Source organism: Battus philenor, unplaced genomic scaffold, assembly GCF_028537555.1.
Source record: "Battus philenor isolate CCGP_79_NKW_IND1 unplaced genomic scaffold, ilBatPhil1.0.hap1 SCAF_21, whole genome shotgun sequence".
NCBI lineage: Eukaryota > Metazoa > Arthropoda > Insecta > Lepidoptera > Papilionidae > Battus > Battus philenor.
Window position 1 is genome coordinate 590,880 of NW_027181684.1, and position 63,197 is coordinate 654,076.

At 34.6% G+C, this 63,197-nt stretch overlaps 1 protein-coding gene across 1 annotated transcript; it reads left to right on the forward strand.

The window, feature by feature from the left end:
• The first annotated feature begins 33,995 nt into the window (after positions 1 to 33,995).
• On the forward strand, positions 33,996 to 58,768 carry LOC137923369 (cytochrome P450 6k1-like). Its single transcript, XM_068766596.1, has 10 exons — positions 33,996 to 34,029; positions 39,756 to 39,914; positions 46,542 to 46,742; positions 47,602 to 47,754; positions 50,244 to 50,428; positions 52,412 to 52,569; positions 54,303 to 54,421; positions 55,969 to 56,074; positions 57,132 to 57,374; positions 58,398 to 58,768. Exons 2-10 carry the CDS (start codon positions 39,756 to 39,758, stop codon positions 58,568 to 58,570), a joined length of 1,497 nt encoding a protein of 498 aa, XP_068622697.1. The 5' UTR covers positions 33,996 to 34,029; the 3' UTR covers positions 58,571 to 58,768.
• The last annotated feature ends 4,429 nt before the right edge of the window (positions 58,769 to 63,197 follow it).

Here is a 63,197-nt window from a genome sequence, read left to right on the forward strand (position 1 = left end):
AAAAGAAATGTACCTAGCCACCTAAGAGTAATAAGATGATGGAAGGAAGGCGATGAAAGCAAGAAGGAGTGAAAGAACAGAATGAAAGATATTGTGATGGAAATAAGGTAAGAATAAAAGATATTGAAAAGTATAACAGTGAGTGAAAAAATAAGATGAAAAATCTGAAAAACTTACTTGTAAACAAAGACCCTGCTCCTAACTAATTAGGGGTACGAGGGACCTCCAATAGCGGGGGCCATAAATAAATTAACAAAATCCTTTACTTCTACGACTAGTAGTTCGTTGAAGTTTTGTATTTGTCTTGGTATTCCAGTAAAAACTCATTTGTTATGGGCGTTATAAGTTTAGGGTGCATTAGTTTTGAACCTGAGAAATCAGGAATACAACATACGCGTGGACGCGCTTCCCGGGTCTTTACTTTCTTTTACAGAAGGCAGACTGGTGGGAGAGATCGCTGTCTGGTCGTTTTAGCAAATTCTTCGAGTCGCAGGGCGTGGAAATGCAGCTTCGCATATACCCGCTCTGCGTAATACTAGCCATCTGTAACAGCCTTTACACAGGATGATTAGTTTCTTACTTTTTTTTCAATTAATGTATAGTACATCTTTACAGAATACGATGGTTTGATATTTAATAAATGATAAAAAAAGTATTTTCAAAAATCAGAATACTACATATTTTTTTATTAATTCTAATTTTTATCGCTAGTGTTTTTTTTACAATATTTATTTTTCGATTTAACTAAACGCAGACAGTTGGGAGATGGGTTGCCGCTATTTGATACGGATCTTTCTTCTCCCAGCTGCGAGGCACGATAGCGTTTTATAATCTTTTACAATTTTACTTACACAATTTTCTCTTACAGGTAAATACAGCTAAAATTTATATTATTATATATTAGTTGCTACATTATTTTATTTCAAGAATACTACATATTAAAATTATTTGTTGTTTACTATATGGTCATGCAGATTGAAAAAAATTATTATCTTGTCGCATTAGAATAGAGAAAAATAAAATAATCTAAGAAGAGAGAGTTTTCGAAAACACACCTTCTTCCTCCCCCCACCTGGAGAACCGATGACATAGTTGAGGCCGCGAAAAGTCACTAGATGCGGGCAGCACAGGAACGGTCATCGTGGCCATCTTTGGTGAAAGCCTATGTCTAGCAATAGGCTCCCATCAGGGTGATTGGAAATCAGTGTAAAAAATTTAAACATTATACTCCTATAACTAATCATCCTGTAGCTTATGACCAGTTCGTTATACAAATTATATCAAGAAACGTATCGCTTCTCGAAACTTCTACAGTTACATGACTCGAACAATCGCGGTAATATAGCAACACATCGTGGCATTAACGAGCCGAATTGTGGAAAGTTTTCAAGTTAAGTTCATTAATAAGGCCCAGTGTCCCCGCTGGAGCACCGCCAAGCCCGTTTCCGGACGTTACACTGATATACTGCGACCGTTTTATGCTACCTTCCAAATTACTGCCCCCCCATTCACAATATACATTGTATCAGCTATTGTTTAATGATATTAAAGGAACAAAGTATAGAAAGGAGTAGAAGATAATGAGAAGGGCGACAGAGGAATGAATAAAATATCTTAAGAAGAGTTTTTTGGTAAATAATATCCCTGCTAACATGCCAGAGGAGTACAAGAGGTCCTCAAAACGAGGAAGAAGATGAAAGCTCGATGTGCGATGTGTATCCTAGCATCGAGAAGTCGAAGGGAATTTATTTAAATTCCGCTTCAAGAGCGACAGGAACGGCGAATGTTCAGGAACTGCTCCGGTGGGCCGGAGGCTTTGCAGAGCTTAGCAGCTACAACAAAGACCTCATCAAAGGCTGGCTAGCATGGCTTAAAGTTCCTCAGTTCCTTCGTCAGGAGAAGAAGCCCTAGTATGAGGCTTCGAAGATTCGGCAGCTCAGAGTGCGCTGCAACGAAAATGAGACGCAATTTATTGCCCTCGTACCGAGTTCACAAGCCCCTAATAAAACGCAATCTTGATACGATACGATTATTAAATGGTCTAAAATCTTCTAGCCAGTGATGACCCACCTACTGAAGGCTTCACAGTGCATTCTATAGAGTCAGGAGTCACTGTATTAAGTAGATATCGATAGAGAAACCTTAACAAGTTTGGCATTGACTTCGTTGTGCATGAGGCAGACAACGGTCAAAGCTCATGTTGATCATAAAGACGGAACACAGGCTTCTGGAGTAAAAAACACAGTTTATTTCATCGATAAACTAAAAAAATATATGTAGAGTCTAAGACTAGTTTTTCAAACACATACATGAGCAATTTCCAATCTAGTAATATTGCGTATTTTACATTACAACCTTTGGGGAGTACCAACTGGATTTATTTAAAATCTACAAGGCAGTCAAGTTTGTCCAGCGCTGGGCATCTTGTGGCTTAAATAATGAATTATATATGAACAAACTTGGCAGGGAATCTGCCCCTCGTCCAAATGATAGCCGTTGTGTCCGAAAGGTTTTCAATTGGCGACCACAAGAGGTAGACGCGGCGTGGGTAGACCCCTCCTAGGTAGACCGATAATATTGGTCGCGGTAAATCGCTGGATGCGAGTAGCGCAGGATCGGTTATCCTTTAGAGATGTCCTAAAATTATCTTTTCAAAAGAAAACTCCCTCAACAGTATAAAAGCATCGACTTAAGTTACGCTACAAAATTGTATATAAAATAAAATAAACTCATACGTTGAAACATTTCTCAGCAAGCAGTAATGCGGACTGTACCATATGAGGAGAACATTTCCTTTGATGTGCTCATTGCTTCAAAAATATTTATGAAATTCAGGTTCCCGAGCTTTTTAAGCAATTTTTCTCTGCAGTTCTAAATTCAAGACTTGCACATATAGCGTATTATATATATGTTTTGTACAGGTTGATTGGGAAATAGATAATAAAAGCTTTAATATAAATTAGTCTTATCTGCTCCTCATTCATTATCACGTCCATAAACGAAGCTCTAAAACAAAAATATTTTTTTTTATTTCATATATAGCATAAATACTCTGAAATATCATAATAAAATTAAGGTAAAACTACAAACTACGTAAAATTTCTTTACAAAAAATATGCAAACTATAAAATAAATCTACGACAATCATGAAAAATAAAAAATATTACTCTCCAAAAATAATCAACACGTGTACCCGCGCCGGTCTCTGGCATCCGAATGAAGCTCAGTTCACCCAAATGTGGCCCCCACTTAAGGTCACACGTCGCGTCAATTTCAAGGTCGTATCAAATTAGACAAGTACTAGAAAGTTCATTAAACTAGCATTATTCGTTCTTTATTTAAAATCGAAATCATTCTGTCGGTCTCTCAGACGAGCGCGCGGGTATAGGAAGGTTAAAGATGTTAATGTATAGTTTATTTGCTTATAATATGCCATAAAATCTCTCATTAAAAATTTTGGGGTTTTTATTGCACCTCCCGACGTATTCCATATAGGCTTTCACTTTAATATTTAACGGACTATAGCGTGACTCGTGTAGTTAGCTCTTAAAAGAAACTTGCAGGACGATGCAGCAAAGAGACTCCTTTATTAACACTTTCCGATTCGATCTCCCAGCAAAAATCCGACCATAAACTCCGTTACTCTCTGGGTGACCTTGAGCCTTTTTATAAGGTATATCCTAAGCGACAACTTCTCAGATCCGTGTATCATCATTAGCGATATACATTGGTTAAAGACCTTCAACTTTAGGCATTCTAGTATTTTGGACAAGTAGATATTTTTTGCACTGGGCATTTTCGGTTAATATTACTAAATGAATTACAAGATAAAGTGAATGATATGTTTCATGTGGTACTTATATATATAAAGAGAAGAACGATGTAAAAATAAATATAGATTGAGATAAATACTCGCTGAGAAGGAATTGGATTTGACTAGAATAGACTAAGGTGATAATGTAAATGAATTAGAGAAGAACCAAGAAGCTGTTAGATTATAAAAAGTTAACAAAAATCAAACTAAAAAATCAGTAACCGTATTTTATAAAAAGTCTTTATCGAGTTAACAGTAGAGGTGAGAAGGCGTTACAATAAAAATCATCCTGTAGTAAAATGATACGCAAAATACTTAGGTTACAATTGTTTAACTTAAACTTTAACATTAGGATAAATTAGTAAAGTAGACAATTATTTATATCAAAGAAATTTTTAATATAGAACCTATTTGAGCGAAGCGTCGAATCATTGGACTTTCCGCACTTGAATGGTTCTTTTTTTTCCATTCAAATCCAACGAAGCGACACTAATGGAAATTTAATTTGCAACCAAATGCTCCGACCACCTTAATTGGAATTCCCAACGGGACACGATTGCTTTGCGAACAATTTGTTTTGAGGTGACACTAACACCTTTCGATACTTTTGTGGAGGTACTCGAATGAGCTTTATCATTTGTAGTATTATTGTATTGTACTTTATATTTGTATGAATGGATTTTCGAGTGGCGACCACGAGCCCGTAGATGCGGGATGGATACGCCCCCCACTAGAATGATCGACAACTTCGACAAATCTGCGCCTCCCACTAGGTTGATCGGTACGCCCCCCACCAGGTTGATCGGTACGCCCCCCACTTGGTTGATCGACGATTTCGACAAGTCTGCGCCCCCCACATGGTTGATCGATGACTTCGACAAGTCTGCGCCCCCACTAGGTTGATCGGTAAGCCCCCTACTAGGTTGATCGACGACTTCGACAAGTCTGCGGCCCCCCACTAGGTTGATCGGTATGCCCCCCACTAGGTTGATTGATGACTTCGACAAGTCTGCGCCCCCCACTAGGTTGATCGGTAAGCCCCCTACTAGGTTGATCGACGACTTCAACAAGTCTGGGGCCCCCACTAGGTTGATCGGTACGCCCCACACTAGGTTCATCGGTACGCCCCCTACTAGGTTGATCGACGACTTCGACAAGTCTGAGCCCCCCACTAGGTTGATCGGTACGCCCCCCACTAGGTTGATCGACGACTTCGACAAGTCTGCGGTAAATTTCTAGATGCAAGGAACGCAAGATCGATCATCATTGTGGTTTTTGTTGTAGGCTTACCATTAGATGGATTGAGGACATAGTTGTAGTCGCGGGAAGTTGGATGCGGGTAGCGGTACACTGGTCATAGTTGTGATTTTTGAAAGATCTAAGATAACAGGTTCTTAATAACACTAAGTCATTAATGGAATCAGGCGTTATCTTGCGGAAGTCCATCCTAGGTAAGAAAAGGACCAATATTTTGCCACTTCCGCACATGCAGTGGTAGTCGGGCAACAAAATGCACCGCCCGCCAGCCCACTGGTTAATGCGTATGCGGCAAACAATGCGAATTACACAACTGCCACCGTTAAACCACTCAACACGTGTTTCACCCCTCCACGGGGCATCTTCAGGAGTTTTGTTACACTGATTGGTGCCAAACACAGTTTCACTAGTGGGCTGGCGGGTGATGCACTTTGGTTACACGACTACCGCTGCATGTGCGGAAGTAGCCAAATATTGGTCCTTTTCTTACTAAACACTAAGTTACTTAATGAAATTATAGTCTTTGGATATAATTAAGCAGTGATTTATTATTTAATATTTATTTACCATGGAACAGTACGTTTTATTAAAATTAAACTTTACAATTCTGATTTAAAAAACATCATCGTCTTAATGCTGTTAAGACGATTTCACTTTTATACTTCTCGCTCAAAGTCACCCAGATAGCAATGGAGGGCTATGCTAGTAGTTTCGCTGCGAGATTGATTCAAAAATGACAAGATGCGCAGAAGGACCAAGATCACCGATATAGCTCGAAGAATTGCTCATCTAAAATGGCAGTGGGCGTGGCAAATCGCTCGTGCAATGACCGTTGGGGCCGAAAGGTTTTCGAGTGACGACCATGGTCCGTTAGACGCCTGGGTAAACCCCCACCAGGTACCAAAGACAGAGTCAATCTTTCAGGGTGGCCTACGCCTTACAGTGAGTGTTTATTGGCTGAAAAGAAAATATCTGGAACAATCTGCCGTATTTCTTCCCGAGAAATATATCCCAGATCTTTTCAGAGTCAGAGTGAGTATGTACCTATTAAGTCTGCGTGTTTCATCACATCGTTGCTTTTCATCAGACCAGTTGGTGATCAAACGCGGACAAGTGAGGCTTAAAAATGTATATGAATGTAAAAGTTTTTTTTTGTATTATCAATTACTCTCAATTTTTTTCATATTAATGTCAGTTTTATACAATGAAGTTCATCGAAACAGATTGTAAATTATTTCACCGTATTATTTACAATCACACCGAACGTGAAAATCCGTTCTGAAAGTTTCACATTGAAATATGAAATTGGATTATAAATTTCGTATTAAAATTTACGGTTCCAAAAACACATTGTTCGTTTACGAATTGTTTATAATGTACATTTGAAATATCGGAAGCGAATATTTTTAATAGGCGAGCATTGGAAAATTGTTACAAATCGACAGTCAGATTTCTTTGCTTGAGTTTTCGTGAAGCTGAGATATCTTCGTGGGACGATGTCACTGTCATGTGTTAAGTTTTATACCTCAGCGCTATAATAATAACATTAAAGTTTATGTGTTCTCCTATAAGGTTTTTATAAACCAGCTTGTAATTGACCCTGTGATTAAAAAGGTCACATCGGACTCATGACACCGTTGCGCACAAGCAAGCTAGGGTCAGAGTCGACCCGCGTCGCTTCCGACCGCCGAGTAGTCCTCGCTTTGCAAACCTACACTATACTACAGTTACAACACTATATACCTGTGGCGTTCATTAGAACGCACCCAAATTTATTATCTATGAACGCATCTATTTTTGCATGCCCCTTCTTACTCGGTACAACTCGCTCTCTCTAACGTGCCGCGCTACCGAGCGGACGTGTCGCCTCAACCGCTGTTCAACAAAGGAAATACTTGTAACTCAGATTGAGATTTCTTGTTCTGTGATATTATATAAGTTTAACCATACGGCAAGTGTTTTTCTTTACATCGAATTATCTATTACGGAACCACCCCGGATGTAGTCCCTCTTCGTACAAACTACGTACTAAACTACGTTGTGGTTGGATTACAACCTGTCATAGTAAAGTTTTTAGCTCTGTTTCCGTGAGCTCAATTTCGATGAAGCTGCACAAAGACTAAGCCATATTACGTCCATCACATCGAATGAAAATGAAAATATTTAAAAGGCTGAATGTATATTTTATTTGATATCAATCAATTTGTGAAAAGTTGTGGTAGTTCAGCGGTAGAGGAGTGAGCCTAACAATCGCATGTCGCGGGTTCGATACCCGGGATATAGTCTTAGGTCTTATATAACTTACACTTTGTGTATTAATTACATATCACTGCCACCGTTCCGCAGTTCCCCGCAGTAGCATCCTCTGCGTACCAAAATACCATACTGTGATCGGCATATATTTTAGAAATAATAAATATCGTAATAATAACATGGTAAAAAAAAAAACATTTTCATAATTCAATTTACTACATAAAATAATTAAATATTCCTATTGCATGTGGTGCAAAAGTAATGTCACAATTTGAAATGGAAGCCATTTTATTACAAATTAAAAAAAGTAAATAATTGGTAACGAAAATTTTTAAATAAAAGCTTAAAATAGATGATCATTAGAAGAAAAAGCGATATCGCTCAAGTGCCCACCTTCAGACTTGATGTATAATTGCTCCGGTTTCACGGCATTTTGAATTGTTGCTCGCGTGACATCTGGCCCCAAATTGGAGATACTTTCTTTAATGTTAGCTTTCAAAGCTTGTGAATAGCGTGATTTCTTGTCGTAGGCACGACATTTTAAAAATCCATAAAGAAATAAATTTGGTGCTGTGAGATCTTGCGATCTATAAGGCCAGTTCAAATCTCGTAAACGGTCTTTCTTTTACTAACTAATAATATTTCTACATTTTCGAAGTGCATATTGCTTTATCGCTTATTGACAACTAATTCTTTACATATTTATATCATAAATGTCAAAGCACAGTGACATTAGATGCAATTAAAAAAAAAATATGGTACGTTGACATTATGACATTACTTTTGCGCCACCTGTTACAAATTCTGTTCTCCAGACCTAAAAAAAATTAATGTAACATATGTAAGAGCAGAGTTCCCCAAACTTTTTTGTGTCGTAGACCTCTTGCCATGTTTTTCTGTGTTAGATAGACCCCCTACTTACCTGATTTGATGATTCATGGGTACTTTTTTAAATAATGTATATGTTTTGATATTATAATGTAGTATGACGTAAGTAAATAGGTACTATCAGTGTATGTGTTGAGATCCACTATCGTGGACACCTATTTTCATTTCATGGACCCCCAAATTTTTTTTCGCTGACGTTGACCCCTTGCAGTTTGTCATAGACCCCTAGGGGTCGATATAAACCACTTTGGGAATCACTGTATAGAAGGTGTTAGAAAATTAGTGATAAACCATTAAAGCTTTTATTTGAGAAATTAAGTATACATTCACCTCCTTAATGACTACTAATCAGCCAGTACAACTATGTATTCCTTTTGGTTTTTTACGAAAAAATATAATCAGAGAATATACCAAGAATTTAAATAGAAAAATAAACACATTGAAACAGTAACAACTAATATAATTATGGAATATTACTAATCCTTTTTAGTCGATCATGTCGCAGCCTCAACGAATATTGAAGCTAAGGATTTTAATATCGCAGGGGCATCGTAAACCCAATGAAACTGCGCCCATCTGTTCCGGTGCTTACAAGCAGTTTACCCCGGACGAGACGATGTCGACACGGCTTCGGGGACTTCTCAATTGCCATGATAAACATAATACACGATCCTAGCATCCCGGGGTAGCAAAGCAAATATATTTATTTTGAATGACAGAGATAAACAACTATACATGGAAGAAATATGGATAAAGATAAGAAATACGCTTATTCAACACTACAACTTTTACAGTTTTGATCGTCAACTTATTTTTTTTATCTATTTTGTTTTTGACTCTACTGTGCTTCGTAAAATGTTATAGTTATATAGAAGAAGCAGAAAGAAACTCCACAACAACACATCTTTAAATAAAATTTAACACAGATTTATACGTATACACTTTACCAGATATAGCCTAATTGAAAACTAAATTAATTACTAAATCAAGCGACATCATTGTCAAGGATTCTTGTCAATTAAATATTCGTTCATTGAATAATAATTATGTAAATGTTAGTCCATCGATGTTTAGCGGAATTATTTTAAAAATCCGATTACATTGAATTAGACTTATTGCACAAATGAATTAGACTTTTTGCAGTCGAAACTTTGGTACAGCCAGTTTATTACGGTACCTTTTTTATGGTGGTTTCTCTCGTACCCCTATCTAGTTTGGGACAGGGACTTTATTTACAAATTATTTTTTCAGGGTTTTATCTTAATTCTACACTCACTTTCATTCTTCTCAATTTCTTTTATTCTTTCCTTTTATCCTTCACAATCTCTTGCAATTTTTTTGTTCTTTCATTCCTTCTTGCTTTCATCGCCTTCCTTTCTTCATCTTTTTTACTCTTAGGTATTTTATTTCTAATCTATATTTTATCTTTTAATATCACAGGTTTGTTTAGAATAGACTTTTTAATACATTAGAGTCTTGTCTTACATTCTGTTATTATTTAATAAGTTCTTCACGGTACCTTGTAAATACACGGACGTTCCCAAAACTTTACGCAACCCATGGACATCTTACGCATCAATAAGCCCATCCTCGATAGGTAAGGGTTAAGATCACGCTCTCCATAATATGCTACCAAGGAGTCCTAAGTTATTTTGGTTACACTACTCGCAGACAACCAGGTAACTTCACACACAACTGGTTCTATGGTAAGTTGGAGCCGATTCCATCGCATTATAGAAGGACTTAGTTAAAGAGATCTCCTTGCTTTTCATCAGTTTTAACTTTTGCCGACTAAACCTTTCTGGCTCTCCAAATTTAAAATATCTTAGCGGCATTGCTTAAGAAAGACGTTCCAAAATTAAGATTATGTTCGCTCACATATCTAAATCCTTCAGCAGATTATAGATAGACTTCGGTGTTAAATTTTGCGCTCCTACTTCGACATTCATTTAAATTAAATGTAACAAATCCAATTCCAAATCTCTTGGCTATGTCAGTAATTATCTTTCGTCTAAAAATTTCCTCATTCCTAATTGGATCTTATAGATATATCCTGAACATAGTTTACAGCTGGATGAGCGACCTTTTACTTGCTAATGTAGCCAAGAGTGAGAGACCACGTTTCAGCGGCATAAATTATTATTGATAACAAATAATAGTAGAAGACTTTCGTTTTAAGGCACGGAGACATCCTCACCTGAACACTGACCGGTCTAGTTGGATTCGAGGACTCAAGCTGAAGCCAAGTCTTGATTTTGGTACGTTTTGTAAGAGGCTTTGTCTGCAGCACCGCAAAGACGATGTGGGTCAATTTCTTATTGATTTAACTTTTAGATGTCAGAAAGAGGGAAAAAAATGAAAAACAAAAATTTTTGTTTGGTAAGTTGTTGCCAACTTCGAGAAAGAAATCACTCGCCGAATCCAACTCGTATGGGCAGCGTCAAAAAGCTCGGAAACCTCTTCTTGTCTAAAATACCAGAAAATTTAAAGAATTTACAGTTTGAAGTATTCTTCAAAGTTTTTGACAAAAGTGTGTTGCGGGTGTTGATGTATTTCATTAGAAGGCTCTAGGTCTCGGAGATTCGCTGCGATATTGATACAGAAACAGTGAGATTCGCAGAAAATCTACATCCCCTACGTAATTCGAAGAATTGCTCTTCTGAAGTGCCAGAGGAATGAACATCGCTCACACAATCGATTGCCGTTGGAACTAAAGACTCTTAAGTGCCGACCACTAGCCAATAGACGCGGCGTGGGAAAGCCCTCCATTAGGTGGACTTATGACTTATGTAAAATTGTTAGAAGTAGCTGGAGCAGCATGAAACCGATCATCGCAGTGATCTTTGAGGAAGGATGCCTCACAGTGTATGTCCTTCGGCTGAAGAAAGAAGAAAATGATAATATCTTGGGTTCAACCGACTTGGTATACTGGTGGAGTATTATAATATTCGAAACTTAACGTGGCATTAAAGATGAGTTTACACGTTAAAAAAAATCACGGATCATTTCTTCATAATATTTATAACATTCGTATAAATAAGTTTCAATAAAATTCTTAAAAAGCAATGCCAATACATTTCCTATTCTCTTATACGAATCTGAAACAAGAACGATACGTCAAATATATCGTAAAAAGATTCTATAATTTGAAAGGAGGTTCTAACGGTATTGCCTGAAAATAGGACTCACGTAGACCTAACTTTTCGATTACATAAGAGCTTCGTACGGAACAAAAGGCTTTTGTGGAAATCCTTGAAATGATTGAAACATTTTATATATCATAAGTCAATTGAAAAATTGTAAGTATTGAAGTCACAAAAGGAGGGTCAACTGGCTAATAATAAAAAAATATTACTTCTTTTTTTAGGTTTTATCATATAGACCAGTGCCTGGAACCTTTTTAAGCATATGGGTGTATTAAGAGGCTTGACTCTTATTTATTTATACTATGGTCTTTAAGAAATTTCCTCGTGTGATAAGACCGCCCATTGTACACTGTTGTACATTATTTCTTTACCATTATGCAACTATGTATATATATATATATATATATATATAAACACCAATACCTCACTTTGCGTCGTGGTTACGTTCCAAAAAAACACGACGCAAATTGAAACGCCGCAAAGTGAATTAAGATTTTCTATAACAAACCATGTAAAGATCGAAGATAGGTTCCAGGGTCACGAAAATACAAGTTTTTAAAAATAAAATTGAACAATGTAAACATTAAAAAAAAACAAAAATAATATAACTCTGCCAATAAATAAACTGTAATAATATTTACCCTTTTTGGTGATCAGAAACAACACGTAAAAATTTATACACATTTATTATTCTCTTTTTAAAAGCACAACACGTTACATTACAACACACTATGTAAGTGAAACTGAACTCTTAAATAAAATTAGCAAAACAAACTGAAAATAAAACTGTATACAAATTATTTTGATTTTTATTTAGAAAGGGAATCCCCGTGTTTTGATGGCATGACGCAATTAGAAACAAAAGTGTTGCCATCTTTAAGAAAAAAGAAGAAAATTTCAAAAATAAATTAAAGACTCGAACCCAAAACAACACAACCTCGAAAATCTAACAACGCACAGTGAAAAATAGTACTAATTAAGCAGCGACGCAACTTCGAAAAAAACGCAAAGCGAGGTATTGGTATATATATTGTTTTACATGTACAATAAAGAATATTAACAAAGCATAAGTTTAAATAAGTTATATTGCATAATCTTATGCTATTATAACGATATATATCAGATGCTATCTAATATATAAAATTCTCGTGTCACGGTGTTCGAACTTGAACTTCTCCGAAACGGCTTGACCGATTTTTACCAAATTTTACATGCGTATTCAGTATGTCTGAGAATCGGCTACTATCTATTTTCCATACCCCTAAATGATAAGGGTGGTCCACCCCTAAATTTTATTTTTAATTTTTTAAACAATTTTTTGGGTTTTTATTTTATTATGATACAGCATACAAAAATACATACAAACCTAAATTTTCACCACTCTACGATCAACCCTTATCTTACATTTGTTAATTAAAAACTTTAATTTTTTTTTGCAAAACAACGTTTGCGGGATCAGCTAGTATGTTATTTAATTATTTAAAATCGATTCGTCTGTTGAAACCTTCTAAAAAAACGTATAACAATGGATTGTAATTTGATATATCTCATAGTACAGTCATGGTCTCGGGTCGCATCCATTCGTTCCGTGGAGAGCAATGAAAACAAACTGACGGATATGAGACGCAGATGTAAACAATTTATTGCCACAGCGCCGGCTTTACGAGCTACGAATAAAACGTAATCCCGACAGATTGCAAACCCGATTCGATGCGATTATTAAAATGTCTAAACCCCAGTTTATTACATCGATAAACCAACAAAAAAATATTTGATGGACCTCAGAAATGCTTTTATTTAACTCTTACAAAATTATCAATTCGAAATTCATCATCCCACCACCTTATAAGTCTCATTAACACCTTGTGGAAACCATACTAGCACATTTTTGTTAAGCGACTTAAAGAAGTCTGTAATAAACAACATCTCCTTCCGGACGAACAGTTCGTATTCCGTAACCACCACTCGTTCGTCTACCAAGCATATAGATTCACTGAATCTACCCTCACCAGCTTGGCACCGCCCAGGACAACTGGCACCATCTTCAAGCAACCTCCCCCTCAGGCACAAGGTGCACTTGTACAAGGCTTGGCTTACCAGTCTTCTCTTACGTGAGCGTTGTATTCATGCATGCCACTCCAACCGCTTTCAACTCTCTACAAACGCTCCAAAAGCTCGTCACCCGGATAGCCACCGGGGCGGAGTGGTTTCAGCGCAATGTAGATCTCCCAGCGACCTCAAAATCCCGTTGGTTCAGGAATTTATCGTTAAATTACTATATTTATCATGTGAAATTATATATATATACAAATATATAAGTGTGTGTGTGTGTGTGAAAAAATTTGTGAAGTATTCTTCACATTTTATTAGATACGAATGAATAATTGACATTGAACAGAGAAGAAAAAAGTTAAACAGTTGAATTTATGTAGTACCTTTCCCGTGTAAATATGTATATATATTATCCCGCAAACGTTGTTTTGCAAAAAAAAATTTAAGTTTTTAATTAACAAATAAAAAATAAGGTTTGATCATAGAGGGGTGAAAATTTAGGGTTGTCTGTATTTTTGTATGCTGTATCATAAAAAAATATAAACAAAAAATTTTGTCTAAAAACTAAGAAAGAATAGGGGTGGACCACCCTTAACATTTAGGGGGATGAAAAATAGATGTTATCCGATTCTCCACCCTGGCCGATATGCGCGCTAAGATTCAAGAAAATCGGTCGAGCCGTTTCGGAGGTGTTCAATCACGCACACCGTAACACGTGAATTTTATATATTAGATATACATATTATAATTCCCTGTGTATACAAAAGGCCCCGGAAAACGGGTAATATGTAAAAAAAAAAAACAAGTGTCATGCTGCATTCCACTACATATTAAAGTGAAAGCGCCTCTGTGGAATACAGCCGGAGGCGCATTGATAACAATCGATGTTACCACGAAAGCTTACAATTACACCACTACTACTACTACTCCGCTAGCTCAGTGACCCAAAGTGGGTCTTGGCCTCCGAAGCGAGAGACTTCCACTTTCCTCTATCTTGCGCCATCGTCTGCCATTGGCTGACATTCAATTCGCGCAAGTCTGCCTCAACGCGATCGATCCAGCGATACCTGGATCTACCCACTGGTATTCGACCCCTCGGTTTTTCCAGGTACGCTACCTTCACGCTCCGATCCGATCCCATTCGCTCCAAGTGACAATTACACCATACATACGTATTAATTTACAATACATGAAAAGTTTATTACAAACACTAAAGAAATGAACAATAAATGACCAAGCAATGTATTATGAAGTGTTTAATATAAACGAATCACCATCGGCACGGTGACCGCGGAAATTGTTTAAAAATATTTCTCGAACACAGGCGCTCCATTTGCATTTTTATGACGAGCGTTATGAATATTCTGAATAAATTACGATTTAAGCGACGTCCCCCCCCCCTGGGCTCCCCCCTCCAACTCACGCGAATGCGGGCAATCGATGGAAATCGCTCAGCCTCCTGTAACAACCCTAAACAGCGAATAGCGATACACACATATATCAGTCTGGCCATAAATACTGCCATAATATAAAAAAAATAACATTACTTTTGAATTTGGAATCTGTTATTTTTTTATACGACTGTTCATTGTTTTACTTATTTTCTCGCCAATATATTTCAAAACTATTTTGTGCTAATAAAAGGGAGAGGGGTGATAAAGGTGGACGTCCACCGGCTGAAAAAGAAGAAGAAAATAATAAAAGAACATTGATAGATGACATCAAAGTATTTTCATACAAATTATGAACCACCGTTTGCTTCTTACGTCGACATTTTTAGCTCGCAGACCTGTTTTCGTGCCTTCAATTTTGACAAAGCTGCACAAAGCAAAAATAACTAGCGGCGTAAATACATATCACATACTCTTATAAAAAATCTTAATTAAATTGAACTAGTGTCAGGAGCACAAGTAAATAAATTTGCACATATGAACACCCCACATGTATGACGTGTTAAAAAAAATTATTGTTTACTATCTAGTTATAAAATCAGCAGACGGCTTATTACATAATAATGCGCAAAGTAAGTAAGAAATTATATCTATTTCCTAGACTTCTCTTTGCTTAATTAGCTGTCTGCAAAACTATGTAAACATTCGACGTTCCTTCCACGAAACTCAACTAAAGTACGTGAAGGACATCGAATGGTTATTGCGTCAGGTCTGGGTAAGGCTCCGGAGGAATCGCTGCTCACCAGAGCACTAGCCAGCTTATTCTCACAGAGTCCCCAAATCGACCATATAATTGATGTAGTACCTTTCCCAAGTAAATATATATATATATATATATATATATATATATATATATATATATATATATATATATATATATATATATATGTGTGTGTGTGTGTGTATGTGTGTGTGTGTATGTATGTAGGTACACCCTAAACTGCTCTTTCCTTCATGTCTCTTATGTCCATCCAAAGGATGTCTGGTAGAGATTGCCACGAGCGATAAGACCGCCTCTTGTATCATATGAATTGATTCTTTTTCTTCTCTATTTATTGTCTATGGTGTAATAAAGAAATAAATAAAGGTTCTTGAATAACTTTTTCTAAAAGAACTCTCAGATTTATAAAACTTGACTACTACTGCCAGAAGTTTCTGGCCTGTGGGATTAGGAAAAATAGCTAATGTAAGTTATTTACTGACATATAAGTTATATTCCCTTTAATGCTTCTACACCCATAACCAATAATATAAATAAAACGCAGAGGCGGCAAAAAATCGTTATATAAAAAACGCGCCGTGTGACAGCGGCCTTAATAACTAGCTGTTTAGTGTTTGTTTTCAATTACGCACTGAGAACGTCATCGGACGGGTGGCCTGAGTTAACAGCGGCGCCATCTTGTAGCTCCGTATGCAAACAGCCTAATGAATGTTTGTACGTTGGGATGCAATTTGAAGGTGCGGCGGAGTGGAAGTTCAGAGTTCAATGATTAGACGGGAAACGAGAGTTTAAACTGTAATTAATTACATCGATCGTTTTATATAGATACAGGTAAATCGAGTCGCACTTAAAACAGCAATGAAATATTCATATGTTAATTCTTTCATACGCCTTATTAAGCATCTTCGTAGCTTTAAGAACTGCTCGTATGAAGTTGCATTGGACGGCCGTAGAGATCGTAAGGTTCTCGAGCAGCCACGAGCAGGTAGAAGCGGATCCCAGACTACCCACGTTAGATGAACCAATGATATAATTAAAGTCGCGTGAAGGGTTGCGGTCAACGTCTGATCAGTCATCGTGACAATCTTTGGAGACCATGTCCTGTAGTGAGTTTCCGTTGGCTAAAAAGAAGATAAAGAAGAAGTTCTTAAAATAAAGGCTTATTTGATTATACTCATTTCTTATTAAAAATATGTTATATAGAACTAGTCTCCTATTCCTATGTCTTCAAATTTTAAATGATCCTACTAATTCGGAGAGCAGTGGTATGATGGTGGTCCAGAGGTTGATTACTGATGCTTGCGATCTTAGGTCTCGGATTCGATTCTCGGAATACAACCTTATATAATTCACACATGCATTAATGATGTAGGATTTTGACTCATAACACACAACCAAAAAAATCGCTGTACCTCACCTTAGGTAAGCGCGGGGCGAGACGGAGGGGAGTCACAACACTATACACCTACACAGATATAGTCCCTCTTCGTACGAACGTCTTCATTTTACCTGAGATATAATCTGCCGGAGTAAATTTTTCAGTATTTAATAGAAGCAGGCGTTACCTTGCAAAAGTCCATCCTAAGTAAGAAAAGGACCAATATTTAGCCACTTCCGCACATGCAGTGGTAGTCATGCAACTAGGAGCACCGCCCGCCAGCCCGCTGATAAATGCGTATGCGGAAAACAATGCGAATTACACAACTGCCACCGTCAAATCACTCAACACGTGTTTCACCCCTCCACAAGGCATCTTCAGGAGTTATGTTACACCGCTTAGTGACTCTGTGTTTGACACTTTATTGCACGACTACCACTGCATGTGCGGAAGTGGCTAAATATTGGTCCTTTTCTGCCTTAAATTTTTCAGATCACGGACCTCCTGTTGACCGCGACCTCAATATTGATGAAGCTGCACAAAGCCTTAGCCAGCTAGCAACATACCGTCCAACATACCATTCCTAAGACGGAATAGCGATATCGGTAGCACTGTAGTACAAGGGTCTCCTAACAATGAGATAATCTAACTCAAAAGAAACTGCAGCCCGCTGAAAGAATTTGTGATAATGAAAGACAATGTTGAGTCATTAGAATAATTGGTCGTTATACTGAAAGAAAGATATTCTAGAAAGTTCTCCAAAGTTCTTTGACGTCAAAGACTTGGATATAATTATGGAAGATACAAACAATTGTAGCGATGAATGTATTTATACCAGGGGTGGTCAACACGCGGCCCGTTAAACATTTCTAAAATTGAATTTATTTTGTCGACTTTCTCTCATCAATATATTGTTATAAAATTAATTTTAATTAAATAGTGGTACATGCTAAACCAAAACAATAATTAATATTAACCGCCGATCAAAACTCAGTGATTAGAAAGCTGATATATTATACGTACGCTTGTGTCAAAAAGCGTTGCCAAAATTCTCATCAAAATTTTAAAATATATTCGTTTTTCCGTTATTATCTTGTTTATTTTAATTTTGAAATAAAATATATATTTTCTTATTCCAATATTTATTAAAAATAAAGTTTGGTGAATTATTAATAAGTGTTAAAGTATGTGCTCCAAAATAATGTAAAACTTAAATTATCTCGTCGATTAAAAAGATTGCTCACCCCTAATTTATACTAAGAAAGTATATAAACATGTGTATATTATAACTGCTATCATTTTTTTTTTTATTTTTTTTTTGTAGTATTGAAATACATTTTGAGGCTTTTTAGTCCTAATAATTAAATTTAAAAAAAAACTCATATGCTATACATATATATATATATATATATATATATATATATATATATACTTTTATACATATTCACTTTTGTATATGTGTGCGTAAGTGGGTTTGTATTATATATATGTGTTTAATAGAGACGTATATATGTTTTATTATAAGAGTGTTTCAAGCTCTTTTTATCTAGAGAACACCGATGAATATATAAAAGAATGGATCCACAAAGTGTCCGGTGGTAGAATTTGTATTTAAAATTTAAATTACACAAAAATTACTTAACATTAGTATAAATAAAAATAATATTTGAAAAGGAAATCTACGCGGAATTTATTATTTAATAATAGTTTATCTAAATATTAAATATCACGTCGAACACATACACAATCCTTTCAACCCCTGGTCGTCCACAGCTGGATGATATGATATATATGGTATATATGAAAACCGCCTATATATTACCTTTTTAACAATATGAAACTAACAATTGCTATTCTCTATAATAAGTTAAACATATGACGTTTAGTTTACTTTATCAAATAAATCCTTATTTTAAGGTAAATTGTACAATGTTCAAAACACTACGGAAATAGGAAACTATGTTATATCATTACTATCATTTCAGCAATGGGACGTCCACTGTTGAACATAAGCTCTTTCCATATATTTACAATAGGCAGAACGACCTTAATTAAGTCGTCTTCCGCCATGTAGACAGATCTACGCTAAGTTATATAAGACCTGAAAAAAACTTGGAACAGGAAATAAAAATCCGAAGCCAAGAAAGCCTCACAGCAAGATGTAAGTCCTCCGACTCAACCGCATGCGAGTTTTACAATTAAACTTCGTGCAACTTTGTAAAGTTTAAAATTGTTTCACTAGTATATGCTGCATCTGACAACACCTGTGCCCTGGTAAACTGTGTAACACATTTGAAACAAAATAATTGGATTGTTACGTTCATTACTATTGTATTTTCTAGACTATGAAATGCAGAATAATAAAATATCTAGTCTAGTAAACAGTCAAAATGGCTCGCAAGATAAATGAACCCTTTAGTTTCTGGAATTCAAACCATGATCTGACAATCGCCACGTAACAGAAGAAATGTAAATAAATAAGATACAAATAAAGAGTCTGTGATAACTAATGTGAAAAACAGTGATCTAGTAATGTAGACGAAGGAAGGAGATACATGAAAGAAGATCTGCAAGCTAAGAATGACAGGTCATGTGAAGCATGATAGAACAAAAGAGAATGTAGAATAAAAATTATCAGCCAGCAAAGCAGGAGGAACAGGAGGCCCAGAAAAACGAGTGTCATTAAACGAAAAAAATCGCTGACGTCCACCAAAATGGTTAATTAAAGATTTGTTAATGTCTTTGAAAGACGATCGAAGTTCACCTCCATCCAGTCTTATTGAAAACTTAAGTGGGAATTCTTCAGGTAAGATGCTCCGGGCTATTGAGCCGAGTACCAAGCATAAAGCCTATGTCTGTTAGTTCACTAACTAATAAGTTCAGTAGTTGGATCAGAAAGAAAAGTGAATAAAGTTCACTATTAAACAGTTTGATTTGGTAGTTAGCACAGTATAGATAAGGAGATAAAAACTAATTTTAGCCATAGATAAAGACATTAAATATTAGAAATACGCAAGAGTTATTATGTGCCAAGATGAGTTGGCAAAAATCGCGGTAACAAGAAGCGTGATTCTAGCATCCTAGGATAGCCGAAGTTGACCGACGCGCCAACGCAGGAAATAAATGATCGTGTGATATAGGTGCGATCTTTGCATTACTAAAGGTACGACCATTTGGTGTGCATCCTTTTAGATCGCTACAGCCTTCTTCCAACGGTTTCTCCTTCACCAACTTAACATATCTCCTAACCTTACCAAATTTTTCATCCATTTAATGCTGCTTTTGAAGTCTGTTCCAGAATCGAGTGCATGCTCTACATTCACTCATGTCACTCGATAGAAATCCTCAAGGCATAGGTCTGCCCCAAAATTCGCCACAATGACTGGTTTTACGCGGCCCAAGTGTGACTTCCAGCGAACTTGATCATGACTTCCAAACACCTGGTGGGAACCTGGAGCCTGCGCCACATCAACTGGCTCGTGATCGCCTATCAAGTACTACTTTTATGAATGCCTCTCTTTTGAGTGCCTTTCGTTCACCTACCTTAAATCAGGGACTTTTTGAATTTGAAATTATCAATATTTTTTGTAGCGTTCTCTTCTGTCGTCCTGCTCAAGTTCTTTTACTATATCTTCTTTCATTATTTATATATTCTTGTACACTTATTTCTTTTATTCACAATCCTTACACACGTCGTCTCTTTTCCTTTTAATTTAGTTCGAATATTTAATAGAAAGATAAACTTGATCTGTATACCAGTGTATTCAAAATAATTTTACAAGGAACATTAAAGAATACAGAATGATAATAACACATCGTAGTAGTTCATCATTATATCAGCCGAAAGCCTGCAAGGGATTGGCCTCCCCCAAATATAGCCTTGTCGAATGATCAAAGCCTGTCCTCATCCAACAACTTCTTGCAACCTTAATTATGTTGTTGGTCCACCCACTGGAGGACTTACCCACGTCACAGCTCGTGGTTTTTAGGTGAAAAAATTGAAGTAAAATCTGTGATAAATTATAAGTAAGTACACCTAACTGATGAACAGAAAAGAATAGAAGAGAAAAATATGAAAAAATTGTAGAGTGAAAGAATAGAATGACAGATAATGTGATGTACGAAAGAAGAGAATGAAAATAAAAACAGGAAAGTGAAAAACTAAATAAAGAAAAATAAAATCACTATCCAGATAAATAGATGTGGAACGAGAGGTCCGCAATAGCAGGGGTCACTATAAAAAAACAGCTCGTGGTTGACTTTGGAGAATCTTTCTAGAACACCCTCATCTTACTTAAAGATATTGTGAAGTAAGGAAGAAAAGAGAAAGCGAGTGCAGGATGAAAGAAGATAAATGAAGAACACAAACACTTATAAAAAATGTTTCACAAGCTAAATCCCTGTCATAGATTAAAATCGGGAAACGATAGGCCACCAATAAAACAACAGCGCCGTGTAAACAAAAAAAAAAACAAAACGGCAGTAACCACATGACACACTGACGGTTTCCAAATTCAAATCGGCGTTCGAATTTGTACATTCAAGAATGTTTTTAAATAAAAAAATTTAGACGCGGTGGCCATACATACACATATATAAATCTGTCTTCAAAAATTAGCAATTAGTCACATATACATATTAACCAATATTTAATACGAAGGTGCATCTCATTGTGACCATATGTTACTTTAATAGTGAGAAGTTCACAGGATAAAAGTTTAGTAGACGTTTGAAAACTACCACCCGTGCACGTATTAGCTCTTCAAAATTAGGCTATAATAGACGGTGTCTAAATTCAAATCCTCGTTCGAATTTCAATTCTAACGTAAGAACTATTTTAAACAAAATATTGTGGTTGTAGTGGCCAGTTATATGAAGCATTCTTAGGTTCCTACACTAGACCGATGCCCTAAAAGGGAAAAAAATATGTCAAGACTCCCTTTGTTTGTTGTAATATAGGAAATAAACTAATTCATTTACCAATTTCTTTAATCTATAGACAGACACAAATTCAGTTTTATGTATATATAGATAAGGCAGTAGGTTTTATTTAGGTAAGTAGTGATTTAATAAAAATTGTTAATGTTAAGATTTTACTTTTAAAACAAGAAATAGTTTTTTTTTCGACTATCCAAGCTGCGAAGGAAATTGCAAAAATAAAATTTTTTAAGGTTCATTACCTCCATATATTTTTGTATATATATTTATACATATGTGTAAAAAATATATGTATATGTATACATAGGTGTATAATTATATAGTTTTAACAGCAACATTAAAAAAAGTAATGACGTGTAAGTTTTTATTAAATTTTGTACAAAGTGTACACCTTACTGAACACTTGAATAAAAGTGTTACTTTCTCAATAGATTATTAAAATGAAAGATTCTCCAGCAACCATTACACATTTCTTTTGTAAGTCATTTATATCCTGAATGTCTGCTAAAAATACTATATATGTAAATACGTATATACATACATAAATATCAAAGATCTTATAATTAAAAATTACTTTTTTAATTGCAACACTAGGCATCCAGGAGAAACCTAGAAATAAAATAAGTCCCACAATTGTACCAAGTTCCAATATAAGTGCAATATTAAATATTTCAATTGAAACCTAAACATTACATAGCATGCAATAGTGCAGCGGTGCATTGGGGCAGTGATAGCGTTGAGATAGGAACTGGGACGACTCTGGGACGGCTTCGGCGACTCTGAGGCGGACGATGGTTCGACGTGGTCTCGAACCATCGTGATAGCACCACGAGGGTTTCGGGGGTAGCGTATCCACGCATACCCCGGGACGGACTATCGAAAAATAGCACGGCGCGAGGGAAGACCGCGTGGCGATCCCTGACCGGGAGATACCGCAGTCCCCCGTTTAGCGCAGAAGGCGACCACCGGGGGGGGGGGGTTAGTGGGTAGGAATCCCACATACCCCTGTTCTCCCCCCAGAGGCAGGGCATCTTGAATACCGGAGTTTTTCCCCAGCGAAAAAAAAAAAGGACTGGGACTGGCTATCGCAGGTCGATTCTCGGGACATATTTTATATAAAACATACTATGTTCATTACTTATGTAGAATTGTCACTCACCAACATGTTTCCAGAGGATGAACAGCGTCCTCTGTGCTAGACAATCTATATCTTTCGCGGCTCCTATTCAGTCTTTAGAAACCATTTTAATAATTCCCTATATCCATAACAGATTTTTAATATTTATTGCGTATTTTAAAGCACGCAGCTTTGTAGAAGATTATTTTAAAAACTGTACATTGTTAGGCCGACGTGAAAAATAAACAAGGCACCAATGATTTAAGAATTCAAGATTTAATTGTGTAATAAATATCTTTATAAAACTTAACCCAGCCAATTTGACGAGTCAAATCATATGTCGTGTACATATATTATATGTAATTATTACCATTAATATCGTCTAAAGCAAGAAAATAAATAGAATTAAAAACGAACTTCAATTTAGTCTTAAATTATTTATGACTTAAGTTGAGAAATAGTTTAAAAGACTTAGTAAACACTGACATGAAAGCAACATAAAAAAACAAAAACATAGACGGTAATGTCTGTGAAATAAAAAATAATAACAATAGAGTCCCAGAACAATTAACTTTTAAAACACGTGTCTTACTAGACTAGTTTTGTATTTTCAGGAGGTGCTACCTAAAAAGAATCCGATGCTCATTTGTGGGCTATACCAATCACGTTATAAACCTGTGATATACTGAATATAATCAGGCTGTTACTCAGAAATGACGTGGCAAGTGTCCTAAACGAGCGACGCAAGTTTCAACGTGTAGCAACAGGCAGGCAATCTAAGTTAGTAAAGTTACCATAGCACTTGGAACTAAATTTCGAAAATAACTTTTATTGCCTTCGAAATTTGTTAAGAATTTAGTTTATAAGTTTTGCCAGCTTTAGATGGTTGCGGCTCGGTGTACAGATAGAAATTTCATAATAGCTAAAACGTTAAAAAAGTCTATTTAAATTGTGAATTATTTTGAAAGACTTATCTGTCTAGATCAGTGATTCCCAAAGTGGTCTATATCGACCCCTAGGGGTCTATGACAACCCGCAGGGGGTCTACGTCAGCGAAATAAAATTTGGGGGTCCATGAAATGAAAATGGGGGTCCACGATAATGGATCTCAACACATACACTGATAGTACCTATTTACTTACATCATACTATCTTATAATATCAAAACATTTACGTTATTTATAAAAGTACCTATGAAGTAATATTTTGAGTAGTTTTAATTTAAATTCAATTAATAAATGTATAAATTAGCATGTCTTTTTATTTTAAGTTTTTTACACTAAACTTCACTACAGTTAGAAATTTACAGGAAATCAATATCAGGTAAGTAAGGGGTCTACCTAACACGGAAAAACATGGCAAGGGGTCTACGACACAAAAAAGTTTGGGGAACTCTGGTCTAGACGTTATATGTATCTTATTTCTGTATTATAGGTAAAACATTTGACCTATGTCTCGCCTGATGTTAAACCATGACGAGGTCTACGATGTCACATACTTCCCTAAAGGAAACCAATTCACTCTTGTCTTGAAAACTCCCAAGTTATATCTACACACACACTTGAAACAACAACGCTGGTAGGTTGTTGCATTCTTTAGCTTTTCACAATATCAAAGTTGCAGCAAAACGTTTATATGACCTCCTTTTTTTGAGAACCTTTCATTCCTTCCTACCATGTGTGGGGCAAAGGCGTTACAAATTGAGTAAAAATAAGAAAAGGACCAATATTTAGCCACTTCCGCACATGCAGTGGTAGTCGTGCAACTAAGTGCACCGCCCGCCAGCCCGCTGATAAATGCGCATGCGGCAAACAATGCGAATTACACAACTGCCACCGTTAAATAATTCAACACGTGTTTCAACCCTCCACGGGGCATCTTCAGGAGTTATGTTACACCGATTAGTGCCAAACCCAGAGTCAACGACACTAATCGCTAAATATTGGTCCTTTTCTTACTTAGGATGGACTTCCGCAAAATAACGCCTGATTCCGTTAAATATTGAGTAAAGCTCTTATTGGTTTTATTCTTATGTGTCACATTTAAATCGTCTCTCTTACATCAACTTCCTTCTCTCATCTTCGTTCCTAGACCACAATTTGTTACATCATCATAGTTTTGACATAATTTTTAGGTTCTATTCGCATTTTACTGTTATGGATATTTTATATATCCTTTCGTATTCCCTACACCTATATTGCTTTATTCGTGACTAGCATGGGATCTTACTCAACCCTTATTGAGTTAGTTCTGAGTCTTATTATTTTCTATTGTATATTGTATTACTTTTTGGAGAATTATAGGTATATAGGGCGATATTTTTCATCACCCATCAGGGAGGTGATGCTGCCTTCTTCAATCCTATTCCTCGTCTCGACCTTAAAGTCGGAGACTCTTAACAAAAATCACATATGGATATCTTTAATTCGTGCGTTTTAAGGTCCGATAGAAGAAAGGAGATAGGAGAACTAACTCATGTATCTCCGTCACTGTCCAAAATTTAAATTCAAATTTATTTTTAAAAACCAAAGGAATGACCAGAATTACCCAGTCCTCTTACAAGTATCTGCATGTATTGCGATCTCTATTTTTGTTTTACAAATAACTATATCTAATTGTATAAGTTGTACTGCAGTAATTAGTCGATTTAGGGTTACCATTGTTTGTTTGCATTGCTTCGAATTCGCAAGGAATACGTTCCCGGCAGTCACGTTATTCTTGACATCGCTGATAGGTTTCAAGATAGCAGACTACGGTGGTTTAGACACGTGAAGAGAAAATTCCCAGAGTATGTATGCAACGTTGCATCCAATCTCAACATACATGGTTCCAGATCCAGAGGGCGACCGAAAACTAGCTGGATGTGTCAAAAAAGACATGCGGTTAAAGAGTTAGTGGCTTATTTAAAGATGTTTGTAACACTTTATCAATTTATTTAACACACGAACAAATTTTTATTAGCGCTTAAGTGCGAGCAAAAAGGACGTGCATTCGTCGTGGGGCTCTGAGGCGCACTGTGCTCTGCGACCGAGTGAAAGCGGGCAATAGAACAAAGGCGCAAAAGAAATAAAAGAAACAAAAATAACAAAAGGTCTGCGCCCGCGTCACCGGTGCGTGCATGTGCCCGCTGCACTAATTCGGCACACTAAGTTCGCCCGTCGGCTACGCTCGCCCACAAAATCTTCAACCTATTATTCATTCAGACATCACATCAGTGTATATACGACTCCCACACGGTTCTGCAATGATTCCGAAAATGAAATGCGAAGTGGAAGCGAAAAACGAAGAAGGCAGACCCCACCATCAGATGGAAATAATGAATATTTAATGGAATCAGGCGTTACCTCGCGGAACTCTGTGTTTGGCACTAATCGGTGTAACGTAACTCCTGAAGATGCCCCGTGGAGGGGTGGAACACGTGTTGAGTGATTTGGCGGTGGCGGTTGTGTGATTCGCATTGTTTGCCGCATACGCATTTATCAGCGGGCTGGCGGGCGGTGCATTTTATTGCACGACAACCACAGCATGTGCGGAAGTGGCTAAATATTGGTCCTTTTCTTACTTAGGAAATAATGAATGTTAAGGAGAGAAAGAGTAACCACTGTTTGTGCCGTTTATAATATATTGCCTGAATTAATTATAAAACAAAAATGGAAACATTTTTTGTCTGTTTAGTCTTTTGAGGCCGAAATCGGTTAACAATTTCATGGTCACCCTAGCTCGTCACCTATCCTAACCTAGGGCTAAAAGCAATTTCCCGGCAAAGCACGACACCTCTTCGCGGGTAGTTAAAATTAGACGGCAGTAACCCGTGCGCGTGTTAATTGAATCAATTTCCCTTTACCGTGTACATTTGCCATGTTTTTGATCGATTATGGACATTCATTTTTTTTATTAAAATATAATTCAAATTCAAAATATCGAATTCCTGTATGCCTTTTCACAAATTTGAATCGATATTTGCTCATGGTAAAAACCGGACAGAAACTTAATAGTTGCTCTTTTTTTATACATTATAATATCAATCATATAAACGTGTCAATAAACCAAGTACAATACATTTCGATTAAGTAGAAACTCTTTTATGCCATGATAAGATTAATTTAATATTTTATTTTTATTAAATGGTTTTATTTAGTTCGACCCGTACGGAATTTGTTTATTTGGGAAGTAAAGTAGAAATTGAAATTTAAGCACCTTCCCGTTGTCAGATTGATCTGAAATTTGGTACACACATTTAATTTAGATGACAATACAATATAATAAAATCAATAACATTATAAATCTAAGATGGCCGCCGATACAAAATGGCGGATTACATATTTTTCCTTAACCCCCTCAATACGGGTATCAAATGAAAGGGCTACACTAGTAAAACACGATGGTTATGACAAAATTTAAAATTCAAGATAGACGACGTTCCAATATGGCGGACTAGGTACATATTTTTCCACAACTACCTCAATATTGGTATCAAATAACCGTTTAACTTAAAAGTTTTTTAAAAGTATTTTATTAATTTTATATTTACAACTAAGAACTGGAAAGTTTGAGATATCTTGTATTAGATATCATTACTGAAAACAAAAGAACACGTCATAATATGAGAGTTGAGTTGACCATTCCCTGAAAACGTTGACTTCACGTGAAATTCGTGACGTCACCATCACGGAACAGACGTGAAACTTCTATTGATATTATTTTAAATCTCTTTTCTTCTAGTTTTAGCCAATGGACGCCTTCTGCAAGACAGGCCTCTCATATGTTCCCACGACGCCCTGCGCTGGTTGCATGTATCGACTTTCCGCGAGGTCAACTATGTCGTCGGTCCACTTAGTCGGGGACCAGTTTACGTCGCGTCAACTGGCCCGTGGTCGCCACTGGAGAACCATTCGGCTCCAACGGCCAGCGATTACGCGATGGGCCCCGCCCACTGGAACTTTAGATAAGCAATTCTTTGAGTTACGTCGGTGATGGTTCTACCGAAGCCTCGTATTTCTGATTCGATCTCCCAAAGAAATTCTAAGCATAGCATTCTCTATTGCTCTCTGTGTGACAGTGAAGCTTGTGATGAAGACCATCATAATTGGCCACGTCTCGGATCGGTATGTCATCACCGGCAACACACATTAATCAAAGACATTCGTCATCAAACAGTGCAGTATATACGGAGGAATCAATAGCCTCCCTGATAAGAGAAGAAAAAACCAAAGAGTGAGAGAGTGAGAGTTCCTGTTTCCTCCTACTCTGTTAAAAAATAATAAGTAAAGTAATAGATAGAAATAAAAGCTAATAAAAATGTAAATAAGAAGGATAAAAAAAATAATATAAAAAAGTAATATTGTAATAATCCTATATAGAAATAAAATAATAAAAATGTAAAAGAGTATAAGGGATGCATGAAAGGCGTTACAGAGCGAAAGGTAAAGACAGAAGAATTGTGGCAAGAATGAAAAGAACGAAAGATCATACGATGTATGAAAGACGGTAATGAAAATAAAAAATATGTGAAAAAATTAAATAAAGTTGAATAGTCCCTGTCCCACGCAAAATAGGGGGTACGAGAGGCTCCCAATAGCGGGGCCCATAAAAAAACAGTGCAGTATTTTTGATGAGCAGAGGTCATATATATATAACTGTACAACTAGAGTGGTGTGATTCGATTATAGGACAAATATTCATGGACACCCTAACGCACTGATATCAGAGAACACACTGTTTCCCTCAATGATGTGCATACCTATTCGTCAATCATAATCTATTTTCAATAAAATCGATTTAAAAGAAATATTTTTCGCCTTCAAAAGTTATCGAAATTTCTTCTTCTGTCCTTAAAATCATAAATAAACATTGGTCGCAGTACATCGCGTGAAATACTAACCACATTTCTTGCGCCACTAATTGCGCATGTCTAATAGAAAGCACGGAACATCGTACGATGAAGTTTCAGACCAATAAATTCGAGCATACCACAAAATAGAGGTAAACATAATACAATAATGTTAATTTCTTGTCGACATAGCTATTAAGAGAGTTTGAAATATAGTTGTGTACGGATGAGAATGTAAAAAGACTGTTTGGAAGCCGAATGCATGTCTCTTTCCACTACTTTAACTTTAAACTTTATTATTATAACAGAAATATACAATATTGTAACTTAACATTACATTGTATCGGTAGAACCAAAATATACAAAACATAGCGTTGACTTTGACTACTAAAACTGTGAACTTTTTCACGAATTAATATTATGCATGCCTCTTTCCACTACCTTAACTTTAATCTTTATTATTATAACAGAAATATACTATATTGTAACATAACATTTGGTATCGTTAGAACAAAAATATAAAAACATAGCGTTGGCTGACCACTAAAACTGTGAACTTTTGACGAATTAATATGTAAAAAAAAACTCGTAAAACATTTTAGTCTGTTAGTAAAATCTGAAATAAAGTTTTGCGGAATTTATTAAGAAATCTGATTCCGTTTATTACAAATGAAAGAGATTTTTGCAGCCGAAACTTTGGTAAATCCATTTTTCATTTGTTATATATGACATTAAAAATCATTAAATTATATTTAAAGAAGCAACTGTTGAGCTTCTGGTATCCTCTTCTCAGATCAGCATTGCAAGCACGTGGTAGGTTACTGCTTGTAAAGTTAAAATAATCGACGATTTAAAAGCGCATAAATGTCTCTTTAAGACATAATTTTCAAAAATTTAAATTATGTTCTTCCTATTAAAATGAATGTATATTCGGTTTAAATAAAAGAATTTTTTTGTGAATTTTAATTTTCGAAATTTAACATTTAAATATGATTTTATAAGTTACATTGTCTTGTAAAATTACCAGAACAATAAAGTAGGAACTTTAATGAATATAATTACGGATAAATAATTATTTTAAACAACCTTCGCATTTTTGACCTCCAAATACATGACACGTAATTAAAAATCCTTGCGACCATTTAAGATAATTGTGCCCATATTTATAAAAATGGAGATAAATATCCTATATTAGCGACGTACACATGTAGTCCCGGAAATAAAGATGAAGCTTATATATATATATATATATATATTCATACACATATATATATATATATATATATATATTATGGGTGGTCTAAAGAAACCTTTCATCTAAGCTATATTTAAAATTGTGTTATCTTACCTTTAACTAATACCTTTAACTTCGTTACTTAAAAAAAACTTGCACAAACTTTAAACTTTTTTTTAATTTGTAACAATTTTTTTAGAACCTAAGACAATTTGTACCTTCATATTAATATATCCAGTGTTTATATTATATATATAGTCTACTATATATACTACATATACTGTCACAATTAAAAGCAATTAACTCTACTTTTTAATTTAATATTAATATTTCTTATAACCAAGAACACTGACATAGGTCTAAGAATTATTCGTCTGAAATGGCAGTACGCCAGACACATCGCTAATGCAACTGATGGCTTCTACAAGGCCGGAAGGTTCTAGAATAGCATCCTAAAGTCGGATGTTGTGGGGGTAAGCCCACTATGTGAACTGAAGAAGGTAATGGTGGCGGAAGATCACTGGATGCGTGCAGCCTGAGACCAGTCAACGTGACGGTCTTTGGCGGAGATAGATCTTAAATATAAGTACTGATTAAGGTTTATAAGATTATTAATAAAAGGAGTTTTACTCAAAAGAAAAATTTTATTAGAAATAGAATCAAAATATACTGTAACACTGCAATAATTTGTGATCTAGGAATGAAAACAAGGGAAGTAAGCCGAAGTGTGAAAGAAGATATGAAAGAGAAGGAAAGAAAGAGATTGTGAAGAACAGAAATAGAGCATATAAGAAATTGCAAAGTGTGAAAGGAGAAAGATGAATAAAGTTAATAAAATATAAAAAAATTTCATATGATAATGTAGTCTCTGCCTAAGTAAGAAAAGGACCAACATTTAGCCACTTCCGCACATTCAGTGGTAGTCGTGCAACAAAGTGCACCGTTCGCCAGCCCGCTGATAAATGCGCATGCGGCAAACAATGCGAATTACACAACTGCCACCGTTAAATCACTCAACACGTGTTTCACCCCTCCTCGGGGCATCCTCAGGAGCAATGCTACACCGATTAGTGCCAAACACAGAGTGAGCTTAGAACACGGTAGAAGGAACAAGAGATCCCTTAAATTAGGGTCCCTATATAAAAACAAAAGTACCTGTAGAACTATAAAAGTATTTAACTATATTATATGAAAAATGTATAAATATATGTAATAGTCAAAATGACATACATCAAAGAGAGCGCATTGCAGATATTGACGTAACTGAAATAGATGTTCACAACGAAACGATTCTTTCACATAAATTCTTCTCCATTTTATGTCAAATATTCAAATGTAATACAATTTCCTACTTATTTAACTATACTATACTATACTATACCTACTTTCCTATAACTTAAAAAATGAACAATTTATGTAGAGATACAAGAGGCGATCTTATCGATCGAGTCGATCTCTACCAGACAACCTTTGGATGGAGAAGAAAGACATTAAAGAGAAGGCAGTTTAGGGGTTGTATCTTATATTTACGCTATTGATTATAATATATTTATTTATATAAATAAAAACAAAGTTGAACGGATAACAGAAATTTTCAGGATATACGTCTAACATTTAACATGAATAGATAACAATTGAATTATTAGGTTGATCAGAAGTAACTTTTTGTTAATTCAAAACATAAAACGACCTTTTTACATGATAAAGATTTTAAACACAGAATATAATAAACATACACATCTTATTTAAGTAATATACAGTATGCAGATTTTAATTTTGTTTACTGTTTTTGAAAATATTTCACCGCGTAAACGAAACATCGAAAGGTCAGCGACATATTCGGTATTAAAGCAGATTTTTAACTATAGTTTATATTTCTAATGCATACAGGGTGATAACTTACTGGTATAAAAGCTTTGGGTTGAATGAAAAAATATCTAAAGTAAAAGCATGTGGTGAACCATATAAAAAAATCAACAGTTTCAGAAATAATAAATAAATATTAAAATTAATTATTGTACTATATATCCCTGTAGACTTTATACTGAAATTTTTATCCATTCATATTCCAAGAGAAAAAAAAAATAATACAATTAATAATTGGAAAACATTAGAACAGTGGTATAGAACCAAGACTTGACATCGTAGATAGCGGATTCTATTCCTTGGATGCAATATTAATGGATTGCCACAGCTCACAAACATAACTCCAGAGGATATGCACCTGTGACCTTTGCGTACCATAATATGTGAGATAACAAGGAACGCTGACTCTGCGAAGCGTGGCGATTATGATATATCCTTCCATAGATATCTTTGGGGAAAGCCATTGCCTTGCAGTGGGCATCTATGGTCTGAAATGCCAATAAACATTTGAAATAGATGTGAAAGCTATAAAATATTTTGCGGACAAATTAATTACAGTTTATCCCCCTTTACACCTATAACAAACCAACCTGTACAGTAAGTATATATAAATAAATAAAAATATCAATAGAAATTAAATACTCTTATAGTTAAGGAAACTTTGAACATTTAATCATTTGCGATGATTCCAAGGTAGAGATGGTGAGGAAGACTTCCCTGATCGGCGACGACAAACTGCTCCTCACATTCCTTGATTATTGTCAAAAACGTGATACAGATCACAATAAACAGGAATAAGACTCGACCCTAGATATTAAGGGTCGGTGAGACTCGAAGAAAATAAACAAAACTGTGATAAAATGCAATACTGTCTGTATTAATAAACAATATTTATTTTTATAAACAAAAGAAATAAAATGTATTATATTAAAAATAGGTCATAAAAATCTGTGATGTGTCATGTAATATTGTGGTCAGGGTATGTAGATGAAATAAGAAAGGCAATGTATGGAAGAAGATTTACAAATGAGAAAAAATATAACTTGTGAAGGACAAAAAGAAAGCATATAAGATATTGTGAAGATAAGGAGGAATATGTAAATAAAAATTAAAAAAAAACTTATCCGAAATATAACAACTTTGCCCTACACATGGCAAGAGTAAACAAGGGTCCTCATAAACAGAAGAAAAGAAAATTACCCACCAGTTGCCTGAGACAGAGGACCTCGAAACTTTGGCCGCTTTTTCAGTTCTAGGCTAGAACATGGACACGAGCGATACCATACTGTTATTACAGTTACAAGAGTTAAAGAAGAGAAATGATGAGAAAGAAAATTAATCCTCCCACTCTGAAACACCTCAAAACGCCGATCTACACGATGTGGGCACCAGAACCGACCATGACCACGATGCATGACCACGACCACTCTGACAAGAGTGCATGACTGAGAAGAAGATTCATATAGATATATGAGAAAAAGATGTACATAAGTTTATATACTTTCGATAGTGAAGAACTAAACATGTTGGCTTGACGTATCTTATCTATGTTATTTTCTTTTTTTACCATCTGTCGGTCTAAGACGTTTACTTTTCGACTACGTATCTCCTAATGTTTTATTAGATTCTTGTTCTTTTTAGCTGATAGACGCCCACCGCAAAGCGAAAATCGCCAGGATGTATTCTTCTGTATTCAGCGACCTGTAACCTTGACTATGTGGTCAGTCCACCAAGAGCCTTTAGACGCGGCGGGGTCTACGCACGCCGCGTCTAAAGGCTCTTGATCGCTCCCCGAGAACCTTTCGGCCATCGTCCTATGAAGTCATTAATTATATATTTCTTGCCACACACCTCTTTAATTTGTAATGTCGTGTACAAGAAAATATAAATAAATAAATGAAACTTAAAAGCATTTAAAAAAAGAGAGATTAATTACGTACAATGCGTTTTGACGAGTTTTAAAAAATACTGCACCAGAGAACTTGATACATTGGTAAGACGGCTTTATATAAAATCAAGTACAGACGTAAAATCGAGTCAGTTTAATTATATTTGTACGCTGACCGGCAGGTGCTGTGAATAAGGCGAGTAAACATTTTATTTATTATCTGGTATTAACAGCCTTCGCTGTCTTGGTGATGGTACGTAAACCATTAGTAATGCTCAAACATCTATTTAATGATCCCCGCTATTGGGGGCCTTTCGTACCCCATCATCATCACATGTTGGTGGGACAAGGGACTTTTTATTTTCTTTTTATAATTTTTACATTTAATACTTTTATTTTTGCGCTCTTCTTTTATTCCTCTCATGTTTTTTCGTGTTTTAATTTCATTTGTCATTTCTTCTACCTTTCCCGTTTATACGATGCCTTTATTACATCTTCTCATTCCTCAATTTTACATTTCTTTATTTTTATTATTCAATTTTACAAATTTGGTTAAAATACATATTTATTTTTATTTTTACAATTATTCTTACATTCAAACTTTTATTTCTATAGATTCCATTTGGCGCAATATTTCTGTAAAACTAAAAGAAATTTTCTTTTGTTACTTCACCTTTATTAACGAGGATATCGAATCCTCGCTAATATTCGTAAACCGGCATTTGGTGTCGACACGAGGTCCTCCATATGCGGGAGAGTCACCTACCATGTGGATCATGGTGAGGTCCACGCTTGGTTTACAGAAACACGATCGATCCTCCCTGAGCTTAAACTGCTGATTCACAAACATAACTGTCTTTAATTTTACAATGGTTATTGTTACAAGTATATTTATTAATTTAGAAAAACACAACAGATATCTTCGATTTAGCTGACGCCCAATGCAAGGCATGGGTCTCTCATAAACATATCTATGAAGGGACATACTATGATCTCCATGCTTGGCAGGCGAGTTACGCAGAGAGCGCTGTTGTCCATCCACTGAAATCTTTGTTTTTGAGCCGTAGCAATCCCATATAATTAATGCACAGTGTTAATTACATAACATTGTATCCCGAGCATCGAACCCATGACCTACGATCTCTAGTCTCAGGGTCTCAGACCACCACTGGACAGTTAACCATATTCTTATTTAAGGTTTTTATAATAACAATATATTTATAATGTATCAAAGGAAATAAGAAAAACAGGATAAGAAGTGACCTACACGTACATCAATTATTATAAAATAAGAAAAAATATAATAATTTTTCGAATATATCTTGCAAATGAGTCAATTATTCTTTTTTACACACTTTGCGTTGAGAAAAAACAGTTTTAATAAAAAAAAATGGACATTTAAATAAAGTTTCCACTAGAAATAACGAACATGCTCTATGATCACCAAATTTGTGTATAAGTGAGTAATAAGTGTATAATTATTAACTTTCCTTAAAATATTAATAAATAATAAAGTTTATGTATTTTAATATGGATAACACATGTTAAAATCTATATACAAATAAATAAAATAACTGTACGTTTGTAATATTAAAATAACCGCTTTTTATATATAAGGTGCATGTATCAAAAATAAATTATTTACAATTTTTCGTCTGTACGTTTGTTCCGGATAATTTCGTACGATTTTAATATCACTTATGCTGGCAGAAAGCTAATGTAATAAGAAGTAATGAAGGCTATCTCTATTAGAAAAACTCTTTAACAAAAAAAAGTAAAAGTTTTTTCTTGAATTTCTCGCGGACAAAGTCGCGGTCACAGCTAGTAGTTCATAAATAAACACACACATATGTGTGTGTGTATTTACATATGGTTAAATTTATATACCTCAGATATTAGCGTCTGTGTTTTAACAATAATAGTTACTATTTGCATATTTTTCTTAGTCACGTTTCTGCGTTTCGCAGTTTTTACTAAACTAAATTAGACTATGCAAATTTTTGGCGTCTTAAAATCTTGTTTCAGACTCCTTTTTATTATTTAATGGTGTTATGTTAATTTGTTGACCAACAATGGCTGGTTTTTATCATTACGTTTCCTGAGAACACTTCCTCATCACGACTCCATATCGCCATCCTCAGGTTGTGCGCGAGTGTCTGTGCGGCGGTTGCCGTATTCGCCAGTCGCAGTATGCAAATCTGTTTACAAACACTGGTACGGGTCAAGTTTCTGATAAACATATTGACCAACATATTCATATGCCACTGCACCTTGGAACTGCTATCAAGTTGTTAAAATGCAATCACCATTAACTTATTTATTTATTCTTCACGATATCAGTAAAATATATATGTCTATATGCTGTTGTATGAGCATAGGCTTTATGTACACAACGGATGGGACTATATGGAAAAATTAAACCTGGTATATCTACCAAACGGTGGGAATAGTTGGAGGAAGCCTTCATCGAAGAAGGAATCATCATCTATGACGTGAGCGTTTCAGTCCATAGACATCCTAAGTAAGACCTAAGCCTTCTCTGAAGATATATATAAGGGTATGTATGATAATCGGTTATGGTACAAAGAGGACGCTGCGGTCCAGGAAAAAACCAAAAATTTTGTAACATAATCTCAGGCTTTTGCCTGCTAGATGCCCATGTACAGTAGTGGACCTCCTATACCTTATATGATAATGAGTCTCAGAAAACAGAAACTAACTTGTCACCCAAACTACTGAGCATATGAAACGGAGAGAGTCCACTGGTAGTGTTGCTATCTCAACGATACCTTCATTGAAGTCACGATCATCAGAAATGGGGGGAACTAAGCCTGTAGAAGAAACGTGGGTGATTCTCCTTCTAGATGGACCCAAAAAATAATCAAGGGAAATAGCAGCGGTGAGCATAAGACTGGTTATCATGGAAGCTTATGCCTTGCAGATGCGTCTAACGGCTGATATGGATAAATGATGTAAGGAGTGGAAATATTACAAGGATTAACTAACTTCAAAGCCTCCCGAGGATTTACTTATACGGATATCAAACTCTATTTATATATATATATACACATTTATATATATATGTATGTGTATATATATCAATCTTTACCAACGGAAAATGCTTTACTTTCCTCTTACAAATAGCATGACATTTTTCCTTCATCCCATCGCGCATACACCTCACCTGACGTACATCGTTTTTTTACAGTCGTAGGAATATCACTCTCGTAAATATAAATCTAACCAATCTATTAATCAAAGTTATAAACTATATATATATATAGTTATATATAATATATATATATATATATACGGGCTTGCGGGAGTAGTTTAAGTTTATTGTTCATTGTATATGTAGCGATATTTACAATTGTAGTATATATATATATATAAGGAATGAAAATTGTAAATATCGCTATATATATAATAAATTAAAAACACGGAAAAATTCATTTAAATAACGAATAAAGAAACAAAACAAGATAATAATGAATAGCGCTGCGACCTTGGTATTTTATTTATAGTCTGTGGTTTAATGTACTGTCACAAACGAGTCGAGCGCCATACGTAACTAGAATTTTATAACAACAGATAAAGATACAATTTGTTTACGTTGGAACTTTTAACAGAACTCTTATTAATCGTCAACTTATTATCTATTTATCTACTTAATCGACTTTACTTCTGACTGTACATACTTTTGGAAGATGTTATAGTTGTAGAGAAGAAGCAGGAAGAAACTCCACAACAACACTTATTTTAATAAAGTTTGACAAGCAACACCGTTGCAAAGGATTTTTGTCATTTAAATATTAGTTTATTGAATAACAAGCCTTTTCCGTCAATTTACTTTTAAAGTGCGTTTTGAATTTTGTAAATTGTAGTCCAATAATGTTTTGCGCAATTTTAATTAAAATAAATTAAAGACTTTCTACAGTTTAAATTGTTGGTACAGGCTTTTTCTCACGGAGTCTTGTAAATACTCTAAAATCGCCCCCTATTTTAGATAATTCATTATAATTATTGTAAACGTACAAGATATATTTTTTATCAATTCTAATTTGTATCGCTAGGGGTTTTTTTTTTCAATATTTATTTTTCGTCTAAACTAAACGCAGACAGTGGGGAGAGGGTTGCCGCTATTTGATACGGATCTTTCTTCTCCCAGCTGCGAGGCACGACAGCGTATTATAATTTTTACAATTATTACAATTATTAATTTTTTTCTCTTATGGATATACGTAGAAGATATTATCATAAATATATTGTGAGGCCGCTGTAAGGATATTGACATCTTTAAACCGACTTCTCAATGAGATTCGCGACCCTAAGCCGTAAATAGTTCGGAAGGCTCTCTTTTGCAAAACAAATATATTTTCAATATCCGCACCTTTACCACATTGCATCCATAGGAGACAATACTATGGAAATATATAAAATACATTACCCTAGCAGTATCAATTTTGTACGAAGAAATTTCCAGTGTACATACAGCAGGGTACCATAATTGCACACTGCAATCGCAAACCTTCCTGCCAAGTGCCTGATAGATATCTTTGGGGAAGACCTATGCATAGCAGTGGGGATCTATAAGCTGAAATGGCAATACATATAAGTTACTAGCTGATCCCGCAAACGTTGTTTTGCAAAAAAAATTGATATTTTAATTTACAAATAAAAAATAAGGGTTGATCGTAGAGGGGTGAAAATTTATGGTAGTAGTTGTATGCTGTATCATAAAAAAATAAAAACAAAAAATATATTTTTTTTAAATGTGTACAACCTTTATCACTTAGGGGTATAGAAAATAGATAGTAGCCGATTCTCAGACCTACTGAATACGCATATTAAATTTGGTAAAAATCAGTCAAGCCGTTTCAGAGGAGTTCAAGTTCGAACACCGTGACACGAGAATTTTATATATTAGATTAGAAGTACCCGAAAGTAATGTCGTTTCTGTTGACATATTTTACAGAAAAACCTATTGATTTTTACCGCTCCGGCATTAAAAATTTGTATACTAGATGGAAAATGGTCGTTAACGAAGGTGAATATAATGTTGATTATAAAAAAAATTGTCAAAAATTCAGTCGTGTGAATTTAACTTAAGAAAGCGACATTACTTTCCTGTCCCCCTTATATATTAAAAACTACCAAATAGTTGAGAAAGATTGAAGGTTTGAGGATATATTTTCAGTTTAATTTTAATAGATTTAAGTAATGTATTACAAAGATATAATATAAAGAAATCTACACATTTGCAAATCAAAATGGTACCAAAAAAAAGATGCAAAAAAAATTACGACGTTATATATATACTCATTAGTCAACTGTGTATTACAATACACACCCATAAAATATTAAATATAAAGTTGTTAATAAATCATACTGTAGTACAAAGGTTTTTTTAAGTGATAAGAGAGTTTGAGAACTAATTTACAATAAGAACAAAATAAAAATAAGGTATCGTCGCAAATTGTAAACCAGTGACTAAGTCTATGATAGTAATGTAATATTTAAAATAAATCTGTGATATCTTGGAAATACAAGAGATAGATGTAAGATGAAGTCTTAACAAAATGCAAAAATGTAAAGAGTGATAGACGTTACGATGAACTAAAGAAAATATGAAGCAGGTAACAAGAATATAAAGCAAAAATCAATACTAAAAAATTCATTTAAAGTAAACATAGGACCTGTTACACATGTAGGAGCGAAAGAAAGTTCACTAAAAGCGGGAGACATAGAAAAGATCTTGAATCTTAAAAGGATCACTGTATGCAATTAGATCAAGAATCCGTAGATCCTATAATCCTAAAAACTCACGCTGATGATAGACCTTCGTCTTCAGACAAATACGCAATTTAGAAAGGGAAAATACAAATGATGAACTGACATTAATATATTGTTATTAAATTCCAGATGTTGCTGATAACTGTAGCAGTGTTTGTTGCAACTATCCTATTATGGTTATACATGCGTTGGTTGAGATTGAAGCGGTACTGGGCAGTTCTGGGAGTGCCTTACGTACCTCCGAGTCCAATATTGGGAAATTTAACATTTCTGCAACGGTACAATTCTGTAAGTACTACTATTCAATTAAATTACATATATTATCTGTGATTCGTTGAGTTAGTGTCTATGTTAAAACTATAAGGCAAACCCTAAAGTAAATTCAGGCTTTATAAATTATAAATAAACGGTGTTATAATTTTAGAGGATGCAATAATTAATTCATAACAAAATAAATAAATGATTCAACCGTTTTTAAGTCCGCTGTACTTTTTCTCCAAGCGATGTCAAAGTAACGTTGATGTTTTTCATTTTTCATTTCTTTTAATTTTTTTTTTTTATTTTTGCTCGTTCAGGAAACTTTAAAACTAGTTACATTTTAACAGGCGACTATACATCAAGCGGTCATTATAAGTTTCTGCCTTTAGCATTATTATTATTACATACACTGTGAGGACGTGCAAAAAGATCATAATCCTACATAGACAAAAGTTACCTAATAAACTCTATAGCATATACAGGATAAGGAACAAAGTCTTACAAGATACGTATAAACATATACTCACATACACATGCATGTATGCATATGCATGCACAATGTATAGACAATGTATAAATAAATTAAAAAGTTGTTATTTTGAATTCGAGAACCAAATAAATCGTTCATGTATTTGCGTCATAATGCATATGAATTGACACTAAAAATGTCATATTCTGGTTCTGTGACCAATTCATTCATCTTACGCGGAGCACGCAGTAAAAATGAGTTATTTCGATAGTTAATGAGTTACTGCGACCATTAGGAATAGAAAATGGCTTAGGATTTCTCAGCAGCTCTAAAAAGGAACATGTATATGTATATATAAATTCACAGACGGTCAAGGAATTCTTTCAGACTTGCTTCAAAGATCTATTTAAATCAGCCAGGATACTATAAACAAAATAACGAACGCATCAAACTTTACTCTTCCTCCTTCAAGACCCGATAGAGACATTCTAAGAACGCCCTTACTGATTCCATATCAAGATTTCTTTGCGGACAATCATGTCATCGATCTCAAACAGAAATAGAGTTCGCACGTGATCGAAACGCCGTTTGCAAGCCAGAAACCTTAGATCTTGTTTTTACCACCACATATATTTCAATATAGATAGTTTATTAATCCTTTTCATGTCAACCAACCAAAGAGGTTCATAAAATTTACATCACAAAGTTACACAAAAAATAGAGTAACACTCGACGTGAGTTCTACGAGAATTTACTTACAAGAAGTATATATAAAACGAAACTTAAATTTTTATAAGGCTTGCTGTAAATATTGATGTATAAAACAAAACCTTCACAACCGTGACATCAGTCACTCAGAGCACTGTAAACGCAGACCTAACAACTCCACCTATAACGAGGGCATCAAAATCGATCACCACAAAGTTCACAAACCGTTTCGCTTCTGCCCCCGCCTCCGTACAGCAAGGGCGATCCTAGACAGGATCCTCATCCAACCTTCGATCGCCTAATACTCCTTTCATATCACATCTTATAAATATGCTAATTGCACTATACACTCATACGCGTATAGTCTATCTTCGTGGGAAGATCTTTGATTAACTGTCGAAATAGGAATGGTTTCATTTTGTTATGAAGCGGCGAAAGCCTCCAAGCAAGTATTGACATCAATAGATACAATGTATGCACTCTTTTGTTTTGACATGTTATATATAGAGGGTGTTGAGTAGAAGAGTGTAGATATTTTGCTGGTAGAAAAAGGTAGTCAATGCAAATATTCTTCTAGTATATGCACCATGGTCATATGTTTTCGTTTTTTTTTTTAATTTTAGTTAAAGAACCGATTTTCAATTAAGTTACTCTTTTTTGAGTAATTCGTTAAATAAAAAACATAAGATAACAATGTACACTTTTTTATTATTTTTAAAAATAAGCACATAACCCACAATAGAATCAAAGTGATTGAACTTTTTTAATTATATAAACAATCGTGCTCTAACCAAAAGAAACAATAAACAAAACCTTATTAAAATTTTACGAACATCAGTGCGTTTCTACAATAAAATATGCTATTGAAAAAACGAGTCAAATTATTTAAAATAGTAATTTGTCTTCCCCTCTTTCGTTTGACGCATAAAACAGCAAGATACACCCATAAATTACAGAGTTAAAAGGCCGAGAAGTCTGAGAGGTAGTTAAAATGATTAAATACGTTTATATATTATCATTTGACCCTTATCTCGCTTGATTTTAAGAGACGACGAGGTCTGCGATGCTACATGCTTGCTTAGAAACCTATTCACTCTTATCTTGGAGGCTTAAAAGTCATAGTTGGCAGGAAATGACGCCAGTAGATTGTTCCACTTTTGGGCCTTTCTGTGGAGTATCTGGATTCAAAGTCAAAATTCAAGACTCGTTTATGATACCTTCGAAAGCTAGGAAGCTTTCGTTTTTTTATCATGTCCCGCTAAAAGCCTATTATATTGCTATTACGCGATAGAGAGCTTCATTCTTAGTGACATATTTCACGAAATTTTAGGTTTATTTTCAGCACTCATTTCTGAAATATGACCTACATGCTCCTACTTCAGGTATCGTATTTTATTTATTCTTTATGTCACTTCATGAGTTTGTATTATTTCTACTCATACTCTCAAAAAAGCAATATATATAGGCTTTTAGCGTGATACAATTAAAAACGCAAAAGCTTTCAGCTTTAGCAGACAGAAATTATCCGAAGGTATGATAAATGAATTATGAATTATGACTTTGAATCCAGATACTCCATAGCATGCTTCCATACATGCTTCACCTATAAAAGACAAAAAAGTGACTGAAAAAAAACAACATGAAAGATATAATATATAGTCCGGAGTCATTGCAACTTATCGAGCCATGGTTCTATTTTTAGTTTTATGTATTAATAATAGGAAAGCTAAACACGTTTCAAATGGCGGCAACAACAACAAGTTCTGACGGTAAACTGTCTTATTATTCAATTTCGACCTGACCTTGGTTTATCAAACATTCTGCCTCACAACAACGGAAAATAAAATAAAAAAGTACGTAAACATTTCGTTGAATCATATGATTATTGACCTATTCTCATATTGCGACTTAAAATTTTAATTCGTTAGTGTCAAAAAAATTCAATAGATGGCGCTAAAAGAAAGTCTTTTTATGTATAGCCACCGCTATTGAGGGCTTCTCGTACCACTATCTTTCAGAAGTATAGCGACGTTGATTTTCTTTATTGATTTTTTCACGCTCTTTTTTATTACCTTTCTCTTCTTTCATTCATCACATAATCTATCTGTCTACTTCTTTCATTTCACAATTTTGTCGATCTTTCTCTACCGTTCTATTCGCTATACATCCATCCCAATATCTAAATTCTAGTTATCTTTATTTATAATTTTCTTTAAATCTTAGTTTTATGCAGCTTTACGTTCTATATACATATATATATCACAGTTTTTATCTTTAATTATACTTACTGCAAAAGCAAAAGAAAGTCTTTAACAGCTTAAGATTTATCGACACGCTCATTGTGTTATAAAATGATCATCAATATTTTAATCACAAAACATCCACAGCTGGGCATTGGCCTTCACATATTATATAGCACCGGTTTATAAGATTTTTTAAATTCAATTATTTAAATTCAATAAGTTTGTTAGATATAAATAAACAAACTTGTTTTACACGCTCATCGTATACAAATTTTTGTTATTCCGGCATTTGCAACATGTATATAATCATGGTACGAGGTATATAAAAGAGACAAAAAACTTACTGATTTAAATACTGCGTCATGAGTTTTAAAGACTATATAGTACAGAAATGATTTCATAATATTGCTATATACAGAATGATCTGTTATAGATCTAACAATATTAAATGAATTAAAAATCAATGGTTTCAGTATTATTGAATATTGTAATGCTCCCACGCGATGATTTTTAAATTTCAAATTGCGTGTGTAATATCCTTAACAATATACATAAAACGTGATACATTTGGCTTATAATATTCTCGGTATTCCAGGCCAAATTGGACTTGTAATATAGCCCTGTACCAGGCCGCTTTACCAACGTACCAATCGATACCCACATCTGTTACTTGAACAATAATAATCCCACATCTATTAAATTTTAAACAACAACAAGACGATAATGTAGATAATAGAGTAAGGATATTCTTTTTTCAAAATTCGAATAAATACTTATTAAAATTATCTTTGTATTGCTAGAGTTTATTGCTTATCTGAAATGGCAGTAGACCAGGCACATCGCTTGAGCAAATGAAAGGTTCTCGAGTAACCCCCTCCCTCACCCCTTCGCCCATCTCCCCTTCTTCCCTTCTCCCTCCCCCCTTCTCCCCCTTCTCCGTGCACACTAGCTGGACCGACAGCATAGTTACGGTCGTAGAAAGTCGCAAGATACAAACATAATTGCGATCTTTGAGGGAAGCCCAGGCCTTGCAGTGGGCGTCCGTGAACTGAAAAGAAAAAGAAGAAGCAGAAGTCATTTTCCTATCACATTCCGACAGAAAAAAAAATTAATACAACATATTTCAAATATAGCTAAACATTCAAACCATTATACATTTTAAACCAATTTACTTTATTAATCTGGATAATAATAGAAGATGGATGTCTTTTATTTGAATAAATGCAAACTACAGATTCACTACAAGTTTTTGTCGCAAATTTGCATCACAATTGCGCATCATTTCAAACATTATTCTGAATTTCACAAGATAACAAAAAAACGCATCTAATGAACCGCATTGTATTAAATCTACATTCGGTTCTTGCAACGAAAACATTTATATTCGCTTAAATATCTTTTTTGCATAACACGAATATTCTTAATATTTACAAAATATATCTAAGATTTTTTAAAAATAGAATCCTTTTATTTTTAAAAACGTGATTGGAAAACTTGTTATGATTATACTAGTATCGTTCTAAATTTAAATCGGATATGTCTATCTATTCCTCGAGTATTTATTAGATGTTATATACAATAAAACCTTTCTTATACTGTATGTACCAACACAGATCTAAATTCTCCCATAATTAGAACATACATTTTACAAAATATCTTAGAACATTCTTTTCTTAATTTTTAAATAAATAATTAAAAACATCGTCGTCAACGTTTCAGCCCATAGACATCCACTAGAAGTCAAAGCTCTCCCCAAAGATATCTAAGGGGCGGTATACCATAATCGCCACGTTTGGTAGGGGTTTTGGCGATTGCAGTGTGGTATTATGATACGCAGAGGACGCTGTTGCTCATCTTCTAGAAATTTCGTAGTGAACAGTGACAATCCTTTATGATTAACGCTTAATGTGGATTCTATTCGACTGTGTACCGGGAATCGAATCTGTGACCTACAATCGCAAGTCCCCTCTACCGCTATGCTACCAGTGTTCATATCAAATATATCACTGTGTGTATTTATTGCCTTTTTCTTATTTAGTGGCCCCCATTAAGGGGACCAACAATATAGGGTCCCGAGAAGTAACTAGGTGCGGGCAGCGCAGGAACAGTCATCGTCGTGATCTTAGAAGGAAGTCTATGCCCAGCAGTGGACATAGACCTCAGAAATGCAGAAAGAAGAATGTGTTCATGCGACAAAGTTAATTACGCATATTATATATTTTATGTTATTACTCAACTGTATTCTATACATTTGAACCTTTCGATGGGATATGTAAATAAATATTACATGACATTTACATATACATGACATTACAATCCATCTATCGATCTATTTATGTATTCATTGGTTAATTTATTTTATTTATTAGTATGTTTTATATATTCATTTTAAAACCGCTATAAACTTTACAATGTTATACGTGAATGCAATGCACATAAAAAATATAAGATAATTGCAATTTCAATGCCAGGCAACCACATCATTACAAATGCCATAAAACATCTGTACAATATTCATTTAGTACGTAAATACTATTGTGCAGGTAATAACTATCTAAAAAAATACTTAAGGTAGACAAGGCATTATAAATATCTAATCCAGTATTATGTAACCTTTTATGCGCCATGCTCCATCTAAGCCTCCCTATGTAACATACATAATTTTTATATTAAAACGAAAGGGTCAAACTCATATATGAGTCCACTTTCGAGTTGCCACCCTAAACAATTAAGTTAATGCTATAGAAAATATAGAAATAAAAGGAATATAGTAGTACCAAAAATAGTGCAATAAATAGTATAACATAAGATGATAATTACAAAGAAAATAGGTGTTAAATATTTGAACAATAAATGTAATGTTGCAAAATAAAATAGTAAGGAAACCTAGAATGTAGTGGTTGAGGATGGATGTATGGCTAATGGAATGAAAGAGAAAGACTGGGAAAATTGTAGAATGAAAGAAACAGTACGACAGATAAGATGATACATGAAAGAGAAGAATGATAATAATTAAAAATATGAATAAATTACTAGAAATAAAAGGCCCCTGTTCCACACAAGATAGGGGAACGAGAGGTCCCCAACAGTGGGGACTATTTAAAAAAAAAACAATTATGTTCCTCCTCCGCCCTCCCTGGGGATATCCCTACGTTGGGAAACACTGATCTAAACTACGAGTATGTATTTTTCTGGCTAATTCATTATAAATATATGATAGATATAATATTTTAACAGGGAATTTGGATGAAGCAAATATACAACTATAGCAAATCTCCGTACATTGGCATCTGGTTGTTCTGGAAACCAGCTCTCGTTGTGAACTCCTTGGAGATCGGCAAAAGGATCTTGATCAGAGACGCCTACGTATTTAGAGACAGACTCGTATCGTCAGGAACATCGGATCCAATTGGAAAGAATAATCTGTTCACACTAAAGGTATGGAATAATTTAGTTAAACAAAATATTTTCAGCTAAGTTTCTAGAAGGTTTTCCAGAACAATTCTCCTTTTAAAAGCAACTTGCTTCAGGGTTTGCTTATATAGATCAGCCAAAAACATTTTCCCCTCATGATTTAAATTTTCAAATTCTCATTTCAATTTCTTCATCAGTTGTACGTTTACGGGTTTAGCTGGTGGAAGTGATTTAAAACCATGATGTTGGCGAGGAAGACGATATTTAAGAGTAATTGAAGAAGGTGTATTCACATATGACAAAGAGTATTTACAATTTACAAAAGCCTAACACAACGGCAGCAAACACAACTCTGATGGCGTCCGAATATAAATCAGCGTTCGAATTCCAAATTCAAACATTCAAGAATGATTTAAAAAAAAAGTATAGTAGCTGTAATGGCCAGTAATAAGGAACATGAACGCTAAACACGTTACGCTAAGACAGAAAAAAGACGTTAGAAAAGGCCTTCAAGTAATTAGAAGTCTATTTCACACAAAAACAAACAAACCTTTTACTAACAATTATTAATTTTTGAAGTTATTAATATATTATTAACATTTTAAAATATAAAAATGTAAATAATGAAAATTATTGTTATATTTGAAACACAAATTTAGCCGTGATAAATTCGAGCCTGGGTTTTAGATTCCTTTAGCAAATTTTCCGTACGGGGACGAAAGAACAAAGCGTGTAGTTAAAAACAAAATAATGTATAATATATCACAATACGTTGATGGAGATCTTTCATCACAATTCTATCTGTAAATGGAATAAACATGCGTATCTTGAAAAATGTTATTAGTTATTGTATGTGTTAATCTTATGCCTTATTTCTTTACAGGGTTCAGATTGGACCAATCTAAGAAGACGATTGTCTGCAGTATTCACAGCGTCCAGATTGAGGAACATGCATGGATTAATTGTGATGAAAACCAAAGAGCTGCTGCAAAGAATTGATAATGATATGGTGAAGAACAGATCAGTCAACCTTAGGGTAAGACGAGATAGAGTAAATTAAATCGGTTAAGTTATGTAAACATTTATAATTGGCAGCTTAAAACTAAGTTTATTATATTTCGTAATGCGAAACCTTCCGAGAAGAACTATCAAGAAATATAGAGAATCGTAGTTATTTTGGTGATTGTATAAAATGTTTTTTACTTAAAATTATAACTATGCTTTTTCAAATTTTATAAGTAACTAGCTGATCCCGCAAACGTTGTTTTGCAAAAAAAATTAAATTTTTTAATTAACAAATAAAAAATAAGGTTTAATCGTAGAGGGGTGAAAATTTAGGGTCGTATGTATTTTGGTATGCTGTATCATAATAAAATAAAAACCAAAAAATTTGTTTAAAAATAAAAAAAATAATTAAGGGTGGACCACCCTTATCACTTAGGAGTATGGAAAATAGATAGTAGCCGATTCTCATACCTACTGAATACGCATATAAAATTTGGTAAAAATCGGTCGAGCCGTTTCAGAGGAGTTCAAGTTCGAACACCGTGACATGAGAATTTTATATATTAGATATGCATTTTGCTAGACCCTGTGCTTAGCACATTACTTTTATTAAGATATATATTTACCGCATCGATTAGTAGTTTGTTATAATGTGTCAGGAGTGATAGTGGGCGCATATGTCATTGAAGCGAAAGGTTTTTAAATGGCGACCATAGGCCAGTAGACGCGGCGTGGGTAAACTCCCCCCCTAAGTGTCACTTAGTCGAGGTTGCGAGTAATCTTTTAATTTCGTCATTGTTTGAAATTAGTTAATAAATATTGAAAAACTAGATTTAATATATAAAATCTGTTAAAACATCAGAATAGCCATCTATTTTTATATTCAGAACAAAGTTGTCTAAGTTACACTATTTACAACTAAAAACGACTGTAACTATTTTATTGATATTTAATGGAATCACGCGTTACTTTTCGGAAATCCATCCTAATTAAGAAAAGGACCAATATTTAGCCACTTCCGCACATGCAGTGGTAGTCGTGCAACAAAGTGCACCGAGCGCCAGAAAATAATGCGAGTTACACAACTGCCACCGTTAACCCTTTCAGGACCATAAGGTTACGGTACCTTATTTAATTAATTTAGCTAGATGTAATGAATTAATAGGCATCCTAAAAACATAATTTATACTAAAAATTCAAAAAAGTTTTACATTTTTCTTGGAAATTTATGGGACAAATATGTCCCTATGGTCGCTAAGGGTTACTTTCTATTTAAACTCTAAATTTTGGTTTACTTGTTGGTAAGTCTGTTTTGTTGTAAATAATGTACATTTGTTACTCAGTGTACTCTTTTTTACTTTTTTATGAATAATATAAATATAATAGGGCAAGTTATTTGTGGTACTCGGCGAAACAATTCCTGTTGTTGATGGATTGGTTAATGATTAGATGGATTGATTTTTTGAGACGTTGAAGGTTCAGGTGATTCTTGCCGTTGAAGAGTCGTCGTCTCTTCAACCTCGACATCAATTACCCCTTGGTCATCACACTGTACTAGAAGTCTTTGGTCTTCGTCATCAAGCACTAAGTCATCTTCCTCATCGCTATTGTCGCCCACAAAAATTTGAAGAATTTTATTTTTTCGAAGTTCAAAAACTCCAATTCCCTTACGAAACACATTCTGAGAAAAATATGAATAAGAAAATGATAGCATTTTGGTATATCACCAGGTCAAAAGTTAAGAAATTCCGTATAAAAAGTATCCCTTTACGCCGACAGGGACATCCGTGTCCCATAATCTTTATAACGATTTATCACAGAATACAACATAAATACATAACTACTGAATATTTAGAATAACAATTTACTTAACAGGTAATGATAATTTGACACTGTAAAAACTTGAAAAGCACTTTTACAATATCAATTATTTATTCCAAACAGCAGATCATTCGCGCCAAAAGAACTCTAACGTTCCGATGACGATAAACAATAAACGGTGTTAGTTATCCTATATTGTCAGTAAAAAATAATAAAAAGGTACTTTCCGAAATATTAAAACAAAAAAATAATTTACAATGGTTACGTAAATATTTAATTAATCCAAGATTTTTGCTTGGGACACCGGCGTCCCCGTGGTCGTGAAAGGGTTAATTCACTCAACACGTGTTTCACCCCTCCACGGGGCATCTTCAGGAGTTATGTTACATCGATTAGTGCAATGTCTGGCGGGCGGTGCACTTTGTTGCACGACTACCACTGCATGTGCGGAAGTGAAGTGAAGATTTTGTTTTTAATTTATATTTATAAACCGATATTTCCCAACGTGGTATCCACGCCCCATAGGGGACAATATTAAAGTAGAATCGATAGAGTTTAACCCTTTCGCTTTAACATAAAAATATATATGTTACACAGGGTGGCAAAAGGTTTTATAAAGGCTAACGAAGGCTAAAGATTTGAGAATAGTGCAATATACCATTCTTATAAAAAATACTCAAAAATGATACATCCTTTTAGACGGTGTTTACCGACTACACGACTGACGTCATCGGAGGAGCATCTTTGGGCATCGTTGGCGACGTAACTCTAACCGGGGAGGGTGTTTTACGGGATGTCACAAGAAGCTTTATGGTGTACGACCTGCTGAGAGGACTCTCCTGGGTGCTTATGTTCTTTCTGCCCTCCTGGGTCCATTTTTTTAGGTAAGAATAGTAATTATATATCATACATCTTTGTTGTCATACATTTGTCATCATACCTACCCCAAAGATTTTCACAATGATCTGTAAGAAAAAGGACCAATATTTAGCCACTTTTGCACATGCAGTAGTAGTCGTGCAACACAGAGTGATCGGTGTAACATAACTCCCGAGGATGCCCCGTGGAGGGATGAAACACGTGTTGAGTGATTTGGCGGTGGTAGTTGTGTGATTCGCGTTGTTTGCCGCATACGCATTTGACAGCGGGCTGGCGGGCGGTGCACTTTGTTGCACGACTGCCACTGCATGTGCGGAAGTGGCTAAATATTGGTCCTTTTCTTACTTAGGATGGACTTCCGCAAGGTAACGCCTGATTCCATTAAATACAATGACCTGTTACTCTACCCGCGTCCGGTGACTGCTAGAAGAAAGCAATGACATAATCAAGATCTAGACTGCTCATAGATTTCCTGTTTAAATACTAGGTCTCATAATGTAATTGAATATCTTTTCAATGAAATAAAGTTAGGGTTGCTTCACAACTGTGTTCACAGGGGAATCTCCGTCAGGTCACTCTAAACGAATGTAAGTTTAAATATATGCGGATATTCTTTATAAGTAGTCACCTAGTTGATCAAAGGGAATTGTTGTCACCCGAATGCGGGTGATGTGGCCTTATGGGAACCTTCAATGTCACTCTAATAAAAGTGAAATGGCAGACAATGTGTTAAGTTAAAGCATACATAATAAACACACACAGATAAGAGCGTGCTTATGCATGTACATACGCACACATGTTAATATTATTATTACTCCTGTTTATTTTTAATAAATGTACATAAATTTGTATGCCTTTTTTATAGTGTTTTAACTAAATTAGACAATCGGTGACATGATAATGTACAATGCGATTAAAATAAGAATAGGACGGGCTCTCGGCTAACTTCACTCATATAAGTACGGTCAGCATTAAACACATAAAATAAAAAAAATAATAATAATTGTTTTTGTTGATTGTTTAATTTGTTCTACAATGAGCAAAAGAGGTAGTGTTTTACATCGGCGAGCTCGAGAGATTATCAGCAATGTTGATAAGTACTTCGAGGAAGAGAAAAAACGTGCCATTATGTTGTTGGACCAGTTAAAACAAGCAAGAATTGTACCAAGGCCAGATGGCAATATTCATATATCGCGCGATGTATTTGGAAGTTTCATTAAGCATTTGGAAATTGCTTCGAAGGTAACCGAGCGAGTGACTTTAGCCACTGGTATTATTTTTTAACATTGCTTTTTTTGCACACTATCCAAGTTCCCGTTGTGACGTCACAACGTGGCGCTAGGCCGGTCCTATTCTTATTTTAATCGCATTGTATGTCACCGGTAGACGCCCACCGGTGGGCATAGTGCATCAAATGTGTGAAATTTATTCTTTGATATTATATTTAATACATCCTGTGATATATTTTTAAATGAGATCTGTGTCTTTCAACATGTACTACCTTTTTAACTGTCATCAAAATCAACCACATACAAATCAAAATCATTTCAGACCATTTCAGAAATGAGTGCAGAAAGTGCAAAAATTACGCAGAATAAGTTACCAAGAATAAAGATCCTCAGATGATTTAAACATGACAATTAAAAAATCTGAAAGCTTTAAATGAAGGAACGATAAAGGAGTCTTGAATTTTGACTTTAAGCCTAGAAACACCATAGAATGGTCCCAAGTCAAACAATCTATTGGCGTCATTGTTTCTAGCAAAATATAACAAGATACTTCTGGATAATAATGAATAGATTACATCTATACAAGCATGTAGCATCGAGGACCTCGTCATCTGTTGACATCGAGCGAAATAGATGTCTAAAAGAAAATAAAAAATATTACAGCCAAAGACATATAATATTATATTTATTCATATTTATAAGTAGCAAAAGATATATGAACTATTTATACATATGTCAAAAATATTTAAATATTTTCAGATTAAACGCATTTCCAAAGAAATCAATTGAAACTTTGAGTAAAATATTCCGCGAAGCTCTGGCTGAACGAGGTGGATATGAGCGCCAGGTGACGGAAACAAGAGACCTACTCGACGCATTGGTGAAGGTTAAGCAGGAATGCAAGAAAGAAAATGAAGGTACATACAATTTAATGCAACAAACGTATTATCAAAGGCTTTTTTATGGCTTCCGCTATTGGAGACCTCTCGTACCTCTAACTTCGTGTGGATTAGGGACTTTAATTACATTTTTAATAATAATTTCACTTATATTTTATTGCCGTTCTCTTCTTTCATGCATCCTATGTTCTGTAATTCTTTTGCTTTCTTTTCACATTTCATCTAACCTTCCCTTTCATTCTATTTCCCTCTTTTTCGACGCCTTCCATTCATCAAGTTAACAATTTTATTTCTTTATTTTTATTTTACAATTCTATTTATTTTATATACTTAATTCTTTTTTTACATTGTGTTTATTGATTTATTTCTTTTACAATTTCAACTTATTTATTACTTGCGTTATAATTGTTTTTACATACCACGAGGAAATCTGGTTGCGTCTGCTCTTCCTTGATTTATGAGGCTATTGTATCCTCACCGGCTTTAATACCAGACCGGCATTCAAAGTCGAACCAGAGTCATCCGAATGCGGGACACTTGGCTACCAGGTGGACCACAGTCTGTTCCACGCCAGGTTCACAGAAGCACGAGGGATCCTCCTTGAGATTGAATCGGTGAAGGTACTCAGAGAACTCCCCGTGCCCCGTGAAGAGCTGGACCAAGACCGCGTCCACCTCGATATCCTCGAGCACGCGGTAGGCTGGGATGGCGTCCGGGAAGAATTATTAATAGCTAATGTCATATCGCAATGATATTGTTAAATAAAATGTGTACAAAATCAGTTTATATATTGATTTTGTGGGATTCTACCTAGGTCAGGCTTCCTACGGAAGTTCTTGAAATATTAACAACACGAAGTTCAAAGTAGAAGTGTGTATATCCGAGCTTCGCCCGTATTTATATCGACGTAAATAAAGAATTATATTTCTGTGGGATTCTTGTCGATGTGTCTATCTTCTTCGATCTTTTAATTTGACTTGAATTTGCACGTACATTTATATATATTTATATTAGTATGTTTGTATATGTATGTACAGTAATGTGTGTTTAAATAAATTTAGTAAAAGAGCATTTAAAACAGCCTTTGAAACAGGATATTGGGAAACATTTGTAACATATGTAACACCTTTTTTAGGTTATATATACATATATATGAATGAATAGTAGTTTATGAGAAGAAGCAGGAAGAAACTCCACAACAACACATCTTTTAATAAAGTTTAACACAGATTTATACATATACACTTTATCAGATATAGCCTAAATGAAATCAAAATAATCAGGCGACATCACTGCCAAGGATTCTTGTCATTTAAATATTCGTTTATTGAATAATAAGCCTTTTACATCAATTTATAGGCAACACGCAAACATTTTTAATTTTACTATTACAGTGTCTATTTAAAATCAATAAATGGATATATAAATATTTTAATATCCGAAAATTACATATATATAAAATTTTATAATAAGGCCATTTTATTTTCGATTGTAATGCTTTAATTTTTTTTCTTTGATTATACCACAACACGGATTATTTTATTTTGATTGTCGTCAAATATATGTATGGGAAAGTAAAAATTTTTCTTGTGTTTTTTGCTAAGAATTTTCCTTGTAATTTTTCCATCTTTTACCTTCATAGGAAACTTTGTCGAAATCTATAATGCCTAGAAGTTCGAATCCGCATTTCCATATATTACTACTATTGAATTGTATGTGATATAAATACATACATGTATATATATTTTTAGATATGCCAGAGGAGACACTTATCGCTCAGGCTGCAGTGTTTATTCTGGCCGGCTTCGACACCACGGCGACAGTACTTTCTTGGTGTATCTTCGAATTAGCTTTTCAGCCAGAAATACAGGTAAAAAAATTATTTATATCATCATCATTTCAGTCGTAAGGCTTTTCTTATTAGGATCTATAGTTCAAAGACATTAGCGTACGTGCCTTTGTTTTATATTTACGTTTAATATCTCCGAATTCTATTTTGCTTACGTTTTTGCATCTAATAGTGTTAAGTACAAAAGTACGTTTCTTAATCTATCGACACCCTGACAATGTCCAATTTCTAAAATTACGTTTCACGCGACCACTTCCTCATCCCTACTCCATATTGGCATTCTCAGGTTGTGCACCAATGTCTACGCGGTTGCCGTATTCACATGGATGAATCTTGCGATCGCATCTTGAATTTCATCCGTGCAATACACGCGCGAGTTCGTGTGACGTGATATTGCTACCACCTCACGGACAATGTTATACAGAGTCAAAGTGACTGTGTTTGGCACTAATCAGTGTAACATAACTCCTGAGGATGCCCCGTGGAGGGGTGAAACACGTGTTGAGTAATTTGGCGGTGGCGGTTGTGTGATTCGCATTGTTTGCCGAATGCGCATTAATCAGCGGGCTGGCGGGCGGTGCAATTTGTTGCACGACTACCATTGCATGTGCGGAAGTGGCTAAATATTGGTCCTTTTCTTACTGTTATACAGGCCAAGGGTGTCTGCTGTACGATGGATAGTGACGTCAGCCTTAAGGCTTTACTTCAGACATTTTCAGTAGGTTTGAAGCTACCTGCAACCGTTTTCAAATGATCCTGTGGAGGAAAATCCTTCGTTACGCTGACCGTTCCATGGTCTTTACTCCAGAAGCTATTGTCCAAATTAGCCCGTCTTCTTTGTGCGCTATATGGACTGTCTTCTAAATTTAGATTCGCAAAGATCGCCAAGATGAGCAGTCATGCGCTGCTCGCGACTTTCCGCTACCTTAATTATATCGTCGGTCGACTTAGTGGGCACCCTACACCCCCACCTAGTGTGTAGCTTACCCACGTCGCATCTACTGGCATGTAGTTGACACTCGAGAACCTTTCGGCTCACAACAGCCATCACGAGCGATGTGCCTAACCTAACCTAACCTATCCATTACTCTTTGTTTAAACATTGAAATTAAGCTTTATTATTACATTTTTATTATTAACATTAAATTTGCAAGCTATGTACATATATGTCATTATGAAAGAAATGTATATAATATATTTCACAGTGACCTAGAGCAAACAAGTATAATAGCGGTGTGATGTGGAAAAACGTTTATTGAATCATTAACATAATTTGTGCCATGAAGATGAATAATGCGCCTTCGAGCGGTTGCGCATCGTTCCCTAGTTCAAATCCGACTCCCCGAGAACTGCAACGGCCGCGGGCGCACGTGCTGTGTCTTGGCTACTTGCCAAGGCGCAAGCAAGAGCGCATATAGTGCACGCCGTGCGAGTGAGCGAGACGAGTGGGCGAGACGAGCAAACGGTTGAGCGTTGTGACGACGTCCGCGGGAACTTTCGCATATGGCGGCTTTTTATGTAGCAATATTATTACAGCGATTAATAAAAAATGATTTCTTTCGTTTCAGGAAACACTCTACATAGAACTTCAGGAGTTACAAAAAGGCAACAAATCAAGTGATACAGACATCGCAGACTTGACCAATTTGGAATATCTAAATGCGGTTATAAACGGTATATATCTATATCATACTTCTATCTCTTTACATAACAAATACTCCTTTTTTTTAACTAAAACTTTGGTTTTCAAATCAAATTAAAACAAATAATTCACATGGTAATTTTATATTCTTAAGCTATTTTATATTATACATAGTCTGTCATTTTTTTAAATTAGATTTTAAATATAAAAACTTCTATTTTCATGAATAGGTACAGTATGTTAGACATACATATGTTAAAGCACGTATATACAACAATGGGTAGGAGGAGAACTAACCAAAATTATGTGGGTTGTTTCAAAGAAAGTCCTCTTCAGATATATACAGGGTGATTGGTCAAGTGTAGCGTTAAAGGAGTGAATGTATATATCTCTCGCTATAACAATCGACAAGTTGCAAGAGTTTCATAAAAAGGTTCCTTCATTTTCAGTATCATGAAATGTATCGCCTAATAACTAAAACAAAATGGCGGCTGGCTCCTTATTTAAATAAGGATAAATAAAATAATTATGGTAACAAGCATACTCATATATAGGGTGATAGTTATACTTAAAAAAGCTTCGAAGCGATGAATTACATGATATAATAATAGTTGAAAAAATAGAAACAATTTATATAGAAGTACAGGAGGCGGTCTTAACATTACTACACTATTACATATACATTACTATACACAAATATATATATGTATATATATATAAATATATATACATTTACATATATATATATATATACGTGTGTATAAATATATATAGCATATATACTTATAATAAATAAGGTATAATATAATAATAAATAAAAACATCAAATTGGATCGCACTTGACTCAGAAAGAATAAAGAAAAAGAAAAAGAAATCAATCAATACATAAATAATCATATTATAGATCTAGTAAATATTACTTAACCATTTTCTTAAAAATATGTAGTGAGTTTGCACGTCTTACATTCAGCGGTAAATCATTCCACAATCGAACGGCCTGTGTGTTAAAAGATTATACTTTTAAATCGTATACTTTATCCAAAAATGGATAAATGTAATTTGTTATTTGACTTTAATATTAATTTTCAGAAACATTAAGAAAGTATGTACCAATGGGATGGATAGACAGGGTGGCGTCGCAAAACTATGAAATAGATTCAAAGCTGACCATCACCGCCGGGACACCGGTCTGCGTGAATGTGATCGGCATCAACTACGACCCGGATATACATCCAGATCCGAACCGGTTCAATCCGGACCGGTTCATAAACAATCCGGATATGAATTCAATACCGTTATGGACTTTTGGTGATGGACCACGAAATTGCATTGGTAAGTATGCTAATATGTGATTAAGCCTCGTGCAACGAAAGTTTCGACTCAACTCCGAGCATAGCCCTCTCCATTGCTCTCTGGGTCACCTTGTGTCTAAAAGGATAAATCCTACAAGGCATTACCTTAACATAGTCAAATAAATAATAACTAAATAAACAAAAGAACAATCGTCATCGTCCAAAGATATATTTGGAGTTTTACCATAATCACCAAGCTTTGGCAGGTTGATGATCGCAATTCATCTAAAAACTTTTTTGTGTGCAGCACCATTCCTTTATAATTAATGCACAAAGTGTGAATTATATACAGAATATTCCGGGTATCGAACCCGCAACTTTTGTTCATAAGTCTCACTTCTTAACCAAAGAGCTACCACTATCATATATATTTAATCAGTTAGTAAATACATATTTAAATTAAATTATATGAATGTTTAGACCAGAGTTCCCCAAACTTTTTTGTGTCGTAGACCCCTTGCCATGTTCTTCCGTGTTGGGTAGACCCCCTACTTACCTGATATTGATTTCCTGTAAATTTCTAACTGTAGTGAAGTTTAGTGTTAAAAACTTAAAGTATAAACACATGTTAATTTATACTGTTATGTAAAATATACGTAACATTAAAATAAACAAATTTTTTACTTCATAGGTACTTTTATAAATAATGTAAATGTTTTGATATTATAAGATAGTATGATGTAAGTAAATAGGTACTATCAGTGTATGTGTTGAGATCCACCATCGTGGACCCCAATTTTCATTTTATAGACCCTCAAATTTTTGTCGCTAACGTAGACCCCTTGCAGGTTGTTATAGACCCCTAGGGGTCGATATAGACCACTTTGGGAATCACTGGTTTAGACGATGAAAAGTATTTTGTTTTTTATTGTGCGCTTCGATCTTTTATTATAATTATTTACAATTAAATTTAAAATGTATTATTATCTACAACTCCGCAGGCTTTATGTTAGTTCAATAAATAAAATAATAAAAAAATATTTCACATTGATTTATTTTTCAGGCCGTCGCTTCGCATATATAAACATACGTTGTGGCATTGCCTATATCGTGAACCAATACAAGTTTAGACCTCTACCAAGTACACCAGATCCAACAAGAGTACAGATTGAAAAGCACGGCATGTTCTATTCACCAGGAGAACCGATCCTAATTGAATTTAAGAAACGGAATTGAATGAAACCAAATTAAACAATATGTTTAAATAAATATACTGTTATGTGTCAAGACGGGGCTCAAGACATAATGTCACTTGTATTAAAAATGTGTTTCTTCACTGTGCTAAAGTTAAAATAGCAATAAAAGAACTAAATAGTAAAACGAACACCGTTCAAACGAACGTCGCTGCAAACATTGTTTCGCTGTCGCTTCGTATCCCTGAAGATAAGTAAACCTTCCTCAAATATAGCAAGCAAGACATTTATATACCATTCCTTACTTTGTCTTACCACCTTCAAGCTGCAATGAAAGCTAGCCACGTACAATAAAGTTCAAATAACTTTATTTCACTAATTACCCCAACGAGTCTTTCTGTCGCGCCGTCAGCCCCGATAGTATCAATCGTATTAGTACGATTTCGTTTTTCTTTGTTATTAGTTACGATATAATATTCGGTATCTTATCGCATACTATACCATTGGTAGGTTTGTGGCATACTATGTTACGTTATATTGCTTCGACTACCATGGTATCAATATAATGGGGCATTTGTTCCACTATATGCACGAAATTTAATTTTTGAATCTATCGGTCTCTTAACCATGAAAAGCGATGACAAGTTGGAATAACTTTTAATTCTGGATACACTTCGAGACTTCAAGATATTGTAAACTAATTTAAAACATATAATAAAATATATAAACGCGTCTATTACATATTTAACATAAATTTTTCGTGTGTTATGTTATTAAATTTTAATTTTACAAACTGTTTTTTATTTTTCTGTTTTATTCTTTTGTTAACGTTTAGATATATAGTTATTTCAATCGCCACGATTAGCTTTGGTTGGCGATTGCATTTGAAACTTGTTTGAGATCAATGGCATTCCTTTATCATATTATGCATGGATTGCAAGTATCAGCCCTTTACCTTTGTGTTAGAACAGCTCCTTAGATGTATATATTCAAGCATATATGCCAGGAATGTATGCGCTTGAAAAAGACAACATATTAAATTTTATACTATGTTAAACGAAAATCTGTAGAGGGGTGAAGGGAGGGAGGCTATATACAGCTGCGGAAGTACTAGGGTTGATGATGAATAAAATTCATACTGTCACCGTTTACACACTATTCACATGCGTTGATATGATTATGAATGATATTTTAAGTGATTTTGTTCACCAGTAATTGTCTTCCTGTCTGAGTTTGATTACGAATGTTGAGAGGTGACGCTTCCACTTAAATTTTTTATTTAAAGTAACGCCCAAGAAAACTGTTCAGTTAGTAAGAAAGGGACCAATATTTAGCAACCTCTGCACATGCCGCGGCAGTCGTGCAACAAAGTGCACCGCCCGCCAGCCCGCCGACAAATGCGTATGCGGCAAACAATGCGAATCACACAACTGCCACCGCTTATTCACTCAACACATGCTTCACCCCTTCACGGTGCATCTTCAGGAGCTATGTTGCACCAATTAGTGCCAAACACAGTGTGTTTAGTAACTGTTCAGTTAGTCAATTATAACACTTGATTGTTAATAACAAAGCCACAGTGACTTTTATTAGGACCTTGAATAAGTTCTCGCTGTTTTTTGAAGGATGGCGTTGCGGCACTCTGTGCCTGGAATAAAACTTTCTTTGAAAAAAAAAACAGCGAGAACTTATTCAAGGTCCTAATAACATTAGGAATTGTGTAAACTCAATGCATTTCGTTTCTTAGCGTTAAAAAGTAAATTAATAACTTCGAACCAAGGAAGAACACGTAACAATTCAATGCTTACTTTATCATGTTTACTCCTTTAACGCTGAACTTTAAAAATAAGTGAGGTATTATCAGAAAAAAATAAAATATCACATAGACCTTTTAAAAAACGGTAAATATAGTAAAGTGTAACAAAATAGAGCCAAAAATAGAATTCTCTGGAACACCTATTTTAAGCCGGTTGATATTATTTACATCAAAAATGGAGAGTGTTCGTGATAAATTTCATTGTAAATTAGTTCTATTCGTGAAATAAAAATGAAAGACTTTAAGTCGATTACAAAATGGACAAAGAAGGCAAAAATAGATTACATTTTTTGTACTTGTTTTTATTATAAATAGCCCTGAATCTTCTGAATCGTTGTTAGCAAAATATATAAATAACTAGCTGATCCCGCAAACGTTGTTTTGCAAAAAAAATACTTTTAATTTTCAATTTATAAATAAGGGTTGATCGTAGAAGGGTGAAAATTTACGGTTATATGTATTTTTGTATGCTGTATCATAATAATATAAAAAACAAAAAATTTCGTCAAAAAAATAAAAAAAAATTTTTAAGGGTGAACAACCCTTATCACTTAGGGGTATGAAAAATAGATAGTAGCCGATTCTCAGACCTACTAAATACGCATATAAAATTTGGTAAAAATCGGTCAAGCCGTTTCAGAGGAGTTCAAGTTCGAACACGGTGACACGAGAATTTTATATATTAGATTTAAATGTGTCAAGATTGAGTGTAATAGATAATCATTGTTTTCTTTTAACCAAGCGATCATTCAAGTAATATAAGCAACGAATTATTAATTATATATCTTGTACTGTAACAATTATTATACCCTTTCCTTACCGCAGTACGTTCCGCCGAAGTGACTCTATTGAATGCGACATGTGCGCCGTGAAGTGTACACATTTCATGTTCAAATTTTCTCAATTTTGTTACATATTTAAAACTTTTACTAGTATATTAATTAAAAAAGTAGTTGGACTGTATCTTAGTTATTTATTTGACTGTGATAAATCTTAAAAAGGATCTTCACAAAGGCCCCATTACAAGGTGGATACCAGCTAGTTCCGGCGCTGGTAACGAAAACGTTTAAACACATAACTAAAATATTTAATAAGTTATTCGCAGCGTTCTTTTTTATTAATCGTTATTCCTTTACTTGCTGCCAACAGATTTCGTTTAGTCAATGTTGGCCTATTGAAAAAAATAATCCGTGTTTCCCTTGATCACGCCATAATTTGCCGCCTTTTTTTATAATTCTCCTAACACTATGTTGATTTTTATTAAGTATTTATCGAAATAATCTTGTAAAATCGATGTCCTTCACACGGCTAATTGTATGACACCTATTCCTGTTTTAGAAAATTAATATAGTTTTTCATATTATTCATAGGTAAGACAACAACTTTCTGAAGATCAGTAAGAAATTTAATATATATAATTAAAAATTCAAAATTGAAATACCAAACACATTGTTCAAAATCAAAATTTAAAATTTATAATTAAAAATTCATAATTCAAAATCCGTAATTCACAATTTCGTATTCAAAATTCATAATTCAGAATTCTATATTCAAAATTCATGATTCACAATTCTGTGTTCAAAATTCGAAATTCATAATTCATATCTTTATTCAAGTAGGCATTTACATTCGCTTTTGATATGTCGATTATTTTAACATTGTAAGTAGTAAATACTGATCCGCTGAAAAGAGCCGGCTGCAAACTCAACAGTTGCTAAAAATTTTCTTCTCTAAAATTTATAAACGTAATATAAAGTTATTATTTATTTTATTAATCTAATGATTAAATAATAAAAATGGTTACTAACAAACATAACATGTTATACAAACTCATTTTAATCACGTTCTACTAACTTCTTGCAATTTTTAAAACGCTGCTCATCATACATATGGCGATATTCATAAATATTTACTAATAGTAAAAATGGACGGAAGCCCAGAGTACAATCGAAATATGGACTCTTTTCTATTGTTTCGATCAAGTTATTGCTGCCAGCCTTAAGGCTTCTACAGCTTCTTTGGATATGAGTTCACGGAGCGGAAGGGTCCGTGAACTATAAACTAAAGCATTCGTGCTTCTAAACCTACTAATACATTCTGTTGGAGGTTGAGGCAGCTAAGACGAGGATTACCTGGTCGTGTCAGTGATGATGCAGCGTGGATCACTCGGCATTCTGAAGAACTGATCCTTCCTCGGATCGCCCAGACTGTTCGAGATGACGGGATCAGGCAGCCAACGCCATCTGGGTTTCAGACAGTGGAGAACACGGGATTTTCTTTTTATATAAAGAATGTATATACACATATTTCCAATCATCATATATTTAGATTAAATTTAAATATAAAAGAGATTGATCTAAATCTAATATATAAAATTCTCGTGTCACGGTTTTCGAACTTGAACTCCTCTGAAACGGCTCGACCGATTTTTATCAAATTTTATATGCGTATTCAGTAGGTGTGAGAATCGGCTACTATCTATTTTCCATACCCCTAAGTGATAAGGGTGGTCCACCCCTAAATTTTATTTTCAATTTTTTAGACAATTTTCTTGGTTTTTATTTTATTATGATACAGCATACAAAAATACATACAAACCTAAATTTTCACCCCTCTACGATCAACCCTTATCTTACATTTGTTAATTAAAAACTTTAATTTTTTTTTGCAAAACAAAGTTTGCGGGATCTGCTAGTATATATATATGTATATATGTAGCTTATAGCTTAAAACTATATTTCAATTTTAATCCCCATAAGCCTCTATAATATTATAATAGATACAAACAATAGTTCTATTACCCACAAAGTTCCAGAACTTTCCTCGGGTCCATTAAAAGTTCAGTTCAATGTCG

Excerpts from the sequence above, each read along its gene's own strand:
- LOC137923369 (XM_068766596.1), top strand. The coding sequence starts at position 39,756 with ATGTTGCTGATAACTGTAGCAGTGTTTGTTGCAACTATCCTATTATGG. Across the intron at positions 46,743-47,601 it reads ATAATCTGTTCACACTAAAG|GGTTCAGATTGGACCAATCT; the intron begins GTATGGAATAAT and ends ATTTCTTTACAG. Across the intron at positions 57,375-58,397 it reads TGGACCACGAAATTGCATTG|GCCGTCGCTTCGCATATATA; the intron begins GTAAGTATGCTA and ends TTTATTTTTCAG.